This window comes from Aegilops tauschii, chromosome 3, assembly GCF_002575655.3.
Source record: "Aegilops tauschii subsp. strangulata cultivar AL8/78 chromosome 3, Aet v6.0, whole genome shotgun sequence".
NCBI classification, from domain to species: Eukaryota; Viridiplantae; Streptophyta; class Magnoliopsida; order Poales; family Poaceae; genus Aegilops; species Aegilops tauschii.
The window spans coordinates 588,394,879-588,464,617 of NC_053037.3; the positions used below are offsets into that span (position 1 = coordinate 588,394,879).

At 44.9% G+C, this 69,739-nt stretch overlaps 4 protein-coding genes and 4 long non-coding RNA genes across 12 annotated transcripts; 6 read left to right on the forward strand and 2 right to left on the reverse strand.

Annotated features, from left to right (window-relative positions):
- Nucleotides 1–4,913: 4,913 nt before the first annotated feature.
- On the forward strand, nucleotides 4,914–9,805 carry LOC109732364 (S-formylglutathione hydrolase). Its single transcript, XM_020291539.4, has 7 exons — nucleotides 4,914–5,113; nucleotides 5,200–5,317; nucleotides 6,601–6,648; nucleotides 7,618–7,814; nucleotides 7,985–8,083; nucleotides 8,178–8,243; nucleotides 9,221–9,805. The coding sequence occupies exons 1-7, from the start codon at nucleotides 4,952–4,954 to the stop codon at nucleotides 9,401–9,403; spliced, it is 873 nt and encodes a 290-aa protein (XP_020147128.1). The 5' UTR covers nucleotides 4,914–4,951; the 3' UTR covers nucleotides 9,404–9,805.
- Nucleotides 9,806–10,367: 562 nt separating this feature from the next.
- Nucleotides 10,368–12,583, forward strand: LOC109732363 (uncharacterized). The gene is made up of 2 exons (XR_002225388.4): nucleotides 10,368–10,768; nucleotides 11,506–12,583. It is a non-coding gene; the product is annotated as an uncharacterized lncRNA (long non-coding RNA).
- Nucleotides 12,584–20,713: 8,130 nt separating this feature from the next.
- Nucleotides 20,714–24,565, forward strand: LOC109732360 (disease resistance protein RGA5-like). Its single transcript, XM_020291538.4, has 3 exons — nucleotides 20,714–21,540; nucleotides 21,987–23,755; nucleotides 24,330–24,565. The coding sequence occupies exons 1-3, from the start codon at nucleotides 20,714–20,716 to the stop codon at nucleotides 24,458–24,460; spliced, it is 2,727 nt and encodes a 908-aa protein (XP_020147127.1). The 3' UTR covers nucleotides 24,461–24,565.
- Nucleotides 24,566–24,753: 188 nt separating this feature from the next.
- LOC109732359 (disease resistance protein RGA5) lies at nucleotides 24,754–31,970 on the forward strand. 2 transcript variants are annotated; one of them, XM_073511205.1, is made up of 6 exons: nucleotides 24,754–25,352; nucleotides 25,918–28,524; nucleotides 28,868–30,820; nucleotides 30,900–30,926; nucleotides 31,007–31,055; nucleotides 31,519–31,970. In XM_073511205.1, the coding sequence occupies exons 2-3, from the start codon at nucleotides 27,698–27,700 to the stop codon at nucleotides 30,801–30,803; spliced, it is 2,763 nt and encodes a 920-aa protein (XP_073367306.1). In that variant the 5' UTR covers nucleotides 24,754–25,352; nucleotides 25,918–27,697; the 3' UTR covers nucleotides 30,804–30,820; nucleotides 30,900–30,926; nucleotides 31,007–31,055; nucleotides 31,519–31,970. The 2 variants fall into 2 exon arrangements, with proteins under 2 accessions (XP_073367306.1, XP_020147125.3); XM_020291536.4 differs by having other exon boundaries at nucleotides 30,900–31,055.
- A 516-nt stretch (nucleotides 31,971–32,486) lies between these two features.
- Nucleotides 32,487–34,293, forward strand: LOC109732358 (uncharacterized). The gene is made up of 2 exons (XR_012205691.1): nucleotides 32,487–33,108; nucleotides 34,062–34,293. It is a non-coding gene; the product is annotated as an uncharacterized lncRNA (long non-coding RNA).
- A 4,306-nt stretch (nucleotides 34,294–38,599) lies between these two features.
- On the forward strand, nucleotides 38,600–40,023 carry LOC109732357 (uncharacterized). The gene is made up of 2 exons (XR_002225385.4): nucleotides 38,600–38,864; nucleotides 39,723–40,023. It is a non-coding gene; the product is annotated as an uncharacterized lncRNA (long non-coding RNA).
- Nucleotides 40,024–42,364: 2,341 nt separating this feature from the next.
- On the reverse strand, nucleotides 42,365–45,694 carry LOC141020520 (uncharacterized). 2 transcript variants are annotated; one of them, XM_073511207.1, is made up of 7 exons: nucleotides 45,245–45,694; nucleotides 45,117–45,150; nucleotides 44,847–44,994; nucleotides 44,449–44,564; nucleotides 43,309–44,160; nucleotides 43,040–43,201; nucleotides 42,365–42,942 (listed from the first exon to the last, which is right to left on the reverse strand). In XM_073511207.1, the coding sequence occupies exons 3-7, from the start codon at nucleotides 44,983–44,985 to the stop codon at nucleotides 42,673–42,675; spliced, it is 1,539 nt and encodes a 512-aa protein (XP_073367308.1). In that variant the 5' UTR covers nucleotides 44,986–44,994; nucleotides 45,117–45,150; nucleotides 45,245–45,694; the 3' UTR covers nucleotides 42,365–42,672. The 2 variants fall into 2 exon arrangements, with proteins under 2 accessions (XP_073367308.1, XP_073367307.1); XM_073511206.1 differs by having other exon boundaries at nucleotides 45,117–45,163.
- A 279-nt stretch (nucleotides 45,695–45,973) lies between these two features.
- LOC109732355 (uncharacterized) lies at nucleotides 45,974–51,006 on the reverse strand. 3 transcript variants are annotated; one of them, XR_012205693.1, is made up of 13 exons: nucleotides 50,620–51,006; nucleotides 50,154–50,279; nucleotides 49,556–49,639; nucleotides 49,349–49,445; nucleotides 49,164–49,223; nucleotides 47,649–47,802; nucleotides 47,296–47,459; nucleotides 47,124–47,199; nucleotides 46,858–47,030; nucleotides 46,597–46,752; nucleotides 46,403–46,452; nucleotides 46,175–46,239; nucleotides 45,974–46,087 (listed from the first exon to the last, which is right to left on the reverse strand). It is a non-coding gene; the product is annotated as an uncharacterized lncRNA (long non-coding RNA). The 3 variants fall into 3 exon arrangements; XR_012205692.1 differs by having other exon boundaries at nucleotides 46,367–46,452; XR_012205694.1 differs by lacking the exons at nucleotides 45,974–46,087; nucleotides 46,175–46,239; nucleotides 47,124–47,199 and having other exon boundaries at nucleotides 46,285–46,452; nucleotides 46,858–47,008.
- Nucleotides 51,007–69,739: the final 18,733 nt, after the last annotated feature.

The following is a 69,739-nucleotide window of genomic DNA, read 5'->3' on the forward strand; positions in this document are numbered from 1 at the left end:
TGGATCTTACATGTAGCTACGGAGGCATAAAAAGCAAGGTGGCAAAAGCAATTGTAAGCGTAAGGTGCAGGCAGCAATGGACGATACTATCATGCAGTTTTTATTGGCCGTTAGTTAGTTTGTCCCTGTAGTCCAGTTTGTAGGCCAATATATGTTAGCACAAGCAATTGCTAACGTGGAATTTATATTGGCGTGGGACCGGATTGTAGCTCCGAGGGGAGTTCTTTCTCCACGAACACGCACCTACAGGCAATCTGCAATGTTTCTCCACGAACACGCACCTACAGGCAATCTGCAATGTTCCAACGAGACACAACTGCAAGGATTTAGACACCTTGATTGATTAGTGGAGAAAGCATGAAACAAGGCTGGCTAGCCTAAGCTAGCTACTGAATCGACCGGCCGGAAGAATGGAGCACATGCGGGTGATTGCCCAAGTCACTGCCGGACAAGGACACTAATTAATCACGGTTAATTGCAACAATATTAGTAGCTGCGCTTCCTGATGTTATCCTATATATATATATATATATATATATATATATATATATATATAACTGTAGACAGAAACGGAGGAACTCCATGGTGTAATAAACGGAGAAACTCCATGGTGTAATGTCACATGGTGGAGCAAAGGTTATTTTTTTTAGGACAGAGCAAGGTTATATTGCTGGATCAAGGTATGCATCTATGTTCCTAGAAATTTTACAATTACGTTCTTTTTTTCTACCCAGTTTTACTATTATGTGATGATGATTTATTTCTTTCTGAAGTTGTTTGGTACCCAATGAACCTAACCAGAAATTAATAAGGTTTATGGTGACTTAGTGAATGTTTAGTTTGCTTTGTGCTTGGATCTCAAGTTCTATCTTCTGGTCAACGTTTCGTTTTATCTTATTCGACAACGTGTGTAATTTCATTATACCATTAAACATTAGTTGCTCATATATTTACAAAATTTATATCGATCTTACCCTGCCATGAATGTACAAAAGTTTTACCTCTGGAGTAGACATTATGGAAAATATTGTATTTAGTTAATTATTTAAAAAAATAGTATTGCTTAGTGCCCACTCTGTGTTCTGCCAAATATGACGAGCTGCACACTAGGTTCAAATGCTATCGGTAGAAATTTATGATAGTTATGATTAGCATTTAGCGTACATTAGCAGAAAAACCTCATGGACACTTCAATACTTCTCTTTTTACGGGTGGTATATTGTTGGCTTACAAAATGTCTCCTTAATAAATTTGGAAATATCCTGAATTTTCCCTACATATAAATTTCAACTTCACCTACGTAGCATTTCCTAAAAAAATATTTCTGACTGATGCAAAAAAAACATATATGTATGCGCGGAAGTGAAATATTAAACATCCACCCGTTGACCTATCAGTGCAACATACAAATAGTTTTTTTTAATGACCATTAAAGTTAGGGAGTACAAACCTATATGTACATTTTTCGGGAACTTTTAACATATGATTTCTTCTGTTATCTTTAACCAAACCTATACAATATCATGATATATTTGTATCATTGGGTTTCATACAATGAATTTGGCAAGCACATGACATATTTTAATCACACTTACAATGAAATTACAAAATATATTTTTTCCTTAGAAAATATATTTAACATTTTTGCAGTAAGGCAAGTATTACCTAATAGTTTAGAGCTCGATGAGACTCAATTATTAAATATACAGCTGAAGGAATTGTTGAATATTAACTTTTTCTTTCATTCATATATAGTACGAGTAAAGAACTATCAACACTCCTTAAATAAATAATATAACACATCGTTAAATATTAGAGTAACATAAGTGGTACACCATACATATATGTAAATTATACGATCATGAATATACTAAAAATGATAATTTATTTTTGCAGCATATGGTAACCAATATGCAATGGTTTCAATTTGTATTATAATTCCACGCAAAAAAATTTGTATTATAATTATTATTTAAGATTTCAAATGAAATGAACGTTAATTAAACTATAATTCATATAGAGCTATCTAAAAATAGGCTAGCCCGTGCAGACGCATGGGTTGACGACTAGTACATATAATATATTGCCGCCTTAACGGATGCCGGATGGCCGGGCTAGGGACTGCCGCGCGGCGCGCGCAGCGGCGACAACTAGCGTCGGCCGAGGCGCCGAGCAACAGGCAGACCGACGGTGACCAACGAGAGGAGGAAGAGTAGAGTCAAAGACGAACCGACAAGAAGACGAAGACGGGCGAAAGGCTTGAGATCTTTGATTGATTTGTTTCACAAGGGAAACGAACAGCCGTGCCTCGCATCAGGCCTGAATCACGTCACGTGACGCTTCGCTAATCGCTACATTCGTTTTTTTCTGTGGTAAATTTTGTTCTTACCTATTTTTGCTGGGGTATACCATGTATGTATACTACATCATGGGCCCGGGATCATGGGCCCCTCCCCGGCCTGGGCCCTGGGCCGTCGCCCCTCGAGCCATACCCCAGGGCCGGCCATGCACACCAATACAATAAAACAACAATGTGGAGTTCATTATACGGAGCTACAAATTTGGGGGAACTTATAACATTTTACGACAACTTAGGGCATGTACAATGGTATTCCCACCGGTGCTATTACTTCGCATATGAGATTTGTTTGAAGTTAAAATTAATAAAGTTTCACCAACTTTATATGAAAAAATATATCAACATTCACAATACAAAATCAATATCATTAGATGTGTCATGAATTTAATTTTCATATTATATAATAACTTTAATATTATAGATGTTGATATTTTTTACATGAATATGGTCAAACTTTACAAAGTTTGACTTCAGACAATTCTTATATGCAAAATTCTTATTAGACACCCACTCCTCCACTTGGGCTCAACCCATTTTATTTTTCCCTTCATCAACTGCACGTTCATAGCACGCTATTTTGTGTTTTTGGTAGCGACACGACCGGTTTTGTCAAGCTCTAGAAGCTTGCGGCCGATTTCGGCAACCTCCTACAGGCTTTAGGCTGTTTTTTTGGTTTTCTAGACGGATTTTATTTTCCTTTTTCTCCTTTTTAGTCTTCTTTTATTGTTATTTTTCTTTTTTTAATGCATTTTTTTTCAAATTCAACAATTTCTTCAAATTTCTAAACTTTTATATATAGTTTTTTGAAAGTTTTTCCCTTAGGTTGTGATTTCATTTTTTAAAATTCATGAACTTTTTTTTATTTTTTAACAAGTAAACACTAATACTCTTATCCAAATTTGTGAATATTTTTACTCCAAATCATGACCCTTTTTTCAAATCCATGAGACATGTGTACCTTTTTCAATTTTCGTGAACTTTTTAAGATGTATGAACTCTTTTTGAATGCGGGAACCTTTTTTTGAACTCCTGAACTTTTTCGAGTTCGTGAACTTAACTTTTTTTAGTCCCGCAATTTTTTAACTTGTGACCTTTTTTGAACTCATGGACCTTTTCGGATTTGTGAACATTTCTCAAATTCGTGAACATATTTTTTAAAATTTGCATTTTTCTCAAAAATTCAGTGAGCAACGGTCAACCAGTCAATGGTGGACCGATCAACTTAGAATTGAGGGACCAGAGAGCCATGGAAAACCGGCGCCTAAACGCTGGTTCGCCAAGTGGCGCTTAAGGTGCCGAAGAGGAGGCCTCGTGGAGAAAACCTTATTTGACGCTCTCTGTGTTAATGGATTGACCAATCTCAACGGGGCACGATCAATTGGGCCGTCCCATCCCGCTCCACGTCTAGGTTTTGGGAACTTTCTAGAAGGTTCCTAGTTGATTTCTACCAGTTTTGAGAACCTTCTAGAAGGCTCCCAAAAGTATTTGAATTTGTTTTTGAAAATTGTTCGGGTTTAAAAAAATCAGGTTTTCAATTTCTGAATTTCAAAGTTTGTTTCATGTTTTACAAAAATGATCAAGAATTTGATAAATGTTCCTATTTAAATTTTTGTTCAAAATTTTTAAAAATATTTGTTCTTTTGAAAAAATGTTAGGAAATTTTAGAATGTTGTTGCATTTTTTAAAAAAAGTTTTATTTTAAAAATTCGTTCATGTTTTAAAATTTTGTTAAGAGTTTGAAAAATGGCACGTTTTAAAACTGTGTTCACAAATTCAAATATTATTTTTATTTTATAATTTTTCCACAGTTTCAGTAAAGGCGAAATTTGGAAAATTGAATCACATTTCCAGAAATTAGTGGGATTTAGAAAAATTGTTCATGCTTTTCAAACTTTGTCACAAGTTAAAAAATGTTCATAATTTGATAAAATATTTGGCATTTAAAATTTTGTATGTGTTTTTGATAAATCTGCTTAGAATTTCATAAAAAGTGAAAATTTGCAATAAACGTTCGGTCGTTGTTCAGAATGTTCGATCTTCCGGTGAATATATTCTTTTAGAGTCTTGTGTTGTTCAACAGTCGCTCATTAGCTCCATTGTCAAGCAACGGCATTCATCATGAGTTTTTTTTAGGTTCGATCCCATGCGCAAGCACTGCCTGCTTTTAGGGTTTTTTTAACGCTCCACTCTCGCACTACAGTAATCACGCCAGCTACATCTGTCAATGGGACGACCCAGTCGGGGCTGTCCCCTGTGCGACGCACGACAAACGAACGCAACGTGTGGTGTATAGAGGGGGTGATAATTTTTTTCGAGAATCATAGGGGGAGTGATGGCCTTTGAAAGGTGTAACTGATTTCGGGCTTCATTGACATCTGCGAAAACGAGATCTTGGGCCTGCCTAACATCTACAGCTTTGGGCCTCGGGCACAAAAGCAGTGCAAATGGGGCCCAAAAGAGAGGCGACTCGGTGATTGGAGTTTTGGATATCGGGGTCGGGGATCCCCTCTTCCAGAATCTCTACACACTCCCGTCCCCCAGTCCAGTCTCCACCCACCACCACTCCCCCCACACCTCGCCGGCGATCGCGCGATGGCGGCGGCCGCTCCCCCTCCCGCGGCGGCGCTGGAGCAGCTGAGCAAGACCAAGATGTTCGGCGGCCACAACCTCCGCTTCCGCCACCAGAGCGCCGCCCTCGGCTGCCCCATGACCTTCTCCCTCTTCCTCCCCGCGTCGCCGGCCTCCAAGCTCCCCGTGCGTGCCCTTCCCCGCTCGCCCCGGGACCGTACTCCCCGTCCCCGGCCTGTAGATCTGACGGCGCTTTCGTGGGTGTGGTGCAGGTGCTCTACTGGCTCTCCGGCCTCACCTGCACCGATGAGAACTTCATCATCAAGTCCGGCGCCCAGCGCGCCGCCGCGGCACACGGCGTCGCCCTCGTCGCCCCCGACACCTCCCCGCGTACGTTTAACTTTAACCCCCTTCTCCCGTCGCGTTCAATTTCTAGGGTTTATTGCGTGCCCGTCCCTCCGCGGCCGTACCATCCAATTGTGAGGGGAATATTGGAATTGGTGGGGGGATGTGGCGACTGGCGAAACGCAGTTAAGTTAAGATTTTTTTTTTGAGGAATTTTTTGGTAGTTTATGCCTTTAGATTTGGGAATTGGGATGCCTCTACCAGACACACTGTAGGATTTACCCATATGCCTGCAATTATCACGGGTTCACGAGACCAATTCTTTTTTATTTAATCAAAAAAAGAAGAACAAAAAGAAAATTGAGATCAATCAGGAAAGGTATGAGCGGCTTAATTCTGCATGCTGAATTTGCATGGAAAATGACCACTGATGCCTCAGATTATGTTTTGTGTGTGTGTGCTCATTTCTAAGTATTGTGCTGCCTCAGTGACTATTGAGGGCCTAACTCTAATCACTAATGTGTAACTGCAGTGTGTCAATGGTGGCAGTGCACATGTCTTGTGGCACCATGTCGGCTATTTGTTTGATGATTACGTTTGTGATGTGTTTGGTGAACACTGAGGCTTCAGGGCAATTTGCAACCATAGATGCTAAAACTGATCAGATATTAGTAAACTACACAATTGGGTCTGTTACATTATGCACCCATAAATAGTCCTGATCCTTTCTTTGCTGGGTTGGACATGGTGATGCTCATGAGTATCATCAGACTCATACAATATGACTTTGGCCAACTAATAGTGTGTTACTTGATATCTGGTGTGATTTCCGACGTCCATTTGCTAGCACTGGCTTCCATTTGACTGTTTGAATTGCCCCTGTTTAATGGTTGTGTTGTGCCATTTTTGTGCCTCCATGGATTATTGTGTCCAAAATTGTTTGCGGTAGTGGGATTGTTAGGGGCTGGAGCCTGGAAGACACTATAACCAAACAAGGCCAACAAAACACAATCTACCTCTTGTCCGCAACATGTATATTTCTTTTTTTTTTGAGGAATAAGATTCATCTGTCCAGCCTAAAGATGTCGTAGAGTTGAGTCTGAATAACGTTAAGGGCATTCTAGCTTGATGAATGACTGTCGTTTTCCTGATATTCTGCCAACCAACAAAGTGTTTTGTTTCCTTTGACTACCAAATAACTTTTGGAATGTTCAATGTGATCTCATATGTATTCTTCTTATCGCCTTTCTTTTGTCGTGAACACATTGTATGATCTTGGTCCTTGTTTAAACCTTTTCCTTTTCTCATCACTCCTTTGTTTCATGCAGGTGGACTAAATGTAGAAGGGGAGGCAGATAGTTGGGATTTTGGTGTTGGTAAGGACAGTAACTACGACAGTCTTGTTGTGCCATTTGCAGCTTATGGGATATATGATTCGGCAACTTCCGTGGGAGTCTAGAACTTACTGCATGAACTTCCCATTGCCATGAATAAACGGAATAACGATATTCTGCATGATTTCTAGCATTCGTTGAAAACTTTTCAGTAGCTGTACTGTTTGCTGTTTTTTGTGTTAAATTTATGCTGCTTTGTTTGTATTGTGTTAGTTACGGAGCAATATTTATAATTTTGTTTGCTTTTGTTAAAAAACATCTGCACATAATTGCTGCAGTTGACAAATAAACCTCTTGTGGTGTTGAAGAGAAAGTAACTATTTAATCAACACATCGGACGAAGAATAGTCCTTTTCATGTTGACATTGCTGTATATCTATGTGGTCAAAGCTCAACCAGAAAGTAGCCTGATTGTCCTAACAGCTAGCGATGACACGCTTTATCCCAACCATCAGTGTGCCACCAGCTCAGTTGTTTTTATTTCTAATTATGCAAAGCATAGCAGATTTATATCTGGGTGGATTAGAATTTTTTTATCAATGTGGTATCTGATAACGTGGTTGCTCTTTGGCCTTTGTTACCTGTTAAGTCAAACATCATGTACTATTCACCAAGTGAATTTGACAGATATGGCAAATAGAAATATCATGTGGACATTGTTTTTTCATCTGTCACCTATTTTTTACCTTAAAGATTCAATAATTGAGTACATGTTATTTGGTCATAATAGGATTTCTATTCATTAATCTGTGAGGTTCTTCTACACAAGGTCTAAATCATTTAAGTAATAATGAATTCATGAATTTGTCCATTAGAAGGCGCAGTTGCTTTATATTTGTTGAGTTCTTATATGCAAGTACCACTTGAAGAATTGTGTCATGTGGATAGGCCTATGTGTTGTGCATGTGGCTAGAGGTGACTAACTCTCCTATCTTGACTATTTATGCGTAGGTGCTGGATTTTATTTGAATGCCACAAATGAGAAGTGGAAAAACTGGCGCATGTATGATTATGTTGTGAAGGAGCTGCCAAAAGTTTTAACTGACAACTTTGAACAGCTTAACACGTCATGTGCATCAATTTTTGGCCACTCTATGGGAGGGCACGGTGCACTGACTATCTACTTGAAGAACACTGACAAATACAAGGTACTATTTGACGATATTTGTTAAACCCTCTGCATCTGGAAATTCCTGTCGATGAACCTTTTTTCAGATTAGGAAACTTGTAGGCATCTACTTCACACAATATCTGTACTCTCTTGTAATTACTTCCATGAAATCTCACTTGGCATTGCGAATTTATCTTACCTATGCAGTCGGTGTCTGCATTTGCTCCAATTGCTAACCCAATAAACTGCCCTTGGGGTCAGAAAGCATTCTCAAACTATCTGGGCACAACTAAATCGGAATGGGAGGCAAGTCTTCTCTGAAATCATTCCCCTCCCTCCCTCCCTCCTTCCATTCTCAAACCGGCCATGTAAAGTAATTTATAGTGCATGCTTACTGCAGGAATACGATGCAACCTTGTTGGTTAAGAAGTGCAACACACTTTCAACTCCTATCCTGGTTGACCAGGTATAATGCAGCAGTGCGATAAATAATGCCCTTTTCCTGCTTTCATGTTATTTCTAGCCCATCGATGTTTTTATTCTATATTGTTGGAATGAACCGTTTGTGTGTTACATTGCATATTTCAATTCAAAGTGTAGTAGAAACAAGCAACTAGTCATCTCCATAAGCATACACGGTAGTTGGATAAGGTCCCTGGAAGGTGAAAGTGAGATTTAGTCTTCTCTGAGATCATTCCCCTCCCTCCCTCCTTCCCTTCTCAAACCAGCCATTCACTTGATGTGACACAAGGATCTGTTTTAAGGCATTTGTGACAACATGGAGTCATCCTCGTGGACAATAGGGAATTGATCGGTTAGCTATAAATCGGGGTCTAGACCAATTTAAAATTATTTTTTTCCTGAAAGACATGAAGCCATTTTGATTGGTATGCTAGCTGCGCATGATTGGTTAGCTTTGATATGATTGCCTCATCAAGTGATAGTCTCTTGTGTCTAGATTGGTTAACGTTGGTGTGAGTTCATTGCATGTTTCAGTAAGTGAATCTGTCAATATCAAGGTCAACATGTTAGAAGTTCCAAGTGTAGCATCCCTTTTCTGGCAGGGAGCGAGATGTTGTGAGGTTATAATTATGCATGTTCAACTGAACTGCCTAGAGCTGAAGTTTGACAATTCAACCGCACTGCGTCAAGGAATCGATTATACATAGGATGGCAGGTTCGATTGAACTAGTTGAAAGTACAAGGCCCTGGAGAGTAACCGTTGGCTTGTACATGACTTGTTTCTGAAGGATATGAATCTGAGAAGATGTCACTGCCATCTATCATCTCACAATCAGAGTGCGCTTTATTTGCAATCTGGACTGCCTAATGCTCGCATCTGCCTTTCTTAATTATCTTGCTTCCAATCATATAACAGTGAAGAGGAAGTAATGTTGGCACAATTACTTAAGCTCACTAGCTTTTATGTGTGGATTGCAACAGGGAGAGGATGACAAGTTCCTGGCGGAGCAGCTGCTGGCGGGCAACTTGGAGGAGGCGTGCAAGGCGGCGGGCGCTCCTCTGACCCTGCGGATGCAGCCGGGGTACGACCATTCCTTCTTCTTCATCGCCACCTTCATCGACGACCACATCGCGCACCACGCCCAGTTCCTCAAGAGCGGCTGACTGGCCAGCCACCTGTAGCGAGAGATGCTATCAGTTGAACCGCCAAGTCAGCGGCGTCGCCTCCATATACCAGCTTGTTACGATCTGTCGTGTGTGTATGTGTCGATGCACCGTGTGTTGGATTGAGACGAGATGAAGTGTGTGGAAATAATGTGGACGGCTTGCGGTCGTCTCTCAAGTGCGCGTTCGTGCCTGGCTTGGAAATCACTCTGTAGAATTACTGGCGCTGCTGGCTGCTGTAGTACTGTGGCGAGCGCGCCGCGTTTCGTTTAAAGCGTGTGTGGCACACTGTGGCAGCCTGGGCCACGGGCGAGTAAAGCATAGACGCCAAGCGTGGCAGGAGCTATGTCACGTGGTAGGTTGCCTTCGTCCGTATCTGCAATTTTTTCTGTGTTTTCGAAATGCGCGATGTCGATCGGAATCTTTGCCCGTGATATGGCGTGTGACCATGCGCGCGAGCGGAGTTATTTCGTGGCCATGTCAAAAACTGATACGAGGATCAGCAGTAATCTTACTGTGTACTGCACGATTTACTTGAATTCGTCGTACAGCTACAAGGTGATACTACTGAACTCTGAACTTCATAAAATTTGTCTTGACACAAATCTGGCACGAGGAGTAAAAGGAAAAATCACCAGAGATCTCAGTAAAACAACTCGTGCACAGGAGAGCGAACAAGCACTCCCATGTACTACTCCATAGATAATTAACCCAGCCACTGTTCCGGGTTTCACAGCCTGCCTCGAGCCAAACACTCGAAGAAACACTACTCCTGCACACCGCGCCCCGCACGCCACGGCGCGGCAAGTTCCCGGAAACTTCCCCGCAAGCGCCAAACCGCGTGCAGGCGCGCTCGTGGCCGACCCACCACCGCCCGCCCCGGCCCATCCATCATAATTTACCCACCCCTGGCACACCAGTCCAGACGGCATCCAATGCCCCCACCCACCCACCCCCAGATCGGATCTGAGCCCTCCCCCAATTACTACACCACCCACTCCCACCCTACCCCGCCGACGCATGGGCCCGTTCCGCTCGGAGGACCACACGGCAGCGACTCCGCGCGAGCACATGGCCGGTCGCGCCCGTTCCCTCGCCCGCTCCCCTCGCGGTTATTTCTACCGGGCCGAGCCGCGCTTGGAGAGGGCAGAGTCGAGCCAGTAGAGAGACGGACTAGACTAGACCAGATCTCGTAGCGGGGTCTCCGGCCGCCTCCCCCTCCCGGGGCCAGCACGCCCTGCCGTCCGCCGGCGGCCTGCTCGGTCGTCGGTGAGTACGTGCAGCGGCCCGAAGAGGCGCGTGCTCGCTCCAAGGGCGAAGGGGGACGCGCCGGATCTCGCGGGGCAAGTGCGCCAGCGACCTGAGGTATGCTTCGTTCTCTTCCCGATCTGTATCCGGCCACTAGTACTGCAGTTTCGTAGAGTTCACCGAGTAGATCCGCTGCTGCGCGCATCTCAAGCGTGAGCTGTTGTTGATCCGCCGTAGGTTTAATTATTTCCTCCTGTAGATCCGGTTGAGCTAGGCTGTTGGACTAGGATCCTCATAGGTGCGAGCATCTCAGGCTCAAACTGTTGGGCATCCACCCTAGTAGAATCGCGCGTTTACTTGGAAACATGATTAAATCCTAGGTGTTCGACAGAATCATGAGTAGATCTATTTTCTTCAAGAAGTAAATCATGCATGCCTAGTATGTTTTTTAATTGCCGACTTGTGCGTGCATGATCGATTTATAGTGCTAATCTGGTGGTGCAAGCTGCTCGGGGAATCCAAAAGTTTTCTATGCCTCTTAGTAGGTCTGTATTAGGCAGTGTTTCTTCCATGAAGAACTGCGCACTAGTGATAGTAGTGTGAGATTGTTATTTACCCTTTACTTTGTTTGCTCTGGTTGGTGCGTGTGCGATCTTAAGTGCAGATCGTTTGTCATTCACTGTTATTTTTTTGGGTGCATTTAGAGTGTGAGTTTCTTTTAGGTTCTGCTCATTTCTTTCCTGGATAAGATAACTAGCTCATGGTTCAGTACTGTATTTCTCTTCATGAAGATATATTGTACTCTTGCAGATTTGCCTGCCTGCTGACCATTGCAAAAACTTTCTATTCAATAGGTACCTTGGTATGGAATGAAGTGAAGAGCGCAGAGTATCTTGGTCTTGCTAATCAATGCATCATATTATGTGCGCAATAAGATTTTGCTATGCTTTCACCGTCGATGCCCACTGGTTGGATCATGCTTCTGTTTATGAGCTCATTGAAGTAACTCTCTCGTAGCTCAAATGGGCCAATTCCTCGTTTGCGTGGCACACAAAACCTTCAGCTATCCATCTCCATATCAGTTGGTCTCTCTTAATTTTGTAATCTTCTGGAAATATGCTTAAGTATAATAAATGATGTGAAGGTAGATCATAGAACATCAACACAAATCTTAATCTAAAACAAGATGGTGTACCCTAGTTTTTGTGATTTAACACAAATAGGAGGGCACCCATGCACCAATACCATGAAAAGCAGCAAAGAAAATGAGTAAAAGAGGCACCTGACTTGTAGATTATACAAGAGTGATGATCTGGAAGTCAACCCTCTTTTACCAGTAGTTTGATCTACCTTCTCATCTATAGGATTAGTTATTATGTCTAAGCATGTTTTTAGAAGATTAGAAGATTAAGCAAGCTCATTCGATATGTAAGGTGGATAGTTTGAGGTTTTGTTTATCATGAAAACCAAGGGATTAGCAAGTTTGAGCTCGGTGGTAGAATTGCTCAATGAGATCGTGAATAGGAGCATGATTCAACCAATTGACATCAATGTTGATAAAGGCATGGAAAAATCTTATCGTATACATGATATGGTGATTGATTTCATATGCTGAAGAAAAACACTTCTGTGGCACGGAGTGAAAGCGGTCTATCCAAAGGCAAGATGTGAAGATTATCCATCTGAAAGAGCATGACAGGTAGCAGCGATGTGACAATGAGGTCTCTTGCAATTGTTGATTCAGTGTAGCTTATGTTGAATTTTCCAAGTTCTACATGCGCTGGATTAGAATATTGTGCTGCATGTCTCTATTCTTTGCAATCACAATGATTCACAAATATTGTGTTTGCCTTCTTGTTCTGATTCGTCTTCTTCAATGACATGAATCACCCATTGTATTTGTACCCATTGATGCTGAATTATAGTCGTGAATCTCTGGTGTATTTGTACCCACTTATTTTTTTTGTAAGTATTTGTACCCACTTATGCTGAATTATATTGTCACTTAGGCAAGAAGCATCTAAGTTTCTGTGTGGCTCCTGCAGTTGTCTCATGATGAACTTGTTCTCCTGTTCCTTTATTTTGATACTGGCTTGTTATTCTGTCTATTTTGATTATCCATGTTGTCTCTTTATAATAGGAGTAGCAGCTTTAGAAGTCTTCTTACTCTGCTCTTTGAATGAAATTTGAGGTCATTCAATTTGTGCATTGTTTCGAAACCTTGATTTTCTTTATTGACCTGTATATGTCCCATTTGTTCAAATTTGACTGGTCTGCTACTAGCCTGAACTGATGCAATGATTTTTGTAGGTGAAATTTCTGATTGCCATCAGTAGGAGGATTGGCACAAGTGAGGCCTTGCAATATCCTTGCTGAAGCTACTTGTGTTCAGCGTTTGAGGATATTGATCGGAGGCTGAGAGTCCAGAAAACTGCATTTGCCTTGGTGTTTGATTGTCATTCTTCTGTAACAGAGAACCGAGAACTGAGAGTAAACGTTGGGATTTTTCCATCTACTCGTTGAATGAAATTATGGCAGTAATGCTTTGATTTTGACATGATTCTTTTTCGGGAAAATGGAGGCATTCCATTTATTTATATTAATGAAGGAGCCAGAAGAGAGCCGGTAAAGATGGAACAGAAGCTCGTGACATGATATCCCCCGATTAATTTATGATGTCCCTAGAAATTCTAGTGTTCCTCTTATCCAAAGCCAATTCCGCTGTGAAAACTCTATTTTACACGATTTTATGGTGCTAGAAAGTACTGCTCCAGTTTTGAATTATAAGATGTTTTAATTTTTTGAATCGAATGTACATAAACATGTTTTAGTGTGATTGTTTATTTATTTCAGTCCGTATGTAGTCTATATTGAAATGTCCAAAACGTCTCGCGTTAACATTGCACATAACGTGGTAAATATTACATTTCATGTGGTTGTGTGTGCTTCTGTACTTGGAGTAACCGAGCCGTTCATATTAATGCATGTCTTCTCACGTGGCATTGCAGGTAGCAGGAGCACATGGACTCCACGGTGCGAGCCTCCAGCTCCCCTGCTTCTAGTCCGACCAAGACATAGGTTCAAGGACGAGAACGGCGATGGCGCGGACGGGCTCGTGCGCTCCTGCTAGCTGGCGCGAACAGAGCGATGACGCGTTGGGTACTGTATTAAATGCGGTTGTATGTATACAGCGTCATTACGTACTTTCGCAAACTACGTGCGGAAACGGGGACGTCCAACATAACCGGTAAATATCGGTCCAGGATAGTTATGTTCTGTTGGTACAGGTGCGCAAGTACTGTTCATAGGAAACTCCGTCTGGTGCGTCCGTTACACAAACGCCGCGTGCGAGATGGATAAGTGATTGCTATAATGTGGGCCATCGTCACCCGACTGACGCTGAAAAGTAAAACCAGATCTGTCTTCTCCCCGGTGGTGCCTGGCGCGGTAGACGAATTTGAAACTGCATGGGAGCAGCTTATTGAGACTGCATGTGTGCGTACGAGTTCAGAGATGTCTGCAGCTCAGTCGATCGGGTACTCTGCTGGGCAGGTGTCTTCAAGTTCTGCTTCGTTCGGCATTCGACTCGTTGACCAGCGAGAGCAGCCAACAAGCAGTGATCCACAGCATGAAGTTTTCTCCCGCAGATCCTCTTTGATCGCGGTATGTACATATCATCTTTGCTGCTGCTGTTCTGTTGTTCCCCCTGCTCATGTTCTAGCAGTAAGAATGCAGATCTGAAATTTTTTGACTCGTGCATGCAGGCTTCAGTTCATGGCAGGACTGATGGCGTGTCAATGGCGGATGGAGATCTGAAAGAAGAACCTGAAGTCCATATCTCGTCTTTCAGCTGTGGAGGAGGTGGCTACATATGATCTCGTCTTTCAGCTGTGGAGGAGGTGGCTACATATGATACAGAAGACCATATTTTTGCTGACGGTGATGACTCCACAAACGCGAGCAGCTGCTGAAAGTCAACTACCAAAGTCGCTCGTGGATCCACCACCGACGACGATGATGGCGCCACACCAGCTAAGCGGGCGCGCCTTGATGAATGAAAAATCTGCGGGATGTGGTAACAGCTGATAAGATGGAGCTACGACTCCATAAGTAGAAAGCCGTGACAAGATTAGCCCACTATTTGGTTTGCCTGAAATAATAAATGTAGTTGTCGTTTTCCCCCTTTACCGCTTTAGTACAGAAGTGCAAGCGTAGGAAATTGTATTGTGTTAGGTTTGTATGGAGAACTGAATGTAGGTCCCACCACGCCTAGCTGGATTGTATGGTTTCTGCTTAATGTAGTTCACCGTTCGTGAAAATTTAGATCTAGCTTCTTTTTTTTTTGCGAAAATTTAGATCTACCTTCTGCTTTGCTGATAAATTAAATTATGAGTACTTATTTAGAGAGCAACTAATTAACGAACGCTCCTTCAGGAGCCTCGCAACGATCAGCGCCAGTTGTCGCCCTCTCAGCCATTCGCCACGTGTCGCACTCTGGCCGCTCCATCCGGATTTTGTTTTTTTTTTCCACACGCGTTTTCGGCTTTTTAAACGGTTTTTTTTCAGGTTTTTTCGACGTTTTGGTTTTCCACCGGTCTTCCTTACCTTTTCGACAAAAAACGCGTTTTTTCTCCTTTCGCGAGAGTCACGGCCGTGCCTCTCGGAACGAAAAGAAACGCGTTTTCTGTTTTTTTTTCTTTCACGAGAGTCACGGTTTTGCTTCCGCGAGAGTCACGGCCGTGCCTCTCGGAAACAAAAAAAACGTGTTTTCTGTTTTTTTTTTCCTTTCGCGAGAGTCACGGTTTTGCTTCCACGAAAGGCACGGTTGTGCTTTCGCGAGAGTCACGACCGTGCCTCCTCGGAAACAAAAAAAACGCGTTTTCTCTGTTTATTTTTCTTCCGCTAGGGTCGCGGTTTTGTTTCCGCGAGAGGCACGATTGTAATTTCGTGAGAGGCACGGGCGCGCCTCTTTCGGAAAGGGAAAAAACTCGTGCTTCCGGTTCGGTTTTTTCGTCCGTTTTTTGTGAAAAAAAAGTTCATCAAAATCTATCAACATGGAATCTAGTTTTGAAGATCTCGACGCGAGGAATCCAATGGTGAAAGCGGTTCAAGATTTGGACGCACGGTTTGAGAGATAAAACGTTTTGAATAAACAAATCTATGAAAAAAGGGAAAAGTTCCAGATTGTGACAAATGGCGCGCTGCATGTGCGCCACTTGTCGTAACCAAGGGAGTTGGAGTGATCTTTGCAACGAGTACTCCTCAACTAGTGATTTCGACACCATACTTGTGTTCTCTATCATAACAATCCCCACAAGGTGCATACCCTGTCCAATCTCACGGAATAAAAACATACATTTATGCAAGGTTTGTGATTTATAGTTGGCATCTTTTTTTAACTCGGAAGAATAAGTAAAATAAGAATTTATATTATTTTTCTTCGAGTAAGTAAAATAAGAACAAATGATTTTCCATGCACAAGAAAACTACAAACAAACTTGCATGACAAAAAAAGAGTAACGGTTTTTCGCTTCCGAAATAAAAAGTAATTAATGCACCAACTAGTAGCAGCAAGAAATAATTATTTCGTACTCTTGCCTAGATGCCTTCCTGGTCTCCACGCACAAATCACTCTCTCCCGCGGCCGCCTATGCTTACGTAATACTTCCTCCGTTTCAAAATAAGTGACTCAACTTTATACTAACTTTGTATTAGCTGAGTCACTTATTTTGGGACGGAGGGAGTACCAGATTAATGAGCTGCGTTGACAGGCCAGGACACATTAATGGCTGGGTTAAATACATTCGGTGGGCCGCACAACAACATAATGTACGTCACCCGTTACGCGCGGTTCCCTTACTTTCGATACACATAGGTACAGAACAGGAGACAAACGACACGTTACAAAAACACTATCAAATCCTTGTCTAACGTCCACACCACCAACGTCTGTTGCCGGTTACGTACGCGCATTAACTCTCCCCACCCGCCACGTACAATACGGCAGGCATCTCGCATCTCCAGGGGATCGAACGCGTGACGATTCCGAGAGCGTGCGAGCTCGTCCGCGCCTGGCAATTTTCGGTTCAAGGACGCTTTATATTTGTCTTACCTTCTGTAACAACATGAAACTCACATGATATCTACTTATGCCTGAATTCTTTTATCACTTCCGTCGATTCAAGAACCGTCAAGTTTCCGCCGCGCCTCCTGCATTACGATGTACTGCTGGTTGGTTAATTTGCCTCCTTTGATTATCTGTTCCGCTTCTTCCTAAATAGCAGCTTTCAGAATTCAGACTCGTTTATTCCAGACTTGTGGAATAAGAATTTGTTCATTTAATAAGATCTTGTGAAGTTTTGCCTTAAATTCTAGCTGTTGCGTTTTTGTTTCTTCATCACCTTGTCACAGTGGGTGTTAGTGACCCTGTTGATGCATCGATGTTTGTCTGAATTTAAGAAAGATTTGATGAGCAAACCATATCAGGCAACTTGTTACTTTTCTGTAGCATAGCAACACGTCAGTTTACACCACATGTCATGACGGTACATAAGCATGATTTTAGGTTGACAGGGCACACAATTAGCAAACAAAAGGAAATACAAAGGCAACAAAATAAATAATTCTCCTTTTGAAAAAATGTAAATAAATAAATTTATATAATCAACTATTCACTGGTTCTTTCTTCTACGCGTTCTCGCCCCTAGTTGGGCCGCACTTTTCACGCACCATCTTATTTAATTAGCTAGAATTCACAAATTTATATAATCAACTATTTTTTCTATTTTATTTATTGATGTGAAACTTGAATCTAGATTAGAGACCCCGTGGTGTGATAAAAGCATATTGTGTTGATGTTGTCAAATTTCTGCCCTTTTTTGTGAACACCACAAACCGTGTTGATGATACTTTATCCCATCAACTGATGGCTGATGAGCAGAACGACAAAAATGTTTTAATCCTATCATGAGGACTTCTTCAGTTTATGATGGCATCTGTATGTCCACAAGCGCATTAGATGCCCCGATGCAGCAAATGTATTTTGTATCCATCCTTAGGCTTCATTCGGTAGGAGAATTTCCTATAGATGCATTCAGTTTGTAGGAAAAGCGTACGGGAATTTCATAGGAATACTATTTATTTTCTATGTTTGTAATCCTAGGAATCAAGCGGAGTCTAGATCAACCACCGTTCTTAAAATTAGCAATATGTGGTCATTTGCTCCACTACGGACGCAAGGAGGTGCGTGGTTCCAAAGTTGATTAAATCCAACGACCAAGGCAGCTGTGGGTTTCTAGACAATGCAAACCTGGCTATTTAACCAAACCAATGCACCTGTTTAGAGAGTTGAGGCATCGAGCCATCGACGGCATCATCTCAAGTGTTCTGACGCCCATTGTCTATTGGCAAGGACCAAAGGACAGGGCCAAAGGGGCATACGCTTATCCTAGCGCATCCACATGGCTATTAATTAGTGTGTTCCACATGGGTGACAACGCGTCGCAAAGTCAGCGCATGGAGATTGATTGGCTCAAATTTGACAGTACAAATAGGGAAGACATAGGAGTTACTGCGGAAATTACTTTTGGAGGCCGAGCTCCGTGGAGGCCTCCAAATGCAAAATTCAAAATTCATACATTTCAAAAAATTCTAGAAAAAAATACAGATATAGATGAAGGCATAATGCACAAGTATGTATATTTTCAGGATGAAATATTACATTGGAATGAGGGCTGTGCAGGAAAAAAAAACGTTTGGGGCTGTTTAACACATGATACTAGTCATCTCCAGACCATGAATTTGTCTTTTTTGTACAAGTAGTATTTCAACGTATTTTATTTTGAAATTTTACACACACACACTTCACATCCTTGTTTAATTTTTCAAAAATTCGGCCTTCATGTAGGCCGAGATCCAAAACGCTTCTCTCGAGTTATTGGCCCTTAAATAATGCAACAATTCATGGAGTTAAACAGGTTGAAATCTGTCCTTTGTTTTTTTTTTTTTCTTTCGGTGCGCCGGGCGGTGGTTCCCTAGTTGATTAATCCAATTATCCAAGTAACTGTCATGCTTGTCTGGAGTCAATGCAAACTGAGTTGTCCTGGTGCTTAAACATGGCCACATGGATGTTAATTAGTGATGCACACATGATCTTAGGGAACATCAGGAATCTCTCTAGTTTTTCTAAGTCACATGAAAACTACGCGTACGCTAAGTCAGTGCCTTGTGATTGGTGGTGCGGTGTATAATTACGAGGCTATTTATTTCTTCCATCTCAAGATCTCATCTAAGCCTTGTCAGAGTAACACTGTCTACCATTATCGAAAAAGGCTTTCACCCCGCTTTATATATAAAGCACCGACCAACAAGCATCCAGTACAAACACACGTCACCGCAACACACGCACACACCCAAGACAAGATACATAGACGTTGAGTGCAACAACATCACTCCTAGCAATACTACAACGAAGAGATGAAGTTACATATGACGAACCATGGGCTCCAAGGCGGCGCCTTCAGGAAGGGTACGACACCGGAGCGCCGCCACCGCCCGATCCAAGGATCAGAGTTTTCCCTGGAGCCGCATGACGGGCAATGAGAGCCGCGACGGCGCCTTCAAGAAGGAAACGATCTTCGTCGCCGCCGGTCCGTCCGAAGATAGAACAGGTTTTCACTTCGGCCACCACTCACCGCCACCAAACGCCACATCCCGGCAACCACGCCGCCCACACGGCCATGGTCACCGGGCAGCGCCATAGCACGGGCTCTGTCCAAAAGCACCGTGCTACCACCACCAGGGCCGCCGCCCCGGCATCCAAGACCTTGACACCACCTCACACGAGACCCGCCTCCACCCCAACGAAAGAGATGAGCGGAAAGGTCCCCCCTTTCGCACCCCTGGCCGACCCCCAGCGTCGAGACCCGAAAGGCCGGCCAGAACTGGCATCCACCGACCCGTCCTGCTGCCCCGAGCGCGAGACGAGCGCGGTCCTGCAGCACCGAGAGGGGGACGAGGTCAGTCCTGCTGCAACGTGCGCGAGACGAGCTCGATCCCGCTGCATCGTGCGCGAGATGAGCTCGGTCCTGCAGCACTGGGCGCGAGACGAGCGGTGGACCGCAGCTGGGTGAGGACCAGCCCTTTGATGGGAGTAGCGCCCAGATGACGAGGAGATGGGGCGAAGGTCGAGACGGTCCGACCGCAGACGAGCCGACGCCGGAGAAGCCGGCCGCTGCCGCGGGCAGATCCGCAACCACCGCCACTGCGCCGCCACCACGACCCCTGGCTCGCACCACTACTGCCCTCCTTGACCCGCGCCGACCACGGCCAGCCCCGCAGGAGGTCAGATCTGGCCGAGCTACGCCTTGCTAGCCGCCGTCCCCGACTCCAGCAGGCACATCCACCGCGCCACCGCCCGCCACGAGCAGGATCCGGCCAGGGCCGAGCCGGATCTCGCCGCCGCGGCCGCGACGGGGCATACCACCGCCCAGCAGCCCACCGAGCGACGCCAACAGCCCCCGCCGTCGCCGGGACGGCCGTCAACGTCGCGCCGCCGCGCCTTGCCCAGCGCCGCGCAAGCACGCGAGGAGAATGCCCCGCGCCCGCCCGCCCCGCGCGAAGGGTGAGATGGCCCGACGCTTTGCCCGGCGGCGTGCTCCGGCGGCGGCGAGGGAAGGAGATCGAGGGGAAAGGGGGCCGGCGGCGGCCGGTCGAGGGAATCGCCCCCCCCCCCCCCTCGCGGGAGCGGGTCGGGCGAGAGGATAAGTTCGCCGCTGAGGAGGTGTAGATGGGATCGCCGCCACACTGTCTACTATTACTACCACAACCGTTGATACATGGGACCCCGCTATCCACAGCCCCGCATGGCAGCCAGACTATGAACATGATCGTCTAACTAATCCAGATACATCGTTAAATTAGTAAGAATTCTGTACAACGCTGGTTTCTATACCACAACCAGTTTCTCCCTTATGACACGATCATTGCCCAGTATGCCTTTGGAGTAACCACATAGCGCTTCCAGCCCTCTGACACCCAAACCACTCCCAGAGAGGCCGAGACATGGAGATTGCCATGGGGGCTATTGGCCCTCTCCTCCCGAAGCTCAGTGAGCTGCTCATGGGAGAGCTCACCATGGAGAAACAAGTGAGGAAAGGCATCGAGTCTCTCATGACAGAGCTCACATTGGTGCATGCTGCCCTGAGTAAGGTGGCAGAAGTTCCCGTGGACCAGCTTCACAAGGGGGTCAAGATTTGGGCAGGAAATGTCAAGGAGTTGTCGTACCAAATGGAGGAAATTGTTGATGTTTTCATGGTGCGCGTGGAGGATGGTGGCAAACCTGCCAACCCAAAGAACAGAGTCAAGAAGATACTCAAGAAGGTTAAAAGATTATTCAAGAATGGCAAGGATCTCCATCAGATCTCTGATGCTCTAAACGAAGCGGTTCATCAAGCTAAGCAGTTGGCCGAGCTGCACCAAAGGTATGAGCAAGGGATGCGAGATCCTAGCACTAGTGCTAGTGTTGACCCTCGCATGATGGCCCTATACACAGATGTGTCTGAACTCGTCGGTATTGATGAAACACGAGATGAGTTGATAAACATGTTGACTGAAGGTGATGATTGGTTGAAGCATCCATTGAAGACAGTCTCTATTGTTGGATTTGGTGGGTTGGGCAAGACAACTCTTGCCAAATCAGCATATGAGAAGATCAAAGGGCAATTCGATTATGATGCTTTTATTTCGGTTTCTCAGAATCCCAGCAAGAAGAAAGTCTTCAAGAATATTCTCTATGAACTTGACAAGAGCAAGTATGCACGCATTCATAGTGAAGAATGGGAAGAAAATCATCTGATCGATGGAATAATTGAATTCCTTAATGGCAAGAGGTACATGTGTTTCTTTCCTTTTGCAAACGGATTAATTATCATTTTGTCTAGTTAAATAATGATAGTATTTTAGAGTAGTGCATATGCATCTTGATACCATATTGTTGATTTATAGTTTTATGCTTTTGGCATAAATGATGTAGTTAGTACATAACCCATCTTTCAACAATTAGGGAGTGCATACATTAAGCTGACCAAGAAATTCTTATGCCTAAGTGGATGATCTCAACTGTTAATTCAACAATTGCACATTTCTAGAACTATAGTTGCACATAAGTTATGGTATGTGTGTGGAAATCTAGGTCTCAGAATATGCAATTTGGTCGAGTTATAAATACTTTTTTGTTAGTTTCCTCTGAAATAACATATCCGTACTAATATAATATATCTTACTGTATATATCTTCATTGTACTGATTTACTAACTAATGCAAAATGTAAACAAAGGTACCTCGTCATAATTGATGACATATGGGATACAGAAGTGTGGAAATTAATCAAGTGTGCTTTCTCCAAGAAGAGTCTTGGAAGCCGATTAATTACGACAACCCGCATCGTTAGTGTCTCTAAAGCATGCTGCTCTTCCAAGGATGATATCTACAAAATGAAACCTCTTTCAGACGATGTGTCAAGAATGCTCTTCTATAAAAGAGTATTTTATGAGAAAGGGTGTCCTCAAGAGTTGGTGCAAGTATCCAAAGACATTTTGAAAAAATGTGGTGGCATACCATTAGCTATTATTTCTATAGCAAGTCTTCTGGCTAATAATCATGATATGAAAACAAAGGACCAATGGTATGCTTTGCTCAATTCCATTGGCCGCGGACTTACAGAAGATTGCGGTTTGGAGCAGATGAAAAAGATATTATTATTCAGTTATTATGATCTACCTTCGTATCTGAAACCTTGTTTGTTATATCTTAGCATCTTCCCAGAAGATCACAAGATTATGAAAGGAAAGCTAATATGGAGATGGATATCAGAAGGTCTTGTTTATAGTGAAAAACAAGAAACTGACTTATATGAGCTTGGTAACAACTACTTCAATGAACTTGTAAATAGAAGTATGATCCAGCCAATTGGCATTGATGATAGAGAAGATAAACAAGCATGTCGTGTACATGACATGGTGCTTGATCTCATATGCTCACTGTCAAGTGAAGAAAACTTCGTCACAATTTTGGATGGCACCGGAAGAAAAATGCCTAGTTTGGTTCACAGATTGTCCATCCAAAATAGCAAGATGGATGTTGATATTTCTAGGATGGCACACATGAGATCTATTACCATTTTCACCAATAAGGTTGTTGGGAAACTGTTGGATATTTCAAGTTTTCAAGTTCTTCGTGTGTTGGATTTCGAAGGTTGTGATATCTCGGATATTGGGTATGTGGGAGATCTTTTACATTTGAGGTACTTAGGACTAAGATATACTCATGTTGAGGACCTTCCCACTGAAATTGGGAAGCTACAATTTTTGCTTACCTTGGATTTAAGAGGTACTAGGATAAAAGTTCTGCCATCAAGTGTTGTTCATCTAAGACGTCTGATGTGCCTGTATGTTGACTATCATATGAAGCTGCCGTCTGGGATAAGTAATCTGGCTTCCCTAGAAGTGCTAGGTACAATGATGCTGTTTGACAAGGACCTCGACGCTGTGAAAGAATTGGGCCATTTGACCAAGCTCAGGGTGCTCCAAGTTTACTACCATGTTGATGAGATCCTGGATAAAGCTTTGATGAGATCTCTTAGTAATCTGTACAAACTGGACAGTCTAGATATTTATGTCCGTGGTGGAGAAATCAATTTCCTGAGCGAAGATTGGGTGCCTCCACTGCAACTCCGTAGATTGGCTTTCTCGTTACCGTCGAGTTGGTTCAAGACACTGCCGTCATGGATCAATCCTTCATCGCTTTCTCTCCTCACCTATCTTCATATAAAGGTGGTTAAAGTGTCATCGGAGGCCATCCAACTTATTGGGATGCTTCCTGCTCTTTGTGTTCTCGAGATAATGGATATTTCCAAGTTCTATGAAGAGCGTGTGGTGGAAATGTCCGCCCTTTCCTCTGTTGCGTTATTCCCGTGTGCGACAGAGTGTCACTTCCTTTGTATTGGTGCAGTGTCATCTATGTTTCCACGAGGAGCTGCACCGAGGCTTAAGCACCTTGGCTTCACCTTCTCAGCTAAGTGGATTCACCAAATCTTCCACTCAGCAGGTATTATGCTAGCAGCATTGACCTATTCTTGATTCCAATATTTTGTTTGGCTAGCTAGGTCAATCGATCTGGCCCCTAAAGCCAAAATATTGTACAGTATTATGAACTACTTATGCTGCAAAGGTACAAGATTACATATGTGAAGTAATTCAGATTAGTGAGCAATCCACTAAGTAATATGTGTTTCTATTGGGTGAAACCTGTGTTTTTTATTTTCTGTTCGGAACATTCGACTGAACCATTTGTGTGCCTGTGCTTGCACGATCCACATCTGCATGTATTTTACTAGCAGTATATGCACGCGCCTATCTGAAGTTCCAACAAATCTGCAATGTGGATTTCTCCTTGGTTACTTATGGTGCATAAATACATAGCATCAATTGTTACTTCTACTTGCCATAAGATCACATATAAAGTGCTCCACATTACATTAGCAAGCAATCCACTAGTAGTACTAGTATAGATATGTGCCCTGTATGTGTGCCCTTTTCTGTAGTTGGATGAAGTACGTTTTCCTCTTCTGTAACATTTAGCTGGGACACTCACATGTATGTCCTTCAACATGGCATTGCAGGCAGCATGAGCTACCAAATGTCATCGAAATGTACTTTGATCGCGCAGGCCTCCGCTTCTTCTCCAGCCAATATTGTCAAGCACACTGCTTTGCCGTGCCGTTTGATCCGTCTCCGTCCTGCAACGAGATGAAGCAAATCAACCGACTCTTCTAACTTTATACAGGGGAGCAAATCATATGGTGATGTTTTCTCTTGTTACCGTGCAACGAAATTGTATTAAGTGACGCATACAAAGACGATGATCTCATAGATCGATGGTCATAGCAGTGTCTTGTTATGTTGCCCCTCAGTTGATCCATGGTTACTCTTTTTTTTTTTTGAACGGTGCGTGAGAGTGCTCTTGTTATGATCAAAGCTACACGCATTTATTTTTCTCTCAGCTGTACTAGTGCTGTAGATGTCGATGATGATAACCAGTCGGTTCCGGCCGCAGTTTCGACAGAAATCTAACTGAAGCTGTAAGGCTGAAGCCACGCCAAATTCAGTCAGACAAATTATTTAGCGATGCCTCAGTTTGTGCAGCGTTTGTTATACATGGACACATTCGGGTGTAAATTAGTGGGCGTTGTTGTGAGTATTCCGATTTGTCACCACACGTTCCAGAAATCATCTGGTCAGGTCCTCTGCTGTCTGTAGCAACTTCTGCGTGGAAATGATCCTCCAGTGAAAGCGAAATCACGCACGATGAGACCAGGAGATCTATCAGACCTCAACTTAGTTGTTCATGTTTGTCTTAGCTGGATGACACATGGGGCCATACCGGGCAGAGGACCCACATGGCAGCAGCTCTGTGCCGGCACGTGATCTGTCGGATCCGTTAACAGGCCCTCTGCTCCCGGCGTCTATTTCTACAGCGTTTGGAGAAGGGGGAGTCTGTCAGTCAGAGACAGAGGTCGAGCCGTGGAGTAGATCTCGCGGCGCCGGACAGGTTCCTGCCGGCTCCGGCGACCTCCTCGTCGTTGAGTACGTGCAGCAGCCCGGGGAGGTGCCAAAGGCTGGATCTCGCAGAACAAGGACATGAGGTATATTTCGTTTCTTCCTGATCTGGATCCGATGAACTTTAACTCATGGTGGTGTGCATCTTCAGTTCAAATTTCTGGTCTTCTTCCGTTCTAGGTTGTTTAATCTAGTTTCCTCAAGTACCGGCCGGGCAGCCACTGTGCGCATCTTAATCCTTCAGTGCAAATCCTTGATTATCCATGTTAGATTTACTCGTAAGGTCTGCTTTAGTGAGGCCATTCGTTGCCAGATAATTAGCACATGATTCACTACTGACCTCTCTTTGTGAAGAAACAGATGCATCCTGATTTGTTTGCCAACTAAACGGTACAAAAAGTTCATAAGGTCAGCGTAGGATGGAAGTCAAAACTAAACTGTGTGTGGACTTGAAACAGATGCTAGTGAGGATATTGTTATTTAGCCATTGCCATCTTAAGTGCAAATCAGTTGCGATTCACTCTAGATTCTGCTTATTTTTCGCCTTGATAAATAGCTCATTATTCATTGTTATCTTCTCTTTATGAGTAAATAGTATACTCATGTTGACTTTCCTGCCAACTAATTGTTTCAAAATCTTCGCATGCATAGGTACTTGGGCATGGAATGGGAATCACAATTGTTCTGGTGGAAATGAAGAATGTCCTATTATTTGGCTGCTACCATCGATGTTCTTTTAGATTGAACATTGCCATGATCGTTTCTCTACGCAACGAATATATTAGATCAAGCATCATGTCATGGACACCATAAGACTTTTCTGCGTTGATAGTGATGTCTACGGGTTGGATTGTGCTTCTGTTTATCAGCTCACTGAAGTAACTCTCCTAGCTCAAATGGGTTAATTTCGTGTTTACATGATACACAAATCTTCAGCTATCCATCTTCATATGAATTGGTCTCGCTTAATTTTGTAATCTTCTGGATATATGCTTACGTATAATAAATGATGTGAAGATAGATCATAGGACAAAACCATAATCTTTAGTCTTAAGCAAGTTAGGGTAAACTAGAGAAGTAGAGATAGAACACAACAGAAGCCACACACACAAATGACATGGAAAGCAGCAAAGAAATAGTAAAAGAAGCTCTTGACTTGTAGATTATGTCAAAGTGATAATCTAGAGTCAAGCTTCTTTTACTATTAGTTTCGATCTACCTTGCCATCTATAGGATTAGTTATTATATCTAAGTATGTTTTCAGAAGATTAGAAGATTAAGCAAGGTCACTTGATAGGTAAACTGATAGCCGAATGTTTTGTTTATCATGGAAAACCAGAGATTAGCCTATTTAAGCTCGGTGATAGAGTTACTCAATGAGATCATAAATAGAAGCATGATTCAACCAATAGACATCAATTTGATGAAGGCATGAAAAATCTTATTGTGTTATGATATGATGATTGATCCAATATGTTTTTGCCAAGTGAAGAAAAACACTAACATTGCACTGAGTGAAAGCGATCTATACAAAGGCAAGATTTGAATATTATCCACCCGAAAGAGAATGTCAGATATGACCACCATCAGAAGAAGCAACAATGCCACAAGTGAGCTCTCTTGTATATCCACGTGCTATTGTCGATTCAGTGTCGCGTATGTTGAGCGTTTATGTTCTACATGTGTTAGATTTAGAATATTGTGGTGAGCACTTCCATTCTTGCCAATTGAGATGGTGAGGCTCAGGAACACTGCATTTGCCATGGTGTTTTGATTTGTCTTCTGCAGCAACATGAAACTCTCATTGTAATTGTACCCACTTATGCCTGAATACTGCTATTACTTCAGTTAGATTCAAGAAGCACCAAGTTTCTGCAGCGCTCCTGCATTTTGCTAATGATGAACTTCCTTCTCCATTTCTTTCTTTTGTAAGGAAGAGTTATGTACTAATGATGTATGACTGGCTGGTTAATTTTCTGTCAATTCAACAACCAGTTTGTATGCTGGCCAGTGCAATTTGGCCGTATGAACCATTAGTTATTATATATGTACTGATGTCTGGTTTGCCTGCTCTCCTGCATTCTTCATTACACTCCATTGTTTGTAATAACTTTATTTCAGACTCGCAACCTAAAATGTCGCAAGTTTGCATCTGGGCCTTGTGAGACTATCATTATCTACTAGTACCACAACCGCTGATGCATGGGACCCAGCTGTCTGTCAGGCCCGCAAGCCAGTCGGCCTACGCCATTATGGTCGTATCCAATCTTGGATCTCGTCATTAAATTAGAATTATGTACTCCCCAACTCTGGTTTCTATACCAGTCTAGTTTATTGTCTAGGACATGATAATTGGCCAGAGTGCCTCCGGAGCAACAACGTAGCACTTCCAGCTCTCTTACACACAAAACACCACGAGAGAGGTCGAGCCATGGAGATCGCCATGGGGGCCATTGGCCCTCTCCTCCCGAAGCTCGGTGAGCTGCTCATGGGCAAGCTCACCATGGAGAAACAAGTAAGGAAAGGTATCGAGTCTCTCGTAACAGAGCTGAAATTGATGCATGCTGTCCTTAGCAAGGTGTCGAAAGTGCCCGCAGACCAGCTGGAAGAAGGGGTCAAGATCTGGGCAGGAAATGTCAAGGAGTTGTCCTACCAAATGGAGGACATCGTTGATGCCTTCATGGTGCGTGTGGGGGATGGTGGCGAGTCCACCAACCCGAAAAACAGAGTCAAGAAGATACTGAAGAAGGTCAAAAGATTATTCAAGAATGGCAAGGATCTCCATCGAATATCCGATGCCCTGGAAGAAGTGGTTCTTCAAGCTAAGCAGTTGGCCAAGCTACGTCAAAGGTACGAGCAAGAGATGCGGGACACTAGTGCTAATACTAGTGTTGACCCTCGCATGATGGCCTTGTACACAGATGTGACAGATCTCGTCGGCATTGAAGAAACACGAGACAAGTTGATCAACATGTTGACTGAAGACGATGATTGGTCGAAGCATCCGTTGAAGACGATATCTATTGTTGGATTTGGTGGGTTAGGCAAGACGACTCTTGCCAAAGCAGCATACGACAAGATTAAAGTGCAATTTGATTGTGGTGCTTTTGTCTCGGTTTCACAAAACCCTGAAATGAAAAAGGTTTTGAAGGATATTCTCTATGGACTTGACAAGGTCAAGTACGAAAACATACATAATGCAGCGAGGGACGAAAAGTATCTCATTGACGATATAATTGAATTCCTTAATGACAAGAGGTACATACATATGCTTTTTTTTTTTTTCTTTTACAACCCAATTGTCATTTCATCTAGTAAAATAATGACATCGTCTTGGTATACTAGTGCATATGCATCTTGATAGCATATTGTTAATTTATACTTTTCATGTAAATTCCTATAGTTATTATATAAATCATATCATGTAATAATTATGGAGTGCATATTTTTTTAAGGTAATTGAAAACTTCTTATTCTAAGTTGACGATCTCAATTATGGAGTTTGCTTAGAAGTAATTTATCCAAACTAATATAATAATATATTATTTTATTATCCTCATTGTATTGATCTATTAACTAATTATTAAATGCATTCATAAAGGTACCTCATCGTAATCGATGATATATGGAATGAAAAAGCATGGGAGTTACTTAAGTGTGCCTTTTCCAAGGAGAGCCCCGGAAGCCGACTAATCACGACAACCCGCAATGTTAGTGTCTCTGAAGCATGTTGCTCTTCTGATGGTGATATTTATAGGATGGAACCCCTTTCTGATGATGTATCAAGAACACTCTTCTGTAAAAGAGTATTTTCACAAGAAGAAGGCTGCCCTCAAGAATTATTGCAAGTATCCGAAGAAATTTTGAAGAAATGTGGCGGTATACCGTTAGCTATTATTACTATAGCAAGTCTTCTAGCTAATAAGGGTCAGATAAAAGCAAAGGATGAATGGTATGCTTTGCTCAGTTCCATTGGTCATGGACTCACAGAAGATCGTAGTTTGGAGCAGATGAAAAAGATATTATTATTCAGCTACTATGATCTACCTTCATATCTGAAACCTTGTCTATTATATCTTTGCATCTTCCCAGAAGATCAAGAGATTAGGAGAGATAGACTGATATGGAGATGGATATCAGAAGGACTTGTTTACAGTGAGAAACAAGAAACTAGCTTATATGAGCTTGGTAACAGCTACTTCAATGATCTAGTAAACAGAAGTATGATACAGCCCACAGACATTGATACTAATGGAAATGCAGAAGGTTGCCGTGTACATGACATGGTGCTTGACCTTATATGCTCATTATCAAGTGAAGAAAACTTTGTCACAATACTAGATAACAGCAGAAGAAAAATACCTAACTCAGAGATCAAGGTTCGCAGATTGTCCATTCAAAATAGCAAGATAGATGTGGATACCACTAGGATGGAGCATATGAGATCTGTTACTGTTTTCACAAGTGATGTTGTTGGGAAAGTGTTGGATATTTCAAGCTTTCAAGTTCTGCGCGTGTTGGATTTAGAAGGTTGTCGTGATGTCTCAGATGTTGGATATGTGGGGAATCTGTTACATTTGAGGTACTTGGGGCTAAAAGATACTCGTGTTAAGGACCTTCCCATGGAAATAGGGAAGCTGCAGTTTTTGCTTACCTTGGACTTAAGAGGTTCTAATATAAAAGTACTGCCATCGAGTGTTGTTCAATTAAGACGTCTAATGTGCCTGTATGTTGATTATGGTATGAAGCTGCCATCTGGAATAGGTAACCTGACTTCCCTGGAAGTGCTAGATGAACTGAGGTTATCTGGCGTGGACCTTGATTTTGTGAAAGAATTGGGCCGTCTGACCAAGCTCAGGGTGCTCCGGCTTGACTGTGATGGTTGTGATGAGAGCCTGGGTAAAGCTTTGGAGGAATCCATTAGTAATATATACAAACTGGACAGTCTAGATGTATTTGTCGATGATGGACTCATCAATTGCCTGAGCGAAGATTGGGTGCCTCCTCCACAACTCCGTAGATTGGCTTTCCCGGCAATTCAAAGTTGGTTCGAGACATTGCCGTCATGGATTAATCCTTCATCCCTTCCTCTCCTCTCCTATCTGGATATAACGTTGTTTGAAGTGCGACCGGAGGTCATCCAACTTCTAGGGACTCTGCCTGCTCTTGGTTATCTTGTTATATGGAATTATTCTAGGCCCAAAGAAGCGCATGAGGTGGAAGCGCCCGTCCTTTCCTCTGGTGCTGCGTTATTCCCATGTGCGACGGAGTGCGGCTTCTATGGTATTGGTGCCGTGCCGTCTATGTTTCCACGAGGTGCAGCGCCAAGGCTTAAGCACCTTCGGTTCTCCTTGCCAGCGAAGTGGATCTCCCGTGAAAACTTTGATTTGGGCATGCGCCACCTTCCTTCCCTCCAGCGAGTCAGCGTTGATCTTATCAAGGAGGGAGCCAGCATTGCAGAGGTGAAGGAAGCGAGGGCTGCACTGATGGCCGCAGCGGAGGACCACCCCAACCGTCCCGCCCTTGCTATATGGTGACGCATGCAAAGGGAAAGGTACATACAGTCATAAACTAGCCGCACATCATCTGTACCTTGTCCCAGGCAGATGTTCATTGCTCTTTGTTTGTTTCAGGCGGACGAAGCGAGGCATGCGATTGAGGTTCGCTAGATACTCCTCCACGATTTTGTACAAGTGTTTTCACACGAAGTGTTTTATTCCTCTCCTCTTCCGTTTTTCAGTTTCAGGCAGCCGGAGTGCTTAGGCTGATTCGTCGAATCTTGCACCCAGGTACTATACTAAGTCCATTGATTTGATTACAAGCACCAAAGTATTCTTAATTTCAGCAGTTTCATAAGCTAGCTAGCTCGATTGATCAGGCCTAAACATTACAATACGAATCTATTCAGCGTTGGCCTGTTCATTTATGCTGCAAAGATACATAGGGCCCCTTAATTGTTATTTCTGCATGCTACAAGTTTACAACTAATCTGGATTAGTGAGCAGTCCACCAAGTAATATGTGTTTTTTATGTATGTGTTTCGAAGTGCCAACAGAACTGCAATGTCATTTTCGCCTTGGTTACTTTACGGTGCATAAGTACATAATAGGATCACTAGTTACTTTTTCTTGCCACGTACAAGGTTCGCATTTTCTTGGTACAGATTAGCAAGCAATTCACTACGGCAGTTGGTTGAACTCTGTTCTCTTGTTCTGTAACATTTAACTGAGCCATTCACATGTGGCACTGCAGGTAGCACACTCGATCAGACTATGAGTTAATAAATTTCGCCGACATGGACTCGATCGTGCGTGCCTCTTTCCAACCAATACAGTCGAGCACACTGCGCTTGCCTTGCCGTTTGATCTGTCTTTGTTCCGCAACGAGATGAAGCTCTCATTCTGTCCATCCATGCCTGAAGTCTCTTCTTGCTTCCATCAATTCAACAACAATCAAGTTTGTAGGGCGCCCCCTGCATTTTGCCCTGATGAACCATTAGTTATCATGTACTGATGATGTCTGATTTGGATGCTCTCCAGCATTGTTCATTACACTCCTATATTTGTAACAACTTTATCTCAGACTCGATGTTTATTCCAGACTCGTGAACTATACTGTCAGAGTTCAGGTTGTAATATGGTCTGAAGTTTATCTTCCATCTGTCATGTTGGTTTGATCAAATAAATCGTGAACTGTAGCTTGAATTTGCCACTGAATCACACTGTGTGCCCTTGCTGTTATTTACTACTCTGTAGAATTATTGGCCCTGAACTGATGCAATTAAATCTGGAGGTAAGAATGTGGTTCGGTGTACTCCATTCATCAACTGTCAGTCTCTCCTTTACTTGCACTTACACAGGGCAGCAAACCAGGTGATCTTTTTTGTGTACCATGAAGTAAGTCATATGCTTTCCCGCAAAAAAAAAAGTAAGTCATATGCTGTAATGCACAGGAAGGCCCGTTCATTAGCAACTCGATTGATAATCTACACGTTATTTGTTTCTTCCTGCTGTATTCCACCGCCTAGCTGCAGCCGAGATCAGATGAGAACGTTGCCAACCGTGTAATTTAACTGAAGCTGAAAGCCTGAAGCCCAGCTCAAGAGCATAATCAGGCAGTCCTTGTGTCTAAGCGTAGTGCTGCATTATCTTGTCTGTCTATGTCTACATTTTGAGATAATAAAAGCGCCCTTTATCAAAAAAAATATCTTGTCTGTCTAAGTGGTTGCTCTCCTCTTATTGCAATCAAGCACGGGTTTGTGCCAGGGCACTAATTCTAGTTCCATTGCCTGCTCTGTCCGAGGTTGCAGCCAAGATCAGGCGAGATGACAATGTCATCCTTTTTCAGTCTTTCTTTCGATCGCTCGCCGTTTCGTTAGAAAATCTTACAAAATTCAGTCAACTCGTTTGGAGCTGTTTCACGCAGGACTACTAGATTTTGGTTATCAAGTAACAGTATCAGCAAAAGAAAAATGACAGCATCGTGTTTTTATCAGTAACCGGATGACACATGGGACCATAGCGTAAGGAGGACCACAAGGCAGCGGTTGTGTGCGTGACTGCGTGCACATGACCGGTCGTGTTCGTTCGTAGCTCCTCTGCTCCCAATGTTATATCTACCGCGTACGGAGAGGGAAGAGCCGTCGAGTGGATCTCGTGGAGGGGGCCTCTGCTGGCCGCCGGCCGCCGGCCCCCGGCCTCTGCTGGCCGCCGGCCGCCGGCCCCCGGCCTCCTCCCTGGTCCGGTAAGTCCTGTCGACCACCGGCGACCTGCTCGCTGCTGAGTGTGTGCAGCGGCCCGAAGAGGCACGTCCAGCCCGGATCTCGCAAGACAGCGATATCAGGTATGAATCTGTTCTTCTGTTCTACATTAGATCTGACTAAATTAGTTTCTTCGACTACAATCGTGGGCGTCAGGGTGTGCATCTTAAGTGCAAACTGTTCGTCGTCCACCACAAATTTCCATCCGTTCTAGTAGATCTTTCATCGTGGACTCTAGTTTCTTCAAGTAAATCATTTCTGTGCTGATTTGCCGGTGTGTGCATCTCAGTTCTACTTGTACATAATTTGTTCTTCCGTTCGGGATCTGACTAAATCGTGGGGTCGCGGTGTGCATCTTAAGTGTGGATTGTTCGTCGTCCACCACTGATTTCCTTCCGTTCTACTGTAGATCTTTCATCGTGCACTCTAGTTAAGTAAATCATTTCTGTGCTGGTCGGCCGGTGTGTGCATCTCAGTTCTTCAGTGCAAATTGTTGGTTATCCAGGATAGATTTATAGTGCTAGTTTGGTCGTATAAGCTACTTGTAGGGTCTGCTCCAGTGAGTCCATTTGCTGCCAGATAACTAGCGCACGCTTCAATACTGACCTCTCTTTATGAAGAAACATATATCATATGCATCTTGATTTGTCCCACACACAAAAAAAGATGCATCTTGATTTGTTTGCCAACTAAACGGTGCAAAAACTTCATATAAATAGGTCAGTCTTGGATGAAAGTTACAGCTGTTTGTGGACTTAAAAGAGATGCTAGTGCGGAAGAAATGGAGAGGGCATTGTTAATTAGCTGTTACCATCCACTGTTTCTTACTGCTTGTTTTAAGTGCAAATCATTGGTGATACACTGTAGATTTACATTGGTTGGTATAACATGGTTTTTCCCTGGGGTTTGCTTATGCTTTTGCCTCGATAACTAGCTCATTATCCGTTCATTGATGTCTTCTCTATATTTGGAAATAGTATACGCATCATGTTGACTTACCTGCCAACTAATCGTCGCAAAAACTTCACGTGCATAGGTACATGGGCATAAGATGAGAATCACAATTGTTGTGGAGGAAGCGAAGAATGTCTTGTTACTTGGCTGTTGCCATCCATGTTCTTTTGGGTTGCACAATGCAATAAGTGTTTCTCTCCGCAACGAATATATTAGATCGAGCATCATGTCATGTACACCATAAGCTTTTGCTGTCTTCATAGTCGATGTCTACCAGTTCAATCATGCTTCTATTTATCAACTCATTGAATTAACCCTCTCCTAGCTCAAATGGGCCAATTTCTCGTTTACATGATACATGAAACATTCAGATATCCATCTCCATATGAACTGGTCTCTCTTAATTTTGTAATCTTCTGGATACATGCTTACATATTATAAATGATGTGAAGGTAGATCATAGAACAACAACATAATCTTTTGACTTCGGCAAGTCAGTGTAGACTAGAGATAGAACACAACAGGAGCCACACACCAACTATATGGAAAGTAGCAACGAAATAGTAAAACAAGCTCCTGACTTGTAGATCATGTCAAAGTGATGGTCTAGAATCAAGCTTCTTTTACTACTAGTTTTGGTCTACCTTGTCATCTGCTATAGGATTAGTTATTATATCTAAGTATGTTTTCAGAAGATTAGAAGATTAAGCAAGGTCACCTGATAGTAAATGGATAGCTAAATAGATTGCATAGATGGCATCATCGCAGGCACATACTACGATCTCACAAGTGCCAAAGAGAGTTTAAATATTGCGTGGGTGGAGTAATTTACTAGAGCTGCTCACACGTACACATGGTCTCAGGGAGCAAGAGAGCAATCTGTCATGACACTTTTCTTAGGCACGACAGCACGCGAGTAAAGCGCGTGCATGGAGAGCAGTGACGCGGTATAATTTAACCTGGTCACTGCAGTCGAAGCGGCATCCAATGGCATTTTTCGCCCATCTCAAGATCGCATCAAGCTTGAGCCTCGTCTAATACTCCTTCGCTTCACTGTTACTAGGACGGAGGGGTTTGTTCATGAACAACACTAGATGAGTAAAAAGAAAAGAAAAATGTATGTTAGATTTGTTTGACTACTTCTAGATGCTTTCGCTCTAGTGTAATTTTTTTTTCTATCTAATTGCAAATGATGTTAAGGGGAAGCAAAAGCTTTATGAAGTTAATATGCAGTCTTCTAGCCTACCCCCCCCCCCCCCCCCCAGGCTGATGTGGTTGGCTGGACTAAGCAGCCCAAGAATCACATAAAGATCAATGTGGACGCTTCTTTCATTGCAGGCACGGGATTGGCTGGGCTAGGAGCGGTTGGCAGGGATTGTTTTGGTGATATTGTCTTTTCAGTGGCTTCCTATTTTCATGGATGCTCGGATGCAGAGGAAGCTGAAGTCCAGGTCCTATCTTTTGGCCTCAACCAGGATCGTAAATTGAATTTGAACAAAGTGCAGATGAAGACCGATTGCATCACAGTAATGGCCGCTGTGAATGATTGTAATGTTAGCAGGGGCAGCTCGTGGGCTTGCTATGATAACTCTAAGGATATTAAGGAGGTTGGAGTTTGTTCTGTTTCCAAAGTCCATAGGGAGAGCAATGTGGTCGCGCATGAGCTTGCTGCCCATGCTAGAGTGAATGGGGATTTCTTTGTGTTAGTTGATGTGCCACAAGCTTAGAAACATGTAATTGCTTCCGATTGTAACCCAGGTTTATTGATGTAAATGAAGCTCTCCCTTTCCTCAAAAAATATATATTTCTTTTCTATCCTACCTATTGTTTTCTAAAGCCCTCTAGTTGTGAGTAGCTATGAGTAGAATGGTGAATCTTAAATAATGTTTTCTAGAGTATTCCAGCTATAAGTGGGAGTATGTGAAGGCTTCAAGAGCCCTATAAATTAGAGATTCTCACCTCTACTTTATATCCAGACTATGTACCCCCACTATCTATAATAGAACTTGATGTTTTTATCTAAGAATCTTGTGCTATAGGAGTTTTGGATTGAACTCCTCCTGCCATATCGGCCTACATTTGCCTCTAGAGTGATATCTACCACAAGACGTTGAAGTAGTTCATTCAACTCTAGTGTTGTACACTTTGTAGCAGCAAGGCGGAGTCGCTCCTCCACAACCTTGTGCTGCTTCAGGTGGTATCAAAGCCTCGTTGATCCATACAAGTTCTTGTTGTTCTCTTTGAGAGCAAGCTGCAGCAAGCAATGAAGCAATTGGAGAAGAGATAGATGCTGCAGAAGAACAAATCAAAGAGTTGCGTGAAGATCTTAATCGGAGATTTGACCGACTGATTGAGATGGTAAGATGAAGAAAGGGTGTCCCCCTGCTACCAATGAAGGAGATTCATCTAAAGAAAATAAGATGTTCAACAAATAAGGAGAGGTAATATTGGAGCAAGACCGCCATAACAACGTGTTGTTCAACGTACTTCAAAAAGGCTGATCTATATTGAAGCTTTTGAAGGTGAAGAATATGATGATGCCCTTGAAGAACCTAATCTCTATGCATATCGGAGAGTACCCACATATGCAAGGGATACATACAAGGTGAAAGCTAAGATCCCAACGTTTAATGGGAATGTTGACATTGAAGGGTGCCTTGATTGGTTATATGAAGTGGAGACTTTCTTTGAGGTCATGGAGGTTTGGGAAGATCGTAGAGTTCCTTTGGTCGCGCACAAGCTGAAAGGATCGCGTGCAAGAAGAGCACAGGCTAAGAGAAGAACCTTGTATGAGAACTTGGCGGCAAATGAAAAGTCTTTCGAAAGGGAGATTTTAACCCGCTGATTATGACAAGACCTATTTATCTAATTCCAAAATTGTCCCCAAGAAAATATGACCGTTTCAGATTACACGGAGGAGTTTCTAAGGCTACAAGCGAGGCGCAACCTTGCTGAAACTGAAGATTAACACGTTGCAAGGTACATCAATGGTCTCAATGATGCTATTCAAGATCGATTGATAATGCAACAAATCTGATCCATTGATCAAGCACAAGCCCTAGCATTAAAGGCCGAGAGGTTTGTGAGGACAAGAAAGACAACTAAGACTCCATATCCTCGTACCGAAGGCTCGTCTAAGGATCACACTAATAGAGTGAAAGAAAAGACCGCTCCACCAAAGACAAAATGACCCATCCCGAAGCAAACTAGACGCAAGGGTAAGGAAAATGAAGGCCCAAAGTGCTATAAATGCGGTAAAGTGGGACACATATCCACGGTTGCCCACTAAGAAAATGTGTTTGGCGTCCACCAAGCTTAGCATCAAGGAGAGGGGTGGAGCGGTGGCCTTCCTAGGACCCGAGCGGTGGCCTTCCTAGGACCCGAGCGGCGGCGACCTACCGTGCACTACTCTTCCTCACTGCCGGTGGCGCCCTTGGACGTCCCGGGTTCATGGTCATGGTGGCGGGACCCGGCCTTGACGGAGCTGGCGATGTCCTCCTCCTCGTCGGTGTCGCCGAACAGAGCCTCGCTAGCGTCGCCGCTTGGCTTTGTAGGCGGCCGCCACCTTCGCCACCTGCTGGCGGTACCGCTAGTGGACGAGGCAGATGTCGCGGGTGGTGCGGTAGGAGTCGAGCAACGCCTCTTGCTTCGTCGGGTCCGCGTTTGACATGATCACCCTACCAGTGGCAATCTGCTACTCCGTCTGCAGATGCTTCTGGGGGAGGTTGTGGTTGTAGTTGGCGTCCGCCTGCGTCTCCCGGAACTACTCCTCCTGCTCCGCTCGCACCATGCCCATATAATGGGCACGAGCATCGCCGATGGTCATGGTGCAATGGACCGACGGGGGTGGCCCTGTCTCGTCATCGGAGGCGTCCTCCGTTTGCACGCCGTCGTCCTCCTCCGGCTGCCTACCAGCCTGCCAGTCGACAGCAATGACGGCCATCTCCTTCTTCTGCTCTCACGTCAGCCCGTCCCAAAGAGCTTTGGCGGGGGGGGGGATCCATGGCGGGGAGTGGTGCAGAGAGGGATGACTGTGGCTATGGCCGGGGCACCGGGACAACAATTTATATAGTACCGGCGGGCGGCAGAGGGACGAACAGGTGACACCGGGAGAGACGCCTCGGCAACTGCGTGCCATCAATGCAGGCGCCAGATGGACGGAAGGGCGACCATCAAGTCGTTTGAACGCGGGGCAGATGCCTGCATCGGGAAGCGGCGTGGGCGGCACCCTCTTGGTCGGCGTGCCGCTTCAATGCCGGTGCCAGTGAGCAGTCGCGTCCGCTCTGGCCGGGCATGAATGCGGGGGTTGAATAGATGACTGTTTCGGGCCGTAACGCACGCGGGCGCATAAGGAGGGGTACTGGTGGGTCAGGATGGCCAGAAGCGGGCTTAGAAGCGGTCAGAACTCCCGCAAAGCCCCATGTTTATCTCTGGTTTGCGAAAGAAAACAAATCTGAACCACTTCACGGACCGATACATATCTGTGTTGGATGACTTCCACGGTCCGGACGCATGCGGGAGATTTCTGGGTGAGGTTGGAGATGCCCTTACTGTAGCTGAGTGATGCATGGGACCATACCGTGCTGAGGACCACAGGGCAGTGGCTCTGTGGTGGCACATGCTCAGCCTAGTCCGTCAGCAAGTCCTCTGCTCTCCGCGTTTCCCTTATTTCTACCGCGTGTGGAGAGTGCGAGACTCACTGAGAAACAGAGAGACAGAGAGAGGGGTAACCGTGGAGTCCATCTTGCGGCGGGGACTCCTCCGGGGCTTGTGCGTCTTGCCGACCACCGGCGGCCTGTTCGCCGGTGAGTTCCTGCAGCGGCCCGAAGAGGCACGTGCTCGCAGGGGGAGGGGGGAGGCGCCGGATCTGGCGGGACAACGTGTGGTATATTTCGTTTCTTCCTCACCTGGATCCGACTAGTTTAGTTTTTGAGTTTACCGACGAGTAGATCTACTGTGTAGTCTGTTGGTTGATCAGCCGTAGGTTTCCTTCAGCGTTACTTCTTTTTCTTCTTCTGTTCTAGATCCGATTGAGCTAGATTTGTTTGGCTAAGATCATGGCGATGTGGATCTGAAATGCAAACTGTCGGCCATCCACCGTAGGTTTCCTTCCGTTCAAGTGAATCATGCGTCTGCTTTAAGATCCGATTAAATCATGAGTGGATCTAGTTTCCCCAAGTAAATCAGGAGTGCCAACCATTTATTTTCCTGGCCGGCCGGTGTGTGCATCTTAATTCTTCACTGCAAATTGCTGCCCATCCATCATAGATTTACAGTGCTAATCTGGTCGTACAAGCTACTTGACAACATCCACCAAAAGCTTCCTATTCCGTGTTCTACTTGAGGCAATCAATCCTAGCTAGGTGGATCTGTATTAGATGCATCTTGAGCTCATCCACCAAAAGCTTCCTAGGCAGTGTTTTTTCTGTGAAGAACTGTGTACTAGTCATACCAGCGTGGGGTGAAAACCACAACTTCTTGGGGACTTGAACAGATGATGCTGCGAAAGAGATGAAAGAATATTGTTATTCGCCTGTACCATCCACTGTTCTTTTTTGTGCTGGTTGATGTGTGCTGATCGTTGGTCATTTACTCTTCTTTCTTGCGGGGACAGTTTGAGTGTTGGTTGATATAAGCTGTTTTTCTTTTAGGTTTTGCTTGTATTTTGCCTAGATAGACCACTAGCTCATATTCTTGCTGATTTGCTTGCCGCTAACCATCGCAAAAACTTTCACTTGAATAGGTACCTTGTATGGGATGAAGTGAAGGCTATTTTATTAATCAATCATCGTATTATGTGCACAATAAGCTTTTGCTATGCTTTCACCGTCGATGCCCACTGGTTGGATCATGCTTCTGTTTATGAGCTCATTGAAGTAACTCTCTCCTAGCTCAAATTGGGCCAATTTCTCGTTTGCATTACATATAAAACCTTCAGCTATCCATCTCCATATCAGCCTGTCTCTCTTAATTTTGTAATATTTTGGAAATATGCTTAAATATCCTTGAACATAAGTGAAGAAAAACCATTTGCATGGCACTCAGTCAAAGGCAAGATTTGAAGATCAAACATTCCAAAGAGCATGACAGGTAGCAGCGATGCCACAAGTGAGGTTTGTTGCAATTGTTGATTCAGTGTAGCTTATGCTGAGTGTTCCAAGTTCTACATGTGCTGGATTTAGAATATTACGCTGTATCTCTCCGTTCTTGCCAATCATAATGATTCAAGAGCACTGCATTTGTCTTGGTGTTTTGATTTGTTTTCCTTTTGCAACGACAGGAAGCTCTCATTTTATTTATATCCACTTATGCTGAATTGTATTGTCATGAAGCTCACATTGTATTTGTACCCACTTGTGCTGAATTATATTGTCACTTCACTTGAGTCCAGAACCATCAAGTTTCTGTGTTGGCTCCTGCAATTGACTGATGATTAACTTGTTTTCCCATTTTTTTATGTTGTAAGGTTTCTTGCTGGTTAATCTGCCTGATTTTAACTGTCCATTGCGTCTCTTATATTTATAACAGCTTTCAGTGTCGTTTTACTCTAGACTGGAATAAAATTTTAGGTCATTCAGTTTGTGCAATGTTCTGAGATTTCACCTTTTAGGTCATTAATTTTGTTTATGGCCCTCTATGTGTCACATTTGTTTGAATTTGACTGCACAAATGTGGCAGTGCTACGAGCCTGAATTGGTGCCTATGATTTTTTTGATGTAAAATGGTTTGGATAAGCAAGCAATATGATAACCTTTTATAGCTTACAGTTACAACATCTTAACTGTTACTCTTTTGGCTTTCTGACTGCAGCAGGAATGGCACAATTGAGGGCATTGTCCATTTAATGCCTGTTTCTGTTGAGCGTTCAACGGTTCAAGTTCTCCTTTTCTTGGATTTAGTTAGGATATATGCTTCCATTCTTGTCAACTGAGACGGCCTGAGAACACTGCATTTGCCTTAGTGTTTTGATTTGTCTTTCTTCTGCAACACAGACATGAGAGTTCTCGTTGAGATCCTACCCACTTACTCAGCAGTGCCTGCTGTACTTTGCTCATGAAGAACTTCTTTTCTCCATTTCTCTGTTTTGTAAGGAGTATATAAGTAAGGTGTACTGCTGGGCTTGGACTATGTCTTTCTGTTTCTAGCAGCTTGCCGAGTCGTTTTACTCAATACTTGTGGACTGAAATTCAAGTCGTTCAGTTTGTACAACATGTCGTAATTTCACCTTTTATTTGTAGATGTTGCTATTGCCTTGCTTCTTGCGCAGTTTTCTTGAGGGCAAGGCGGGGCACCGGCCGTGCAGGCGACGGCAGCAGGAGCGGCGGAGCGCCATGATACCCGGGCACAACCTTGGTCGGACCGCCCCGCGACACCCCACGCCGGAGCGCGGCGGCGGCGAGCGGTCCGAGAGCCCAAGGAGGCCTTTTTGCCAGGCGTCGTCGGGGGAGCCGACGCGACCGTGAGAGAGTGCCTGAACTACCACGCCGAGGTGGCAGCCCGCTCCACGCAGGTCACAGCCAGACGAGCCGGAGGCTCCCGGCGCACGATCGGCCGGACGGCGGCCACGTCGTCAGCCTCCGCGACATCGGCCCAATGCAGCTCCGAGGCCAGCGCGGGGGTCGGGGTGGGAAAGGAGGGGGCGGCAGGCGGCGCATCCGAGGAAGGGGCTACCGTGGGGAGGCGCTCCGGCACCAAGGACGCCGGCGACTCGGCGAGTCGCCCTCCGGGGCGCAGGAGCTGCAGGCGGAGTCCATCTCCTTTCTAATATCCTTTGAAGCATAAAGCAATCGAAGTTTGATGTTCCATCACGTGTATTTATTATAGCGTGCTCAATCGATCCCCAGGTGTCTGATAAATGTTCTCTCGTTGCTGTGTTGTACGTATAGGCTGGCAAGGATGTGGCGAGTGATCGGCGACGGTGCAACGGTGATGAAGCGCATGGCGGACATGGCGAGCGTGCTTCTTCTCGTTCTGGGCCGTGCGGTCGATCATCAAGACTTGTATGCACATGTGCTATCCAGATTGAAGAAGGCAACTGAAAAAGGATTCCCATATTAGGCGGCGCCTGATCTGCTGCCTATTGTGTTCATGTGCATCTTTCCTCGACATGTCTCTGCTTTCTTTGTGCTTCTAACCATCTGATTGATTTCAATTCTTTTATGATATGCATGTCAATATAAAAATAAGTTCATCACTGACATCTGCATATGCGAACAAGAACCGAACAACAGAAAGTCGAAGGGACTTCATCCTACCTGGGTGTGCACCTGACTGCCTCAGGAGGCTCGCCCCCCATCCACTAGCAATACCATCGTTTAGCACATCAGCACCTTCAAGATATACAAAAACCATACAACTAAACTAGATTGCATAAATGCAAATATGTACCTTCAATACATAAACTGACTTTATAAAATATATGGTTTCATGTGTGCTATAGTAGAGATGCATAAAAAAGATCTATTTATGGGCACCGAGATTAAACATGCGATATTGGCGGAATTCCCTGGGAGTCTAGACAAAGATAAACCACCCTGACATAGATAGATCTACCGGCTGCGGGTATGGCATCGACTACAGGGCCCCATGAGCTCAAATTGAACAGCCAATGGAACTCTCCCAGCTATGTATCTACCAACAGTCTTCACAGCTCTATGAGCTTCGTCAACACCTCTCTTGCTCATCGGCCAGCATTAGGCAATCCTACTTGAGGTAGTGCATTTGCCAATGGTACCAGGCCCTTGAATACACCTATTGTAGTCATAGGTTGTGTCCAGCGTCAAGCGCTCAAGCGAGTGTGTGCTCTCGAGGATGTGAACCGTGAGCTCAACCAGGCTGTTGGCTGAACAGAATCCCGTGATCGTCATGTGTCTGAGGCGGTTATGCGACAAGTCCAGCTTCTGCCTCGGGCATTCGTAATTATCTCCAACAACAGGATAGTGTTTCATGACATACTCATTTACCTGCATATATATATGTAGGATTAACATCAAATGTCAATGTCGAAGTGTAATACGGTAATACCATAGATACATCTGAGAGATATGGATAGTGACTTACGTGTAGGGTGAAAGACTCCAAGGCAGGAGAAGCATCAAGAAAAGAAACCAAAGAAAAGAAGTCATAGCTTGGAGGGGAGCCTTTGGGGAGGACTGCTCTGAGTCTAATTTCCAAGTTCTTGAGGTGGGGTAGCCTGGATTGTAGCAACGGAGTGTTGGCATTCTGAAAAACGATAAATTCCAAGATTAATTATGTGTTCTTGCATCAAACTACTCCTATACACTGTTCCCTATATACTTGAATGGTCCCAATAATTTGAATGCACATACCTCGCTACGACCAACCAAAATAAGACTCTCAACATTCCGTGCGATGGACGGAAGACTAGTGCGAGCATAAAAAAGAACGCCAGACGAGCGTGCAGATGATAACTGTACATGCTTAAGTTGAGAACAATTTCTCACGTAGATTTCTGGCAAAGCGCTGTCATAGTTAAAATAGCAGAGGTTTGGAGCATCAATCTCTACAACCCGCAGCATGTTGCAAAGTTGAACATCAAGTATCTTGAGATGCTGCATCATACAAGGTATTTTCAAGCAAATTATCCCATGGCATGCGAATATTCTGAGCTCCTCTAGGGTAGAAGATTTTGAAAACAAGTGCTCCAATCCTTCCTCGGTAGTGTGGACAAAAGACAAACTTACAGTTTTCAACCTTGCCAAGGAGCCAAGTGTTGATGTGGGATGAAAAGTGCAAGAGCCGATGTTAAGAAACTGAATTGAACTTGCAGCTCCCTCATCAGACAAAACTGAACACGGGAATTTGTAAATTTTCTTCATGGATAAAGGCATCTCCAAGTAAAGATCTTTAAACCCAGACTTAACGGTTCTTCGGAGCCACCTGTCCAGGTAGGAGGCTTTGATATTGGTGCAAGGGGTAAGAATAAGGTTAAGTGTCTCCACCTTCACCCCTTTGTCATGATGGTTTTTAAGAATTTTGTCAACTTTGTCAATGAGATAGATTTTTCTTTCCTCAAATTCTATGTGATTCAACCCAAGCGCACAGTCGTTGAGTATGAGTTTGGAATAGCATCTCCATGAACGCAGAAATGCATGAGACACACAGGCAGCACAAGCAGCGTCTTGTATTGGTAAGAGAGAATGTATACGATGTAAGATGTCCTGCAAAAACAAGGTTCATCAGTTATACTGTAGTAGTATCTATAGCTGGCTGCAATAATAAATCTAATCAAAGACCAGTAAAGTAATGAATGAAGATGACAATGCATCAATAGAGCCAAGTAAATGTAAATATCGTTGGAGGAGCACGGGCAAACAGTCGGTTTGTTCTTTTTCCTATCGTCAAAGTTGTATGCCCAAATGTAATAATAATACGTATTCTTGTGCCAGCAGTTATGATAAAGAATTACTTGTATCTGAATACTTTGTTGACAGCAAAGCAAAACATACCTCCGGTAGTTTGTCAAAAAGAGTTTGCTGTTTCATATTCTCAGCAACTTGAGGAATATCAGTACCACCTTGATGATGGTTTATTTGAGCCGACGAAGCCTTTGATCCACTAGTATCTGCAATACAGCAGAGAAGGTAATAATATGTCACAATTTTACTCAAGCAACTCGGAGAAGATAAGGTAAAATAGTCGGTCCGGCTATAAAGAGTGAATAATCTGAAAAATTGTTTACATGAGCTCTTAGAGAGCTATATATATTTTTCTTTTTACATTCATTCACATAAAAGAGTATAGTAGTAGCACGTACGCTAACCCGAGCATCCATTGAGGATGGTTGAAACTGTTTGGGATATACATACATACAGTAAGAAGAAATAACCGAGGAGAGTATACGTACTTGCAGCAGCCGTATGACGTTTCCGCAGCCAACACCAGCGATGCCGATGCCGATGCCGTGTCCTGTGCACCGCGTGGAGGATCGCCACGGATCGAGATGGGAAAAAACATAGGTGCCGACGACGACGAGGGGGCGACATGGATGGAGGCTGGAGGAGAGAGAGACCGCGGCGGGTGTGGGTTAGGCTTGAGGAAGGAGGTCGCGGTGAGAGAGTTCTGGCGCGGCGACGGCGGAAATTAAGGATCCGCCGACCGCCGCTCTATCTTTTACCTTTACGTATCCGCCCAACGCCCGACCTGCCTGACTGGTATTGTCCCCTAGGCCCAACAGCAACAGCCCAGTTAAAAGATGGATCGCTGAAGGTAAAAATAAATAAAGACAATCCAACTCTACTCAACTGGGCGCCTCGCGAGCGGACGGAGTCGGACGGCGAGTCGGCGTTGCCGCGCTGGGCTGACCGGCTGAGCAAGGGGCGACGAGCGACGCGGCGGCCGGCGGCCTTGGCTGTGGCTTGGGAGGGCAGCCAGATTTGCTAGTTTCTATTACCTCCGTTCCCCCAAACAGAGATGTATCTAGACACTCATAATGGGGATTGAATTTACCCCGTTCCTCTAGTTGAACGATTTAGTTACATCCGAATTGCTTTCAGAATTTGCTTTATGGAAACTTCTGATTGAAATTGAATTTATTCATATCTCGCACCAATTTTCTTTGCTTGATTAGGATGGACATATGGTTCATCAAAATAGGCTATTGTCCCACTAAAAAAACTAGGCCACTGTGTCTCTCCATCATCTTCTTATAAGTTTACACACTGAAGGCCCCCGCTATGTCAGAATCCTGGCTCCGTCCCTGCCTAGAAATATGATGGTTATACTTTGGGCTCTGTCCATACACCTAAATTAAATAAACAGGGGTCAATAAAGAAGGGAAGAAAACCGACCCACCATGAACTTCCTATTTTGCCAGCTGCAAATCCACACAAAAGAAGACAAGAAAACTGCGGAAGAAGCAAGGCCTCACCTCCGGTTAAAGCAAGCTCATATGTGTTGATGGTCATTGGGCAGCCGGCGGCGTCCGCCAGTTGAGGCAGCCAGGGGTCAATAAAGGAATGTTTAACCAAATCGGATGACGGAGGAGTAAATTTTGGCGAGGACAGCCTGGGAGGCTTTTTTTTACCAGCAATATTTCTCTCTGGCTCATTTCATCCTCATCTACACCCCACGTGCTTCATCATTACACTACACACGTTAATTAGGTTCAGTTTATACAACAAATATACTGGAAATCATGAAAAAGAAAACAAATACATAGGAAGAATCAAGCACCACGAATATCTCGGCAGTGACTATAAGACCAAAAGAATCAAGCTCCTCGACGCTCCATCCAACCTCTGCATGGCAGTAAAGCAAAACTAAGATCGATGTCATGATAAAGCTTTCCAAAAAAATCAGTGTTCTTAACTAATGCATCTAAAAATCATTATTTGACTACAAAAATAGGTGCAAGATTATACGAACAATTCAGCATCAAACCCGTTGGGCATTTGAACTAACATGTCTATCCCACAAAACTAAAATGCGCTGGACCTTGGCTCCGGCAGAACCTATTTCATGACAAAACAATCAATCATGAAATCCTATCAGGTGACTGCAGGAGATTGTAATTAACCAAAAGGATTAATAGATGATATTATATTGTATCCAACTAACCGAATAACCAAGCAGACTAAAGGGATGAAGAGGCATACACGGCATCAGGTACATCGACGGGAGCAGCTAGCGACGCTTGTGTGGAGAGTTGTTGTCGCTGCTACCAGTACAACAGCTGTGCTGTTGGAGGAATTGGTGGTGCGCTGTACACATCGTCCTGTGGCTCGAACCTTCTCGAGACAGGTCAGAGGCATCTAAGAAATAAGGGAAAAGTAGGAAAAAATAAGATGGTGATTTGGTTAATTGACAAGAACTGTAGTTTGCAGGGAAGGGAGACGAGTTTGCAACTCGGTGCTCACCCTCACCGTCAGCCATCAGGTAGCAAGAATTTGTGCACGTGCAGGGGATCCTCTTATTCCCATTTCATCTGCTCCCTGTGCCACATCCACCGCATCCACGAGCTACAGATCTTTGGGGGAGCAGACCACTACTGCATCTATGCTGAAAGTACTACAACAGGCAAAACGGCATCCTGAACCAAATTTTATTAAGAAAAGTAACCTTCAGCAAAAGTAGGTATTTAGTCTATGCAAAAATGATACTACGGTACAATACATGATAATGCCTAGTCGAACTGATGCATCTCTTAGCCACAAATCATAATAGGACAGTACCAAAAGGACCTACTATTCAATTCCAGTCTTTAGAGAACAAAATCACATTGGTCATATTTTCTTAAATTTCATAAAATAATAAAACAGTACTAAAGAGCCAATGTTCAGAATCTGAGCGCTCACCATTTAAAAGAGAATCCAAAGCAAAAAATGGGAGTGCAGGGAGGTCACCATCTAAGTGAAATAGGTAAAATCAACCTTCACAATGATGAAAAAGAAAATCTGTTTGGAAAGGGTGTTTTTGTGAGCTTCCCACCACTCTGCTCAATGAACCGGCCGATATTGTCCTGAATCATCAGCTAAAACATTGTTAACTGATCATTATTGCTAACTCAAAAGAGAAATGAAGTAAATATAGTGTATTCAGCAAAAGCCAAATTATAAGGGTGCAGTACAAAACAAAACAAAATGTATGTGTTAGTCTATCTCAGTGATGGCTAAACAACTAATATACTCTAAAGGACAATTTTTGTCACCTCTCCCAATGAAGAAACACTCTCCTGACACTCTTCTGGCTGGCCGGACTCGGTATCTCAGTGGTTCTTACCATCATTCTTCCTTTCTTTCTTCTCTACCTGTAGTGTTACTTCACCATGCTATAGCTGCACCTGGGCGCAGATGAGCATAGAGCTACAGAATGGAAAATAGATTTCTGTAATGTGTGACGAGCTATCACTAAAATCGCAATCAAGTTAACAATTATACACAGACCACACCAATAACATCAAACAAAAAGGTAGGCCTGAGCATATAGTTCAAAATGAGTATTGATATTTAGATACAAATGGTTGAAAGAAACAGCATATGCATGGAGAAGGTTACTTAAATTTATGTCAGCAAAAAATTCAAGCTCTTCTGCTGTGGACACTTCAGTGCGTTCAATGCTTGCTTTATTGCAAAAAAATGCTTTCTTTCTTACAGCAATCTGTGTTGAAGTAAAACACTTGCTAAAGTAGCAGCTTAGTCTTGTCATAAAGATAAGGTACAACTTTAAAATGAGTCAGATTGTGTACTTTCAACAGCAAGAATGACCATCTTCATTAACTGTCATATTCAACATACCCTTAAGTTGACTAAAAGAGACTATTGGTCTAATTTGCAGAAAGGAAAATAACGGAGATAAGTCAAATGCCTCATCTATCATTTAGGAGAGGGTTAGTATATGAAGAACTAGATCGTGGATGGCGCGCTTTGCGCGCCCGTCAATTTTGGCAATAAAATGGTCGGAATTTCTAAAATTAGTCACAAAATATGTTAAATTTGTGGCAAACATATATCACTAATCAAATAGTTGGTTGGAGCTTGGTTTTGATTTGTATGATTTGATGCTCGGCTTATTCATTATTTTCCCTTGACAAGACTTCACCTAAGTTGGACCTCCTTCCGCATGACACCAAGTTATTGAAGCAATATTCACATATTGAACCATGAGAGAAAGTGTGTATATAGCACATACAAAAGTGTTTGAGATACATAAACTAAGTTATGCAGTACCATTTAATGCATAATTGAAAATTCTCCATAAGCATATGGAAAATGAACCAAAATAGCATCCCTTAAGAAGTGTTAGAAATATGATTTTGGCCTACTTTTACGAAGGCATAGAGCTGAAGGCACATATCAAAACAATCTTCACATAAGAACTATTCTGCAATATCTGAGAACAAACTCTTTGATACACGAATTTTAAGCACGCGCACACTCTAAATGGTAATTAATTGGTCCAGGAGCAACCCTGCTGATAAGAAATTTTGTTTGTTGTAGTGGTTGGATTGGTCACAGATTTCTTGTCTTACAAACCAATGGTATGATTAGGTCCAAACTGATATAAATTATCTGAGAACAAATTAGGAATCATTATTTCCTCAATATATCTGTCAAAACACACTTCATAATTCATATATGTGACATATATTCTCCAGAAGTTCATCTTACAACAAGTATGATACATTTAGTAATTGTAATCACCAAATAATAAAAATAGGCAGCACCTCGCAATGGTCAACATGGCATTTCTCCAAGATTCAAAGATCCCGAAAAGACCATGGTACCTTCAATTAAGGTCAATGTCTCAAAAAGTCAAGGACATGCTCAAATCATTACAGACCATAATTTTGTGCAGATTGAACACATTCATAATTTTGTAAAGATTGAACACATTGAGGGAGTTACCAACCTCACATAATCAAGTGCTCCAGAACATTGACTTAATCTACAGATGCAGATCTGTAGCAGATAATATGATCAAACATCTTCCTTTCTTGTATACACTGCTGCACAAAATAAAAAATTCAAGGAATTTAAATACATGAATAATAAATAATATATAACCATGAACAAGTCTGGAAACAGTAATCTGACCCAAAGAAAATATGTTTGATACCTTTGTAGCAAGTGCCACCACAAGTTAGTTTCAAGATGCTTGTTACATTAACTTCCTTGTGCACATCTTCTGGAATTGGTATGCCTGTAATTGGAAGGGAAATGCGTTAGGAAGTAACTATGATAAGCATAGAGTATTGGACCATCTTGGCTATAAACAGACATGGTTCTGCAGAAGTTCATCTAGAAGATCAATTTAAGTAAAATGGTTGAAGCTGGTAGCATCCCGTCAGAACATTATTTTTCTAAAACTGTAATGAACCTGGCAATGACCAACTTTCAATTGTCGGAATTATAAAGAAATTGTATAAAAAATACAATCAACTAAAGCGAGGGAATTATCAAGAAATTAGTAGAAAAATTACGAACAGCTAAAGCATCAGCCGGAAACAGCATATACAAATAAGTAGCACACCAAATTACATGAAATTACTCAATTGTTCATACGTATCTTATCAGATAGATGTTGGATATACAACTACTATAATTTCCAAAAATGATAAATGATCCAAACTATTTGAAAGGACAGCAGAATCAATGAGCACCAGTCAATTGAACATACAACAATGGAGATATTAACCAAATACTATGTGTGAAACCTTTGTATCCATTGAAGCTTCAAGGATGTCTCGTTGCTATGACGCATGCCAGTTGCAGGAAAAGGGCCAGAAGGACCCCTTGGTTTAGAGGAACAGGTTCAGTCCACACAACCCTTGAAAATCAACCTGGCCGAATGGGCATTTAGAGTATCAGGTATCCACAGTTATACATACATATGCTAATTAAAATGGCGGGTGACTTGATAAAAGTGTCTCTCCGTGTAACGGAAGCATGGGTGTAAGAGATGGACTAACTATGAGATGCAAATTTGTACTAAAAAAACTGTACTCCCTCCGTTTTGAACTAAAGCCACTACACTACACTCATTTTGGAGTGGAGGGAGTATGTGTGTAGACTGTAGACATCTCTTGATTTGCACAAGCGGCAAGAAAAAAAACAGGGAATAAGCCAACAACTGCACTTCAAATTTTAAATGTGCCTCCTGATGTGAGTAGTATTAAGTACCTCGGGAGATTAGTCGTTGGATCCATTAGTGGGCTGCAAAGCACCAGTATTTGGTGAGATTGATAGCGAGCCGGCGTGCTGCAGCGCCGACGTTGCTACCGCCACGCCTCCACCGCGAGGAAGACCAAGCCGATCTCACCGTCGATGAGGAAACCCGGATGACACTGGATCCGGGGTCGGCAGCCTGCTCACGTGCAGCGAGGGAGAGGGGCCGCCGGCGAACTGGGCGGGCGTGAGGCTGAGACGCGGACGGCGCATAAGGCGTACAGGAGATGGTCAGGGCCGAGGCCGGGGCGGGGATGTGGGCGGCGGCGGCGGCGGCGGGCTATCCATTCGCTCGCTGCCAGATAGAAAGACGAAGCGGGTGACGAGATAGAGACGAGGGTCGATCCAGACACCGCGGGCGATGCGGGCATCGGTCGGTCCACCGGACTGGGCTTCCATAGCAGCCCAATTAAGCCCAAGCCCAATCAATCACAGGCCTTGAAAAAAAAGTCACGAGAGTAGCAGCCACAGATGTTCTTGTTTCGCTTAGTTTTCGTTTTTTGTTTTTCCTTTCTTAAATAATTCGGGATTCCGAAAAAGTTCCAAAATTCAAAAATGTTGCTGAATCCGAATAATGTTCACAAATTTGAAAAATGTTCGTGATTTCAAACAAAGTTCGTGAATTTCATATTGATCAACATTTTTTATCAGATGAACAAAATTTGAATATGGTGAACAAATTTTCAATTAAAAGAACATTTTTTTTCGAAAAATCGGATGAACTTTTTTAAAAATGGATGACCATTTTCTTAATTTGGTAAAGACTTTTTAAAATTATGTTGAACATTTTAGATTTTTTTTACTTGAAGAAACAATTCTGAATTCAACATTTTTTAACCCGGATGAAATTTTGAAAAATGGACGAACATATTTTGAGTTTGATGAACATTATGGTGAAGAATTTTGAATACGATGAACAAATCTGAATTTCCTGAACATTTTTTGAATTCACTGAACAAAAAAATGTTCACGATTTTAAAAAATATTCACGAAAACGAGAAAAGGAAAAAACAAAGAAGAAAAAAGGAAATGAAGAAGAAAATAAAAGATACTAAAACGTAAATACAAAATGAAAAAGCAAAAAAGAAATAAAACAAAATTGAAAATGAGAAACCCCCCAAAAAAAGAAAAACCAGTGTTCATAATTCTTGTATACTTGGCTGGCTGAAGTTAATCCCAGTTATCTGTCCTTGTACTGCACTAGCCGCATTAATAAAATACATTGTTGAGTTGTGAATACTCAAAATGTTAGCAGTGTATGCTAATCATGCATGGATTAGCTTTCTAGCGGCAGCTAGTAGTGAAGTAATGGCTGCATGCATCATTCTGATGCAGAGGCTGGCAGCTAGTAGTTGAAGGACCAATTTTCTTTGGCTCATAATTTTATTATATACAGAAGGATCCTACAGAAGCCTCCATTTGCTTTGCGGATGTGGCAGCTGGTTACTATTGTTGACACTAATCATGTGGGTCCATAGCAGTTAAAGGACACAAAATTCCTGAGAAAGATTATAAATATGTGAAGAACGTAGCGTGCGCGGCAATCTCTTCTGATGGCGACTAATGAGGTACGTAGCTAGTAACAAATTATCTATACCACTATATAGCGTGCCAATAGCTCCACATATTAATTGTTGGATATCCCGATCCAACGGTCAAGAGATGGCAAATCCGAGTGTCGGTGTCAAAATCGGCGGATCTCGGGTAGGGGTCCCGAACTGTGCGTCTAAGGTCGATGGTTACAGGAGACGGGGGACACGATGTTTACCCAGGTTCAGGCCCTCTCTATGGAGGTAATACCCTACTTCCTGCTTGATTGATCTTGATGAATATGAGTATTAGAAGAGTTGATATACCACGAGATCGTAATGTATAAACCCTAGAAGTCTAGCCTGTATGACTATGGTAATGAGTATATCCTTTCCGGACTACACCCTCCGGTTTATATAGACATCGGGGGGATCTAGGGTTACATAGAGTCGGTTACATAAGAAGGAATCTTCATAGTTGGTCGCCAAGCTTGCCTTCCACGTCAAGGGGAGTCCTATCCGGACACGGGTACAGTCTTCGGCCTTCATGTCTTCACAGCCCATCAGTCCGGCCCATTGATAATTGGCCGGACGCCCGAGGACCCCTTAGTCCAAGACTCCCTCAGTAGCCCCTGAATCTGGCTTCAATGACGAGGAGTCCGGCGCGCAGATTGTCTTCGGCATTGCAAGGCGGGTTCCCTTTTTCCGAACTCCAAGATAGTCTTCGGACGCGATGATAGTATCCGGACTTGTCACACACACCATACAGAACCACAGAGAGAATATAATTTTACACGAGTCCAATCCGCTGACAAATTTTTGTAGCATGACATCACGTTCGACCGGTCATAATTCCGGACCGTTTTATGCCCGACGCTCCACGTCCCGAGACGTGGTTGCCATTGGCACGTCCTATCAAAGCAGAGATCATGTCCCCTTATCGTGGGATTCTCATCAATGCGGGCATGGGTAACCCGACCGTGTCGTTTACACAGGCCTTGGGAATAGGCGAATTCTAAGGCGAGTGGGGAGGCGTTCAATATTTACTGCCTTTATAAGGGGATAAGGACTCCCTCTTCTTCTCCCACGCCTTCTCTCTATCTCCGCCCTTCCAATCCCGAGCTCCAGCGCCCAAGTTCTCATCTCCTTTCCACTCGAGATAGCACTCAACCATGTCTGGATCCGGAGGTCAGGGCAAGTGGATGGTCTCCTCCGTCAAGGAGGAGGACATTACCGAGCTTCGGGCGACCGGATACTTGGCGAAGGAAATCGCCCACCGTCTGCTGGCCGAGGGACAAGTCGTCCCCACGCTGGAGCCAAACGAGAGGGTGGTATTCATCCCTCATTTCTTCCACGGACTAGGGTTCCCGCTCCACCCTTTCGTCCGCGGGCTGGTGTATTACTACGGGATAGATTTCCACGATCTGTCCCCGAACTCCTTCCTCAACATCTCGGCGTTTATCGTCGTGTGTGAGGCCTTCCTCCGCATCCAACCCCACTTCGGGCTGTGGCTCAAAGTCTTCAACGTGAAATCGAAGGTGGTGGATGGCCAGCACACAGAGTGCCGAGGAGCCATGGTGAGTACGCTGTCCAATGTCTCTTGGCCGAAAGGCACTTTTGTGGAGACAGTAAAGGAGTGGAAGAAACAGTGGTTCTACATCACGGAACCCCGCGGCACCACCTGGGCCGCAGCTGCCGAATTCCGCTCCGGCGCTCCCATGCGACTCACCTCATGGGTCGAGAAGAGTCCAAACTAGTGTTCACCCGATGAGCTGATTGCGCTGCAGACGCGCGTTCAAAGCATGACAACCAAGAACGTCAAGCTTGTCGATGTAATTCAGGTGATGCTGGTTCGCCGGATCCTCCCGTGCCAGTGTAGAAGTCGCCCTCTGTGGGAGTTTAATCCGAAGAAGCACCAAACCCTGGTGAGGCTCTTTGAAACCACTCACGAGGGTGCCTGGAAGTTGCTCTTCAAGGGCAACGAGAAACCACCGGCCACGGATTCGGACCGTGGGCACGACATTAAACACCTCGCCAGCGAGGTATGTTATTTTTAACGTATCCCCTGCTTGTTTGTTTTGAGGATGATGTCTGAGCTTTTGTCATTGCTGTTTCAGGATTGGACGGAGAGGGCGAAGCGGATCCAGTGTCCGGCTCCGCTGCCTGAAGAATCGGTCATCCCGCGTCTGGCGAAGATGCTGGTACCGACACCCTATAAGGCGCCGGAGAAGAGGGCCAAGAAGAAGGCCAAGGGGGCAAAAAGTGGCCCCCGTCGCAAGGGCGCTTCGGACGTGATGTCCGAAGACGAAGAAGCCCATTCCTCCGTCCCTGAGGACGATGAAAAGGAAGAGGAGGAGGAGGAGGAGGAGAAGAACCCTCCCCCTGAGGAGGGAAAGAAGAAAAGGGGGGCTCCACGAATCTGGAGGCAGGGATGCCCAAGAAGGGGAAGGGCGCCCTTGCGGTCAACACCGCGTGGGACGTTGACAGCAGTCCGGAGCGACGCCTCCGCACTAAGCCTCGGGTCGCATCGTGAGTACTATGACTCACGTATACAAGTGTACCCGGCCTTTCCTTTTTATTGGTTTGACGTGGTTAATTGTGCTATGGCAGTCCGGCCCGTGACAGCATCCAGCGATCCTCATCTGGAGGTTCGTTGGATCCGGCGCAAATGGCCAGCATGTCGCCGCCGCCCGCTTATTCCCCCAAGGCCAAGGACGACACCGAAGTGTTGTCCCGGAGGACCGCTCCGAGCCGAGGAGGGGCCCAGGACGCTGTCCAGGAGGCGCCGCAAGGCGAGACCTCCGCTGCCGGACACATGAGGGAGCAGATCCCCCTGAAGACTGGCAAGGAGGGACGTATTCAGTTCGGCCCTCAGCCGAATATGATTTTGGAGACCAATACGCCCCCGGAATCCGGTTAGCACCCTCCTTCGAAGGAGGGGGGTGCGCCAATTCCATAGGTGGCCCCTGTCCAACCAGGGGCGTCGGATAACCTGATGGAGGCGCTACGAGGCGCCTCCATTATGGACGAGCACCATGTCCTTATGGGTACGGTGATCGAGAAGGTTCAGTCCGCCAAGAGCGGACTAAGCGAGGCCTGCAGCAACCTGTTAACAGGTTTTGAGGTAAGTCGCGTAGAAAGAGAACAACCCCATGCAGACAGTAGCCCCTGTGACACTGTCCGGTGTTCGGAAAGAAAGGCCGGACAGAGGATCAAACCATTGTAGAAGACTAACTTAATATGTGTAAATGAGCAGGCGTCGCTGTTGGCCGCGACCTCGCATGCTGCCGAAGTCTCTGAACTGAAGCAGAGATTGGAGCGGGCCGAGAACAAGCTCGGCGAGGTGAAGATTCAGCTCCAGGAGAAGCAAGGTGAGCGACGACTTGCTGTGTATTCGAAAAGAATAAGCGGTGAGTATTGACCGGAGTGTCATAATATGTGTAGGGGCGGCGACCGAGGTCGAGGCCTTGAAAAATGCCCTGGCCGAAGCCGAGGGGAAGGCAGTCCAGCAGCAAGCCGCCCGTAAGAAGCTCAAGGCCCGGGTCAGCGAGGTCCAGCAGGAGCTCCAGGACGCGGTGAAGAAGTGCGAAGTCTTGGAGCGCGAGGCGTCGGTTCAAGAGGCCGAACTTACCAAGGCTCGCCAGAGCGCGGAGACTGCACGGAATGAGGCCCGGGACGCTCTCTAGGAGATGGAGGAGGCCAAGAAGGTCGCAGCGGGTAAGGCTTTTAACATGCCAAGAAAGTATGTGGAGAGGAAGTACCTTTTACTAACTCGGATTCAGAGTTGTCCAGGGGCCTTTGCGGATCTACCACGCAGCGTGTCCGATGCTGCAGAGTTCTTCCGAGCCAGAGAAAGGAATTCCACAGAGAAGCTATTCTGGTCGCAGTATGCTGTGCCAGGACATCTGGTGTGCTTTGCCGATCAACTGAAGTAGTTGGTCGAGCTGCACAGGGTGGCCGAACTGGCCATGAAGGATTTAATAATCCGGCTGTGGCCAGCCGAAGCTATGCCTAGCAGCTATTTTGGCCTTGTGAAGCGGGTGGTGGAAGCCTGTCCGCGGCTAGACATCGTCAAGCGATCAGTCTGCATTGAAGGTGCCCGCATGGCCTTAGCCCGTTGCAAGATGTGGTGGGCAAAGATGGACGCCGTCAAGGTGGCCAGGAGGCCGCCAGAGGGCAAGGAGCACCGCACACCCGAGCGATATTTTGCGGATGTCCTAGAAGGGTCTCGACTTGCAGCAGCATAGTGCGGGCAGGACATTGTTTTCGAATGAATACACTCATGTTTTGTCCTTGCCTTGTATGATAAAAACAAAGCCGGTTTGTAATATAATGTTTGTGATGTTTTAATTGTTTCCTCCTGTGCGGCCATGTTGAATAGAATCTGAGGGTTGGCCAGTCGTCGGCTTCTGCCCTCGCGTAGGTAGTACGGAGGTGTTCGGGATGGAATCTAAACAATCTTTATCCAATTATATGGTCCTTGAAGGAGTTGTTTAGCGCAACAAACCAGGCAATCAGACTATGCGGCTTAAACGCCCTCACTTAGCCATAGGAGTTTTATAATAAAACATGGACACAGCCCCTGGTATACGAACCAGAGTGCTGTCAGTGTCTGATCGGGAAGTGCCGATCCTTCGCGTAATGCGGAAAAAATCTCCAGCGATTTTCAACCTCTCGAACAGCTGACCGGCTCTCGCCACATCATGACAGTCAGTTTTCGGCTTTCTCTACTGAGGTGCTCATCCGGGTAAACCAGGGCACAATCGCAGTAGTTCTCCCTTTACTACCCTAGCCGATGTAGCGGAACGTAGGGTAGCAAGCACAGGAGCCGGGCAACCCAACTAGTGACCAAAGACATGATTCGGAGCCAATGCATATAATGCTAAATTTGGGGTGTCGAACTTATCTATAAGAAGTGTTCGGACTTTGTTGCCGTATTATGGGGCGGTGAGGAGCCCCTGGCAAATATGAAACGTACCAAAGTGTACGGGTGCTAGAATATAAGTAATTAATGGCAAAGGAAAACAGAAAAAGAGCGGAGGTAATATATGTGGCCCTTGAACCTGGGCCATGAACTATTTCCATTATAATTGGATTGATGCGTTAAAGCGCATCGATACAAATAGTGCGATAAACAACCGGCTATTTAACATGCCGCCACCGAAGGCAAGCTGCGTGGGAGTCCTGGAAATAGGTAGAGTAATTGTTAAATTGACCTCTAGAGCTTCTCCTAAACGCATGTGCTTCGTGCCGTTCTGGTGTACTTATCCTTGGACAGGACCAGCAATCAGGGCCTCGAAGGTGGCCTGTGTAAAACCTGAGAAGGGAAGAGGAAAAAGTTAAAGTGTATGTGAGTCCGGGATCGGTCTAGCCGAACTATGGATCACAAGCTAGTTGTGCCTCCGTCGATGCCCATGGAATTTTGAGTGCGTAATTATGTACGCGTGGCACAAATGCCAATACCTCATCGGGACTGGGACAGAGGCCAAATTGCTAATCGAGCTCTTGGCGAGCCGAGCTATCCTGTTGCAGTGTAATCCGGACCCTCTTAGTGATGTCCAGGGGGCTCGGCAGCCGGATTATGGTGCTGCTTGAGAAGGCCGCTCTGTACCTCTGCTGCTAGGGCGGCGGTGTGCTCTTCTGTACGGAGGGAGCGTTCCGTGTTTCCATTGACTGTTATGACGCCGCGTGGACCGGGCATTTTGAGCTTGAGATAAGCATGTTGGGGAACGTAGTAATTTCAAAAAAAATTCCTACGCACACACAGGATCATGGTGATTCATAGCAACGAGAGGGGAGAGTGTGTCCACGTACCCTCGTAGACCAAAAGCAGAAGCGTTAGCACAACGCGGTTGATGTAGTCGTACGTCTTCACGATCTGACCGATCCAAGTACCGAACGTACGGCACCTCCGAGTTCAGCACACGTTCAGCTCGATGACGTCCCTCGAACTCTGATCCAACCGAGCTTTGAGGGAGAGTTCCGTCAGCACGACGGCGTGGTGACGGTGATGATGATGCTACCGACGCAGGGCTTCGCCTAAGCACCACTACGATATGATCGAGGTGGAATATGGTGGAGGGGGGCACCGCACACGGCTAAGAGATCAAGATATCAATTGTTGTGTCTATGGGGTGCCCCCCTCCTCCGTATATAAAGGGGGGAGGAGGAGAGGGCCGGCCAAGGGGAGGAGGCGCACCCAAGGGGGGCAATCCTACTCCAAGTAGGATTCCCCCCTCTTTCCTAGTCCAAGTAGGAGAGGGGAAGGAAGGGGAGGAGAAGAAGAAGGAAAGGGGGGGCCGACCCCCTAGTCCAATTTGGTTTGGGCTAGGGGGGCCGCGCGCCCCTAGCTGGCCGCCTCTCCTCTTCCACCACTTGGGTCCATGAGGCCCAATAACCCCCCGGGGGGTTCCAGTAACCTCCCGGTTTCTTCGATATATATCCGATAACCCCCGAAACTCATCCGGTGTCCGAATATAACATTCCATATATCAATCTTAACGTCTCGACCATTTCGAGACTCCTCGTCATGTCCGTGATCACATCCGGGACTCCAAACTACCTTCGGTACATCAAAACACAAAACTCATAATACCGATCGTCATCTAACTTTAAGCGTGCGGACCCTACAGGTTCGAGAACTATGTAGACATGACCGAGACACGTCTCTGGTCAATAACCAATAGCGGAACCTGGATGCTCATATTGGCTCCTACATATTCTACGAAGATCTTTATCGGTCAAACCGCATAACAACATACGTTGTTCCCTTTGTCATCGGTATGTTACTTGCCCGAGATTCGATCGTCGGTATCTCAATACCTAGTTCAATCTCGTTACCGGCAAGTCTCTTTACTCGTTCCGTAATACATCATCTCGCAACTAACTCATTAGTCACAATGCTTGCAAGGCTTATAGTGATGTGCATTACCGAGAGGGCCCAGAGATACCTCTCCGACAATCCGAGTGACAAATCCTAATCTCGAAATACGCCAACCCAACAAGTACCTTCGGAGACACCTGTAGAGCACCTTTATAATCACCCAGTTACGTTGTGACGTTTGGTTGCACACAAAGTGTTCCTTCGGTAAACGGGAGTTGCATAATCTCATAGTCATAGGAACATGTATAAGTCATGAAGAAAGCAATAGCAACATTCTAAACGATCAAGTGCTAAGCTAACGGAATGGGTCAAGTCAATCACATCATTCTCCTAATGATGTGATCCCGTTAATCAAATGACAACTCATGTCTATGGTTAGGAAACTCAACCATCTTTGATTAACGAGCTAGTCAAGTAGATGCATACTAGTGACACTATGTTTGTCTATGTATTCACACATGTATTATGTTTCCGGTTAATACAATTCTAGCATGAATAATAAACATTTATCATGATTTGAGGAAATAAATAATAACTTTATTATTGCCTCTAGGGCATATTTGATCAACAATATGTCATTCACATATATTTCTCAGAAATAAATAATAACTTTATTATTTATGCTTTCCAGAAAATTCTACATTATTTCTGATCAACAATATGTCATTCACATATATTTATCAGAAATGTTGTAGTGCTCTGACTCACTTTCTTTTAAATACAGGCTTCACCGCAAGTCTGTATAAAACTATATGCTTTGATCAACTCATCAAAGCGTATATTCCAACTCCGAGATGCTTGCACCAGTCCATAGATGGATCGCTGGAGCTAGCACACTTTGTTAGCATCCTTTGGATCGATAAAACCTTCAGGTTGCATCATATACAATTCTTCTTCCAGAAATCCATTCAAGAATGCAGTCTTTACATCCATTTGCCAGATTTCATAAAATGTGTCAATTTGCTAACATGATTTGGACGGACTTAAGCATAGCTACGAGTGAGAAGGTCTCATCGTAGTCAACTCCTTGAACTTTGTCAAAACCTTTTTCGACAAGTCTAGCTTTGTAGATAGTAACACTACTATCAGCGTCCGTCTTCCTCTTGAAGATCCATTTATTTTCTATGGCTTGCCGATCATCGGGAAAATCAACCAAAGTCCACACTTTGTTCTCATACATGGATCCCATCTCAGATTTCATGGCCTCAAGCCATTTCGCGGAATCTGGGCTCATCATCGCTTCCTCATAGTTCGTAGGTTCGTCATGATCAAGTAACATGACCTCTAGAACAGGATTACCGTACCACTCTGGTGTGGATCTCAATCTGGTTTACCTACGAGGTTCGTTAGTAACTTGATCTGAAGTTATATGATCATCATCATTAGCTTCCTCACTAATTGATGTAGGAGTCACAGGAACAAATTTCTGTGATGAACTACTTTCCAATAAGGGAGTAGGTACAATTACCTCATCAAGTTCTACTTTCCTCCCACTCACTTCTTTCAAGAGAAACTCCTTCTCTAGAAAGGATCCATTCTTAGCAACGAATGTCTTGCCTTCGGATCTGTGATAGAAGGTGTACCCAACTGTCTCCTTTGGGTATCCTATGAAGACACATTTCTCCGATTTGGGTTTGAGCTTATCAGGATGAAACTTTTTCACATAAGCATCGCAACCTCAAACTTTCAAAAACAACAACTTTGGTTTCTTGCCAAACCACAGTTTATATCATCTCAACGGATTTAGATGGTGCCCTATTTAACGTGAATGCAGCTGTCTCTAATGCATAACCCCAAAACGATAGTGGTAGATTGGTAAGAGACATCATAAATCGCACCATATCTAATAAAGTACAGTTATGACGTTCGGACACACCATTACACTGTGGCGTTCCAGGTGGTGTGAGTAGTGAAACTATTTCACATTGTTTTAACTGAAGACCAAACTCGTAACTCGGATATTTTACCTCTGCGATCATATCGTAGAAACTTTTATTTTCTTGTTACGATGATTCTCCACTTCACTCTGAAATTCTTTGAACTTCTCAAATGTTTCATACTTATGTTTCATCAAGTAGATATAACCATATCTGCTCAAATCATCTGTGAAGGTCAGAAAATAATGATACCCGCCGCGAGCCTCAACACTCATCGGACTGCATACATCAGTATGCATTATTTCCAACAAGTCTGTTGCTCGCTCCATTAATCCGGAGAACGGAGTCTTAGTCATCTTGCCCATGAGGCATGGTTCGCAAGCATCAAGTGATTCCAAAAGCCCATCAGCATGGATTTTCTTCATGCGCTTTACACCAATATGACCTAAACGGCAGTGCTACAAATAAGTTACACTATCATTATTAACTTTTCATCTTTTGGCTTCAATATTATGAATATGTGTATCACTACGATCAAGATCCAACAAACTATTTTCATTGGGTGTATGACCATCGAAGGTTTTATTCATGTAAACAGAACAACAATTATTCTCTGACTTTAAATGAATAACCGTATTGCAATAAACATGATCAAATCATATTCATGCTCAACGCAAACGCCAAATAACAATTATTTAGGTTTAACACTAATCCCGAAAGTATAGAGAGTGTGTGATGATGATCATATCAATCTTGGAACCACTTCCAACACACATCGTCACTTCACCCTTAACTAGTTTCTGTTCATTTTGCAACTTCCGTTTCGAGTTACTACTTTTAGCAACTGAACCAGTATCAAATACCGAGAGGTTGCTATAAACACTAGTAAAGTACACATCAATAACATGTATATCAAATATACCTTTGTTCACTTTGCCATCCTTATTATCCGCCAATTACTTGGGGTAGTTTCCGCTTCCAGTGACCAGTCCCTTTGCAGTAGAAGCACTTAGTCTCAGGCTTAGGTCCAGACTTGGGCTTCTTCACTTGAGCAGCAACTTGCTTGTCGTTCTTCTTGAAGTTCCCCTTCTTCCCTTTGCCCTTTTTTATTGAAACTAGTTGTCTTGTCAACCATCAACACTTGATGTTTTTCTTGATTTCTACCTTCACCGATTTTAGCATCGCGAAGAGCTTGGGAATTGTTTTTGTCATCCCTTGCATATTATAGTTCATCACGAAGTTCTAGTAACTTGGTGATAGTGACTAGAGAACTCTGTCAATTACTATATTATCTGGAAGATAAACTCCCACTTGATTCGAGCAATTGTAGTACCCAGACAATCTGAGCACATGCTCACTGGTTGAGCTATTCTCCTCCATCTTGTAGGCAAAGTATTGTCAGAGGTCTCATACCTCTCGACACGAGCATGAGTATGAAATACCAATTTCAACTCTTGGAACATCTTATATGCTCTGTGGCGTTCAAAACATTTTTGAAGTCCCGGTTCTAAGCCGTAAAGCATGGTGCACTTAAACTATCAACTAGTCATCATACCGAGCTTTGCCAAACGTTCATAGTGTCTACATCTGCTCCTGCAATAGGTCTGTCACCTAGCGGTGCATCAAGGACATAATTCTTCTGTGCAGCAATGAGGATAATCCTCAGATTACGGATCCAATCCGCATCATTGCTACTAACATCTTTCAACTTAGTTTTCTCTAGGAACATATCAAAAATAAAGCAAGGGAGCTAAAAGCGAGCTATTGATCTACAACATAGATATGCTAATACTACCAGGACTAAGTTCATGATAAATTAAAGTTCAATTAATCAAATTACTTAAGAACTCCCACTTAGATAGACATCCCTCTAATCCTCTAAGTGATCACGTGATCCATATCAACTAAACCATGTCCGATCATCACGTGAGATGGAGTAGTTTCAATGGTGAACATCACTATGTTGATCATATCTACTATATGATTCACGCTCGACCTTTCGGTCTCAGTGTTCCGAGGCCATATCTGCATATGCTAGGTTCGTCAAGTTTAACCTGAGTATTCCGCATGTGCAACTGTTTTGCACCCGTTGTATTTGAACGTAGAGCTTATCACACCCGATCATCGCGTGGTGTCTCAGCACGAAGAACTTTCGCAACGGTGCATACTCAGGGAGAACACTTATACCTTGAAATTTAGTGAGAGATCATCTTATAATGCTACCGTCGATCTAAGCAAAATAAGATGCATAAAAGATAAACATCACATGCAATCAATATAAGTGATATGATATGGCCATCATCATCTTGTGCTTGTGATCTCCATCTCCGAAGCATCGTCATGATCACCATCGTCACCGGCGCGGCACCTTGATCTCCATCGTAGCATCGTTGTCGTCTCGCCAACTATTGCTTCTACGACTATCGCTACCGCTTAGTGATGAAGTAAAACAATTACAGGGCGATTGCATTGCATACAATAAAGCGACAACCATATGGCTCCTGCCAATTGCCGATAACTCGGTTACAAAACATGATCATCTCATACAATAAATATAGCATCATACCTTGACCATATCACATCACAACATGCCCTGCAAAAACAAGTTAGACGTCCTCTGCTTTGTTGTTGCAAGTTTTACGTGGCTGCTACGGGCTGAGCAAGAACCGTTCTTACCTACGCATCAAAACCACAACGATAGTTCGTCAAGTTAGTGCTGTTTTAACCTTCTCAAGGACCGGGCGTAGCCACACTTGGTTCAACTAAAGTTGGAGAAACTGACACCCGCCAGCCACCTGTGTGCAAAGCACGTCGGTAGAACCAGTCTTGCGTAAGCGTACGCGTAATGTCGGTCCGGGCCGCTTCATCCAACAATACCGCCGAACCAAAGTATGACATTCTGGTAAGCAGTATGACTTGTATTGCCCACAACTCACTTGTGTTCTACTCGTGCATAAACATCTACGCATAAAACCTGGCTCGGATGCCACTGTTGGGGAACGTAGTAATTTCAAAAAAATCCTACGCACACACAGGATCATGGTGATGCATAGCAACGAGACGGGAGAGTGTGCCCACGTACCCTCGTAGACCGAAAGCGGAAGCGTTAGCACAACGCGGTTGATGTAGTTGTACGTCTTCACGATCCGACCGATCCAAGTACCGAACGTACGGCACCTCCGAGTTCAGCACACGTTCAGCTCGATGACGTCCCTCGAACTCCGATCCAGCCGAGCTTTGAGGGAGAGTTCCGTCAGCATGACGGCGTGGTGACGGTGATGATGATGCTACCGACGCAGGGCTTCGCCTAAGCACCGCTGCAATATGATCGAGGTGGAATATGGTGGAGGGGGGCACCGCACACGGCTAAGAGATCAAGAGATCAATTGTTGTGTCTATGGGGTGCCCCCTCCTCCATATATAAAGGGGGGAGGAGGAGAGGGCCGGCCAAGGGGAGGAGGCGCGCCCAAGGGGGGCAATCCTACTCCAAGTAGGATTCCCCACTCTTTCCTAGTCCAAGTAGGAGAGGGGAAGGAAGGGGAGGAGAAGAAGAAGGAAAGGGGGGGCGGCGCCTAGTCCAATTCGGTTTGGGCTAGGGGGGCCGCGCACCCCTAGCTGGCCACCTTTCCTCTTCCACCACTTGGGCCCATGAGGCCCAATAACCCCCCGGGGGGTTCCGGTAACCTCCCGGTTTCTCCGATATATATCCGATAACCCCCGGAACTCATCTGGTGTCCGAATATAACATTCCAATATATCAATATTAACATCTCGACCATTTCGAGACTCCTCGTCATGTCCGTGATCACATCCGGGACTCCGAACTACCTTCGGTACATCAAAATACAAAACTCATAATACCGTTCGTCATCTAACTTTAAGCGTGCGGACCCTACGGGTTCGAGAACTATGTAGACATGACCGAGACACGTCTCCGGTCAATAACCAATAGCGGAACCTGGATGCTCATATTGGCTCCTACATATTCTACGAAGATCTTTATCGGTCAAACCGCATAACAACATACATTGTTCCCTTTATCATCGGTATGTTACTTGCCCGAGATTCGATCGTCGTTATCTCAATACCTAGTTCAATCTCGTTACCGGCAAGTCTCTTTACTCGTTCCGTAATACATCATCTCGCAACTAACTCATTAGTCACAATGCTTGCAAGGCTTATAGTGATGTGCATTACCGAGAGGGCCCAGAGATACCTCTTCGACAATCGGAGTGACAAATCCTAATCTCGAAATACGCCAACCCAACAAGTACCTTCGGAGACACCTGTAGAGCACCTTTATAATCACCCAGTTACGTTGTGATGTTTGGTTGCACACAAAGTGTTGCTTCGGTAAACGGGAGTTGCATAATCTCATAGTCATAGGAACATGTATAAGTCATGAAGAAAGCAATAACAACATACTAAACGATCAAGTGCTAAGCTAACGGAATGGGTCAAGTCAATCACATCATTCTCCTAATGATGTGATCCCGTTAATCAAATGACAACTCATGTCTATGGTTAGGAAACTCAACCAGCTTTGATTAACGAGCTAGTCAAGTAGAGGCATACTAGTGACACTATGTTTGTCTATGTATTCCCACATGTATTATGTTTCCGGTTAATACAATTCTAGCATGAATAATAAACATTTATCATGATTTGAGGAAATGAATAATAACTTTATTATTGCCTCTAGGGCATATTTCCTTCAAAGCATAGTGTGGTAGCGCGTTGAATCTTGCGAACGCGGTTGATCCGAGCAGTGCGTGGTAGCCGCTGCGGAAGGGGACGATATCAAAGATTAGCTCTTTGCTTCGGAAATTGTCCGGGGAACCGAAGACCACTTCCAGCGTGATTGAGCCCGTACAACGGGCCTCTACGCCTGGTATGACTCCTTTAAAGGTAGTCTTTGTGGGTTTGATTAGTGAGGGATTAATGCCCATCTTGCACACTGTATCTTGATAGAGCAGGTTGAGGCTGCTACCCCTGTCCATTAGGACTTGTGTTAGGTGAAATCCGTCGATGATTGGGTCGAGGACCAGTGCGGCTGAACCGCCATGGCGGATACTAGTTGGATGATCTCGACGATCGAAGGTGATCGGGAATGACGACCACGGGTTGAATTTTGGGGCGACTGGCTCTACCGCGTAGACGTCCCTGAGTGCACGCTTGCGCTCCCTTTTGGGGATGTGTGTAGCATATATCATGTTCACCGTTTTGACTTGAGGGGGAAATTTCTTCTGCCCCCCCAGTGTTCGGCTGCCGGGGCTCTTCGTCTTCGTCCTCACTTTGTGATCCCTTTTCCTTGTTCTCGGCATTTAACTTGCTGACCTGTTTAAAAACCCAACAATCTCTGTTGGTATGATTGGCTTGTTTGTCTGGGGTGCCATGTATCTGGCACGGACGGTCGAGTATGCGGTCCAAGCTGGAGGTCCCTCACTGTTCCTTTTGTAGGGCTTCTTCCGCTGACCAGACTTGGAGCCGCTGAATCCGGCGTTCACTGTAGTGTCATCGGTGTTATCGCCATTGCTTCGGCGTTTGTGTCTATTGCGCCGGAGCTTGCCGGTGCTGTTTTTGGCCTCGGAGGGTCCTGCTTCGCTGGCTGTGTTTTTGCTACGCGCCAGCCAGCTATCCTCACCCGCGCAAAAGCGGGTCATGAGTGCCGTGAGGGCTGCCATGGATTTCGGCTTTTCTTGGCTGAGGTGGCGGGCGAGCCATTCGTCACGGATGCTGTGTTTGAAGGCCTCTAGGGCTACGACATCCGGACAGTCAACGATCTGGTTCTTTTTGGTTAGGAACCTAGTACAGAATTTTCTGGCAAATTCTCCAGGTTGTTGAACTATATGACTTAAGTCATCAGTGTCTGGTGGCCGAACATAAGTGCCTTGGAAGTTGTCAAGAAAAGCTTCCTCCAAGTCCTCTCAGCTGCCGATGGAATTTTCGGGCAGGCTATTTAACCAGTGTCGAGCTGGTCCTTTTAGCTTTAGTGGGAGGTATTTGATGGCGTGGAGATCGTCTCCTCGGGCCATATGGATGTGGAGAATAAAGTCTTCGATCCATACTGCGGGATCGGTTGTTCCGCCGTATGATTCAATATTGACGGGCTTGAACCCCTCGGGGAATTCATGATCCAGCACTTCATCCGTAAAGCAAAGAGGGTGTGCGGCACCTCTATATCGGGCCGCGTCGTGGCACACCTCTGATGAAGTCCGCCTGCGGTTATCGGCTCGGGCGTGACTAGGTTTGTCACGTCCGAATAGGTAGCCGTCATCCCGAGTCGGAAAGCGTCCTCGTGATCCGTAGATTGATCTGCACTACAAAAAAAAGACACATCCGTGACATTTTGGGCCGAACAAATTTTTTCTGTCATACATATGACACTTCTATGACGATAATTGTGACAAAACCCGGTATCATCATAGATGTGGTGGGCTCCTACTTCTATGACAAAAAATCATGACAGAAAATGGGCTTTTCGTCTTGGGCGGGCCGGAGACGCAGCTGCATGACATTCTTTGGGCCGTCCATGACGGAAAAACCGTGGTAGAAGCGAGGAGGAGGAAAATTTCGGGGAGTTCCCGGTTACGATGGGAGGTCGGGGGCCGAGCGATGCGCGTTTCTCTCGTACACGTACGCGCGTGTGTGCGAGGCATTGGCTCTAACTGAACCCGAGCGAGGCGTTGGGCTCTAACTGAACCCGAGCGATTGCACTGCAGGCTACGTGTTACTGAACCCGAGCGAGCGATCGATCGATGGTTGTTAACTGAACCCGATTGAGCGATTCCTTCGCTACTGCTGCTAACTGAAGCCGATCGATTGGATGAATAGTGAGCGTTGCGGGGGGGGGGGGGGGGTTGGAAGAACAGTGAGCGGTGGCGTTGCCTCTGGATGAACATGACCCCATGGTGTGGAGGGCTGGATGAACAGTAGACGGTGGAGGGGTGCCCGTGGAGGGTGGTTGAACAGGACCCCGTGGTGTGGAGGGCTGGATGAACAGTAGACGGTGGAGGGGTGCCCGTGGAGGGGTGGTTGAACAGTAGCCGGTGGAGTAGCGCGCGGTGGAGGCTGGATGAACAGGAGCCCGTGGAGGCTGGAGGAGGTCGACGGTGGAGATGAACAGTATCCCGTGGAGTCCCGTTTTGCGGTACGCCACACCCCTCCCGATGAACATGACCCCCGTTTCGACCGTAGGAGGTCCGTTTCGTCCATTTTGCGGTACGCCACACCCCTCCCGATCAACAGGACCCCCGTTTCGACCGTAGGAGGTCCGTTTCGTCCGTTTTGCGGTACGCCACACCCCTCCCGATCAACAGGACCCCGTTTCGACCGTAGGAGGTCCGTTTCCTCTGTTTTGCGGTACGCCACACCCCTCCCGATCAACAGGACCCCCGTTTCGACCGTACGAGGTCCGTTTCCTCCGTTTTGCGGTACGCCACACTCCTCCCGATCAATAGGACCCCCGTTTCGACCGTAGGGGGTCCGTTTCCTCTGTTTTGCGGTACGCCACACCCCTCCCCATGAACACGACACATTCCGTTGCCTCCCCATGAACACGACGCATTCCGTTGCCTCCCCATGAACACGACGACGACGTTGTTTCTCCGTTCCGACCCAGCCATGTACACGAGCCCTCGCCGTACGTATGCGCGAGTAGGCGTTCGAGACCCTGCCCGTATGTACGTACGTGGCCGTATTTTCTTTCTTGCACCCTGGCCGCTGTACATACGTGTACATGCTACGTGCGCGCCTCTACTAAGACACGTACGTGCCTCTACTATGACACGTGCGCGCCTCTACATCGACCAGTATATATGTACGTACACGTTCGCGACCAGAATGACAACGCTACGTACGCTTCGACCAGGTGGGTCCCGACTGTCAGGCACTTCCTTGCCTGCGAAGATGTAGCTGGTGGGTCCCAGCAGTCAGGGGGGCAAATCGTTTTGATTTTTTTTTGCCCGGACGCACTTCCTTGCGTGCGAAGATGTAGCTGGTGGGTCCCAACAGTCAGGGGGGCGAATCGTTTTTTTGCCCGGACGCACTTCCTTGCGTGCGAAGGTGTAGCTGGTGGGTCCCAGCAGTCAGGGGGGAAACGTTTTTTCACGAAATACGGTGGCCCGTCCGGTGGGTCCCTGTTGTCAGGTGGAGGAATCATTATTTTCCGCGTAACAAGGAGGCACTTCCTTGCTGCCGCCGTGGACCCAGCTGTCAGCCTCTCCACGTACAGTCCACGTCCGATGGAAGTCGTTCCTTAACCACGTTGACCACGCCGCGCTGAGAGCACCAGGGCGGTGGACGACGGCGAGGCCTAGGAAGGGGACGACGCGGAGCCGGTGAAGACGCGACAGTGGATGCCCACGCGGAGAGGAGTATGAGGGTTCACTCGTTCGGCTGCGGTGTGAGGCTGCCGTCGCCGCAGGGCCTGGCCAGCGGTGGGAATAGTAGGGGCGGTGAGGCCTCCGCGGCAGCACAGCCGGCCACGGGAGGCAGGAGCAGGCGGCACGACCGGCGCTGCTTTGGGCGGCTGGAGCAAGAAGACCAGAGGTTGAAGAAGCACTACGACCGTTGGATGGACATCGTACGGTCATTGGAGCTAGAATCGTTCATATTTACTAAGTTGACAAAGCCCTCTGTCCCCGTCAACTTAGTAGGCCCACAAGTCAGCCTCCCACCAAGGTGGGTCCCAGCTAGCAGGGGGAGTATTCATTTTTTTGTGCGTAATAAGGAGGCACTTCCGGTGGGTCCGAGCTGACAGCGGGGGGAACATTTTTTTCGCGAAA

What these genes read in the sequence shown, in the direction of transcription:
- LOC109732364 (XM_020291539.4), top strand. Translation starts at nt 4,952, where the DNA reads ATGGCGGCGGCCGCTCCCCCTCCCGCGGCGGCGCTGGAGCAGCTGAGC. An exon ending in CGCCCCCGACACCTCCCCGC is followed by an intron (nt 5,318 to 6,600) that starts GTACGTTTAACT and finishes TGTTTCATGCAG; the next exon opens with GTGGACTAAATGTAGAAGGG. An exon ending in TAGTTGGGATTTTGGTGTTG is followed by an intron (nt 6,649 to 7,617) that starts GTAAGGACAGTA and finishes ATTTATGCGTAG; the next exon opens with GTGCTGGATTTTATTTGAAT.
- LOC109732360 (XM_020291538.4), top strand. Translation starts at nt 20,714, where the DNA reads ATGGAGATTGCCATGGGGGCTATTGGCCCTCTCCTCCCGAAGCTCAGT. An exon ending in GAATTCCTTAATGGCAAGAG is followed by an intron (nt 21,541 to 21,986) that starts GTACATGTGTTT and finishes ATGTAAACAAAG; the next exon opens with GTACCTCGTCATAATTGATG. An exon ending in CCAAATCTTCCACTCAGCAG is followed by an intron (nt 23,756 to 24,329) that starts GTATTATGCTAG and finishes ATGGCATTGCAG; the next exon opens with GCAGCATGAGCTACCAAATG.
- LOC109732359 (XM_020291536.4), top strand. Translation starts at nt 27,698, where the DNA reads ATGGAGATCGCCATGGGGGCCATTGGCCCTCTCCTCCCGAAGCTCGGT. An exon ending in GAATTCCTTAATGACAAGAG is followed by an intron (nt 28,525 to 28,867) that starts GTACATACATAT and finishes GCATTCATAAAG; the next exon opens with GTACCTCATCGTAATCGATG.
- LOC141020520 (XM_073511207.1), bottom strand. Translation starts at nt 44,985, where the DNA reads ATGTCGCCCCCTCGTCGTCGTCGGCACCTATGTTTTTTCCCATCTCGA. An exon ending in TTTTTGACAAACTACCGGAG is followed by an intron (nt 44,161 to 44,448) that starts GTATGTTTTGCT and finishes TTGTTTTTGCAG; the next exon opens with GACATCTTACATCGTATACA. An exon ending in TGGAGTCTTTCACCCTACAC is followed by an intron (nt 42,943 to 43,039) that starts GTAAGTCACTAT and finishes ATATATATGCAG; the next exon opens with GTAAATGAGTATGTCATGAA.